Here is a 72089-nt window from a genome sequence, read left to right as displayed (position 1 = left end):
TAAAACCCTGTCCTCATGAGTAGTAACAAGATTTTTAAAATCAGTACTTTATTAATACAAATAAGTGTTGAAAATAAAGACTACGTGTTTGTTACTCAGTATATAAAAATTTTTTATGAACTTATAGTTTTACTAAATATTCACATTTTACAAAATTTAGTTTGTTTATTTAACATTTATACATAAGTACCTCTTCTGGTGTTCAAAAACTCAAACCAGCTGAAGTGTTCAAAAGTACTCTCAACTAAATGTAAGTTGCATGTTGTACGATTATTTATTTTAGACTGTGTTTGAGTCAGCTTTTTTTTTTCAAAAAGTGTGCAACGTTAAACAATGACCTTTTTTGTATTGACTTGTATTGAACAAAAACAACTTTTAAACTTCCCTTATCCGGAAATTTAAAAACAATATGTTCTGTATAGTTAAATAATTTTTTTAAATCATCATTAATCAAGTTTTAATATGTGGTCCACTCAAATTAAAACTTAATATCAGAATAGCTAACTAAAAGTTCTAAAGTAGAAAATGTTGGTAATTTAGCTTCATAAACTAAATAAAAAACTTGACACAACGCACTACAAAACTTAAAAAACATTTTAGGGTTATTTTTTACACCTCGCTAATTTATTATCTTGATCTTGGTAAACAAAATTAAACTAAAATGAGCTTTAAACAAAAAAATTTAAGTTCAAACTTACAAAAATACATAATAATTATAGAAATTTGTATGTACAACTTTAATTGCAACTTCCAATTTAACTATGAACTAAATTAAATTGCTATTAACTGTTTAAATGTGTTGAACATTTAATTTTTACCTTATAATAAAAAACTAAGAATACTGTGAAAAAAATTACAATTAAAATCATAACACTCTACTTACTAAATAAAACCACTATAAAAAAATACACTGTGTAAGTTATGAAAAAAAAATGTATAAAATTCTGACATAAGATATTAAATTTCAATATAAAAAAGTCAGAAACTTCGAAGTGTGACTAATATGTAACCTTTTTTCCACATAACAAATTATAAATATTTACAAAGTTATCCAACCGATATACTTAATAAACTAAACAGTTTCCGCTTTATGAATGTCTATATAATGTCAAAGTATATATAAGATTACAACAAAATAAAGTTTTATGTGCGCTTTGTCGTTTAATACGGATTTCGTTATTCGATTGGTTGGTAATGTATTGCCTTTCAAAGGATCTAAATAGTAAATGAATGCGTGAAATACGTAGAGAAAACTAGTCATATTCTAAACACCTGTGAAGAGAAAATAAACCAATTGATCAAATAAGTTCCCAGATTTTTTTTGTAGTTGCCATAGCTTTTACTATAAAATTTTTATCGTAACTTTCTTTTTTCAAATTCCTGAGTTTTATTCGATTGCTTTTTTCTTAATTTTTTAAAAACTTTTAAATGTTTATGTGTAGTTTTTTTTCAAACATTGAAGACAACACAAGTAAGAAATTAAAAAAATGTGTCTATTTTTTGAACAGTTATTTTATAAAACTATAAATAGTTAATATAGCTAATATAATACATTGAAAGTTCTTAAAATTTTCTTACTTAGTTTAAAAATAAACTAAGTAATCAAAAACCTGTAATACAAAAATCAGACATTTAAGTTTAACATATCGATCATAGGAGTTCTCAGTTATATATTAACTATTGACGACTAATAAAAATGTGTTAAATCTGAAAACAAAAACACTGTTGTCAAACGCATTTTATTAATCGTTTTTCAATAAGTTTCAAATATTTGTTCAAGTTTGATTTGCTTCGTATTTTCAATAAGGGTTTGTTTTATATGTTATTGTTTTTAAACAATTTTTAAAAATTTAAAAGAAAAAAAGTCTTAAAGTAATATGAATATCGTTTATTTATTTAGTAAATAAATTCTAAAACATATTCAAAGCTTTACATAGCTTCTACTTAAATGTCTAATTTTTTTTACCTTTATAATAACTGCCTCGTTTGATCTAATTTTTTCTACTTCAAGTCTTCTTTGGCACCATTTAGTCTCCCCACTGTTTTGCAAACTCTTCATATAAGTGTCTACTAGTGACTCGTCAATCAACAAGTCACGTGACAATGGCATCATGCTTCGTCTTCTTTCTGTGATCAGTTTATATTATCACAACGGTAAACTAACACAGATAACAATTCGGTCTGTACCGAAATTAGTTTTTTATTGAACGACAAAACCTTTTCTTAGGATTTGGTGTTTGAAAAAACCTTTCGGTTACCGTATCATACTTCACGGATATAGTTTAATATCGTGTATAGGACTTACAACAAAGTCAAAAGTTATTCAAAGTATTTTTGGTTTTATTTGTGCTTAAAAGTTACTAAAAACTGCTAACATATGATTTCGACTCTATGTAGAGGCAATCAAAGCATTTACCAAAATTAATGAATTTTTCAAAATTATATTTCATTAAAAATATGTATAAGTTTACCATTAACAATGCAAGTAGTTATGGGGTAAGTGACTTCTTTTATTTTGTATAGGTTTACATCGTCAATAATTAACATTTTTTCAAGTAGTCTTTCAATTACTTCTTTTGACTTCGACTCGTATAAAGCTTCAATCTTTACGGGAGTAAATTCACCTGACAAAATATCAAGAGCTTGAAACTAGCTAATTTTCATATATAAGTGAATATAAAGCTATTTAATACTAGTACATATCATACTTGAAAGTTGAAACGGTGTAAGTACTGTATTTTTAAGATATTTAGAAAACTTTTTAGACAAACTAAGACTAATTTAATACGTAATTAACATAATTAACTTTATATCAACAAAACATATATATAATTGATTTTTATAGTTCTTAAAAGTAAAAATAAAAACTTTCAGTTAGAAAAAAAGAAACAGTTTTAAAACCTTTGTCAAACTTTCAAAACCTTATTCATAACAATTGTATTAATTTAATTGAAACACCTTAAAGCGTTTTACTGTCTCATATCATTAAACAGTAAAAATACGTTTTATTTTGAAAATATGTTTATACATAATTTAATGGGTTTTAGTTCCAATAAACATATCAAAGTATTTAGAATGCATTGAAAAAATTATTATTTCAGCCTTACAAGTTTGTCCCAGTTATACGTTCTTTTATGTTTAATATAAACCACTTACAACTGCTATAAAAAATTGTGGTGAGACTTAAATTAATACAACTTATAAAAACATCAATAAAAAATAGAACAAATAGCACAGGAACAAAAGTTGTTCCTTCGTTTAAATAATAAATGATAAATAATTTTGTACAATACTTATTGAAATCAATTGTATATTGTAAATAACCAGTTTTTTATATCTCAAATTAGACATTTATCAGGTTCTGTTATTTTTAATAAGTCGTTAAGTGTTTAAATTTTTGTTTAAGTGTCAAATGTTATTATAGCTTAAAATGTCATACTTTTTTCAAGTATGTTCAGAATTTAGTTTTCTTAAAAGTATATATTATTTCATAACATTTAATTTATTCAAAACTGTCAATGTAATTTTCTAAAAAACTGTCCGTTTCAAATATTTTTCTTTTTAACTAAAACACTATCGATGCATTTTGCTCATTTATATTTCATAGTTCACCACAAATGGAACAAAAGCGTTTATAAAATCATATACTTACAGCTAAGAAAAAGGCTTTAAAACGCACTTAAAATTGTTTTTGATGAATAAAAGCTTGTCCAAACAATGGATTAAAACTTTTCAGTTGGAACACTTATCAATCGACATTACCTTATCTTATCTTGGAGCACCCTGCGCTACGTTTGCTTTCACTTTTACTGACGGTTTCCATGGTAATCAACCAAAATAAATTATTCTGTCGCGAACTTTGCGGTTTGTTAATTTTAAGTTGTTCAAAATTTAATTACTCTGCAGATAATGGAAAATGTTGTTAAAATAAGGGTTTTTCCAGCAATTTAAAAGTTCGTGAACCAAGAATTTTCCACAAGATACAAAGATGATTGAAAACAACAGTAATAAAATAAACTAAAAACAAAACTTAGGTTTTTTATGACAAACTCTAAACAACCTATACTTTGAAAATAAACATAAAATTAGTGTTTTATTGAAACACTTTTATATTATTTAGTTCTAGTAGCGTTGGTTTATTTTAAACTGTGTTATAAGTAAAAACACATGTTTAAGTTCAAAAGTTTTACTTATAATAGTCTTATTAAACAATTTATATTATTTACATTTTTTGTTTTTTATTCCCTGTAGATGACTTAATTTTAAGTTTGCGACTAAAAAAGTAACAAAATACCTTTTTGCTAAAAAAATAAATTGTGAAGTTTAAGTTGATAAATAGTGTTGTAGCTTGTAAGGTAATTTTTTATAACGCTTTTTCGTAAATAAAAGTATTCATAAATTTTATAACCTAACTTAAACATGTTTTTAAAGTTAAGTAAGTATCACAACAATGTAAACTACTTTTATAGTTAAAATTTACGAATTCCTTAATACTATACAAACTAACCACTATTCTTAAAGTCCGTATGCAAAACAATAAGCTCTGGTTTAGTCACCACACCTTTTCTTCTTGTCGGATTCACAGTTTTACTTTGGTTGTTGAATTCGTTCGGAAACTTAGCCATTTTGAGTTTGAACCCCGTCAGCTTGCAGTTCTCTGGTCCTTCGCTCAACCCAAAGTGTCCGAAGGAAGTCATGGAATGACGTTTTGTTTTAGAATCGTCATAAATTTGTGCTTTTTCAACGTTCAATTTTTTTCTGTGCAACGGGTCTGTTTTCTTTGACCAATCAGAAATTTGTGGCTTAACTAAAGTTTGTTTCTTTTTGCTGTCCCTCTTATCTTTTTGATCGTTGTTTACAACAGAATAAAATAATTTCGAAAATAATCCAGACTTTGGTCTACTATCTAAAATAAAATATAAAAATTATTGATGTTGTTATTATGAAATTACACTAAATATAAAAATGTTAAAATATATTTTCAAGCTTAAAAATTTAACAAACTAAGTATTGCAACTTTGACAAAAAAAATAAAATTTTGTCAAAAATTTATTTTATTCCTCTTAAGTTTATTTTACTTAAATACATAGACTTTTAAAAAAAATTTTTTTATTTTGTATATTAAAAGCAGTTTCTGCATTTTAGTAATAAAAAAACAGTGCATTTTTTGTTTACGAATTTATTTATAGCAAAAACGTGCTTAACTTTTACTGTTTAAAAAGACAACAAAAAAACTTTCTAAAGCTTAAAATTCTTTGGAAATTTTATCTGTTTTATTTATTAACCAACATGAATGACGTACAAAAGCCGACATGCTAAAATGTCACGAATATTCTAATTAGACAAAAGAAAACTTTGTTTAATTGAAAAATATAATGAAAACTGACTAGTACGACGCTTGCTAGCAGACCTATGTTTGACTGGCTGGCAAGTCATGTTTATTTCATCCGGCATGTAGGTATGCAGCTGATTCACCGTTAAGTTTATGTTTTCTGGCTGCGATCTACTTCTATGCATCGTTGCTTGGTTTTCATCGTATTTAGACTCTCTTTTCTATATTTTTTGGTTTCTTTATACAACTTTACTTTACAAATAAATTTACTTATATCTTGGGTTAGTAAGTTATTTAAAAAGTATCAACAGTTTTATAAGACATAAAATCATATAAAGCGAACATTCAGAATAGGACTGTCTAACTAACATTTAAGCGTTTGGTTTCTTATGTTTAATTTCGAAAACTTAAGTAAAAAATTTACTTTTTTTTTTAATTTAGAGTAAATAGTTAAGTTACAGAACTGTTTCGTGTAAATAAACACAAAATCAAAAAAATTTAAAAACTAACTCTATACTTAAGCATTTTTCCTTCGTAGTAATCTTCTAAGCCAAGATAACGGAAGCTATTTAAGTCTGAATGACAAGAATTTTTTTAAATAATGAGATAATCTATTGGCACTTCCTACAATTTGGCAATAAGCCTAACTACACTTTGTAACTAAAATGTTTTTTGTTAAAAAATTGGAATTTTTTTTTTATTTCGTAAACTTTTGTTAAATTAAATTCTAGTTAGAATTTTCATCTTTTTACAAGTAAAAATATTTTTGTTTAACTATTTATTTTGAGTAAGTTTTTTTGTTTGAAAACAAAACTTAACTCCAACTATTTAAATTAGCTCGCAATTTTAGATTATTCAAGAAAAGTTTTGCATTTATCATTTAAAAAAATTTGTTTTAACACAAATACAAACTGTGTAATATAGTTTAATTTTTTTAAATATCTAATATCTGCTAAAAAAAGATAAGTAAAGCTGTTTTTTTTTCTTTTATGAAGTTTTTTTACAAAGCTTTTTTGTACGTTACTCTCTTACCATTAAATTTAAAAATTTAAACAATTGAAATAAAAAACGATAGTAGTTTTTTCTACGCTACAATCAAAAAAAAACGCTTTATGAGTATATCATTACAATAGCTATCTTTCACTTTTAATTTAGTTTTTAAGCTTCGCAGCAAAATAACAAATGAATAGTCTTTTTCTGTATTTTATTTAAACTGTTTAACTCTTTAGCGGCTCCAGCGGTAAACGAAATAGTACAAAAATACTTTTCTTGCAACGGTTTGTTATTTTTCTTGAATAAAACAATATACGCGTTAAACCTTAAATACTTCTCAACTAATAGTTATTTTTTGTCAGAATACAAAAAAATTTTAAATACAAAAACTTTTTTCATTTCTAATACCATATTGTTGCTATTTTTTTAACTTTTTTTATTTATCATTGTCCTGGACATGACTTTAAACTGTATCCTGGTGTATGACTCGATAACCGAAAGGTTTTTTCGTACACCAGGTCCTTGGACCAAATATTTGAGCGCTTTTTGATTTTCGTTCAATAAACAGTATCATGACCTAAAAGTTGTATAGTTGTTAATATAAATCTACACAAAATAATTCAACTATAACATTAAAGATATAAAAGGCTTTGATTATGTATATCACTTTGTAAAAATACAATAAAAATAAAAACTACTTAACGTAAAATCAACTTAATAAACTAAATTGTTATACTAACTTAAGCTAATGATTTATCTGTTTAATTTTTCTGATAAAGTTTTTATTAATTACTTAGTAAGTTTAATTACACATAAAAGTGTTAACTAATGAATAAAAATTATTACTATCAATCTAAAATAAAACATAAATACAACATTAATTTCTACTACCTCGACCGAAGTAATGATATTTGAATCAATTCAATATACTAAATAAGACTGTCTTAAAGTAAAAATTAATTATCAATATACGCCTAAAACATTTGAAGCTATAACCTATGCAACTTTTTTTTTTCTTTAATTGTACTTTTAATAAAATCTCAGCTCAACCTGAAGCCTTCCACGATGTCCTTGGTCTCTTAGTTCATTAGGTATATCAGTCTACACTTTACTATACAGATAACTTTGATACGTATATCTATATTTACTATTACATCTAATAAAATTGATTTTTATTGAGAAGATCGTATTAAACTTTATCTATAATATGTAACTTTCTATTATTTTAGAATAAAACTTGAGATTTATTAGTATAAAAGCAATCAGTTGAAGTCGAAATTAACTTTAAACAATATACAAAAGACACTTGATGCAAAATCCAGATATATTTCACGCTATTTTCATCAGTCGATGCATAGCAATAAATAAAAGATAAATTTAATCTGTATAGTAACAGTAGTAATCATCATAAACAAATATTAGTTACATATAAAATCTTTTACACAAAACTAATCAGAAAACTAATTATAAAAGCTGATTAAATGCAAACATTAAACACCAAAAAGAGCATTAAATAAATAAAGCAACAGTATAGTCAACTTCGTTTTGCCTACAACGGGTAGGTTTTTTATTGAAAATACATATAGCTTCCATTTAAACTAAGTTAAACATGTTATAACAAATTTTAGTTGTTTTAAATCTTTCCAAATTGATTGTTCACCAAATTCTCCCCAATAGCAGATCTATTATTGCATTTATAATTTTATTAAGGTTATTTTCTTTTTATTTTTCACTTAAATTCAAAAACTTATCAACGCAAGCAGATATTTGTTCTTTGAACCTTTTTTTCAGCTGTCTAGTTGTAAGACCGATATAGCTTTTGTCGCAATAGCATTTGAGTTGGTATATAGCCATATTTTTATTAAACGTGGGTATCTGGTCTTTGCCTTCAGGTGTCAACATAGGACTTGAGGTAAAAACTACTCTGGGTTTTGCAGCTGGAAAAGTAGAACTTATTAGTTTCTTAATATTCTTCTCTAAATAAGCAGTTCTTTTATTTATGTATTGAATTTTCAATGTGATTAAACATTTTTCTGATCAAATTTCCTTATCTCTTTATAAACTATTTAAATGAGATTAAATAGTTCTACTTACTAACTCAGGAGGGTATCCATTCCCTTACAAAAAAGTCTTAATGTAATTCATTTTTTCTTTAAATAATTCAGGTGAACAGACTAAATGTGTACGATGACATAACGTCCTGTTTAGATTGAATTTTTGTTTCAGACTTGAATGTGACTGAAAGTTAAAATAATTACCTGTAAAAGTTTTTTTTTTTCTGAAAACAGTAGTCACATATTCGTGTTTAGTTTTTTCACCAGGACATCAAGGTAGGATAACTCATTTTTCTAGAATTAATGTTTTTAGCACTTATAATTTTATTATATTGAACCAATTTATATCTGGTAATTGTTCAGTATCAAAGCAGTTTGAAGCAGGAACAGCTTTTACTAAGCACAGACATTTTTGATATAAAAAACTAACATTATTGAAAGTACTTCAAAAAAATTAAGAATTTTTTTGTTTAGTAGAGCTTATAAAAGTTAGTATCTTTTTAAACTTGAGTTTATTACTAAATTTACTATAAAAATGCAGTGTTTATTATTTTAGATACAAAAATGAACAAAAGTGTGATAAGTTTGTTATACTTAAAAAAGATTAAAATATTCTAAAAATAATAAAAATAACTTTCATTTATTTAAGTTTTCGTACCTAGTTAAAGTAATAAAGTATTGTTGTTATAAATTACAACAAAAACAGTTAAACTGTAAAAGAAATTTTAATTCTTTTTCGATAATACTAAATTATACCTTCGTATACAAAACCATAAAGTTAACCTTTTCAAAACAATTTGAATATAGGAAACAAATTAATTAAGATATCAAATCAATAGAATTAAAAGTTACTTTTTTAAATTTATTTAAGCCAAGTTATTAAAATACGTTAAAGTTATTTTACTTTATTTTTTAATTATTTTTTAACTTTAATTGATCGTAATACTTTAAAAAAATAAAGTTTGGTTAAATTTGCGTTGTTTTCAAATTTTGGTTTGAAAGTTTAACTTTATAGTTACGTAGTCTTGTTAAAAATTATTAAAATTTTTATCTTTGACTTTGAAAAAGACAACTTTTTATTTTAAAACTTACATTTATTAATTGAAACTTTCATATAAAAAATTAACTTAAGTAATTTATAATACTGTTTAAAATAAATATCTTAAAAGTAAATGAATTTTTTCCTAAACGTAAAATTTATTTTAGTTCTACTACTGGAAAACTATATCAAATCTGCTTTGAATTTTTTATGTTTTGTTGTTTGGTTTGATTATAAATTAAGTTTGTTTTATATTAAGCAGTTAATATCAATTGTAGCTATGGTAAAACTCAAAGAATGTTTTTTTTATTACAACGAGTCATTTTCTGTACAACGCATAATATAAAAACTTTTAAAGTAAAACATTTGATTAACTTAAAGTTTTAAAGTCTTGTTTTTTTTTTTTGTAAAATCAGGGTTTTAGATAGCTAGTTGCTATAACCAAAGATACTTTAACACTTATTAGTCTTCATTCGATATATTTTTGGCTTGTAATCTCAATATTTTATTAAATTTTTATATCGCAAAAACTTCGAAAAAGTTAATATTAATGCAGATTTACTTAAAACTTCAAATTATTTTGTAAAAAAACTTAATATTAAATTTTGTGTTTTCAGCTCTTTGATACTTTTGCTGAAAGCTCTTTTAACTTTGTAAAAAAAAATATACATCAAAATTTCTTGCTCTAGTTCAGGAATTGGTAGCCTTTTATAAGTTGCAGGCAAGTTTTTGTGGAAAAAGTTGCTTGTGGGCCGCAGTTATTCAAAATAATTAAAGTAGTCAATGAAAAAATATTATTTCAAACCAAAGTAAGATAAAATAAACACCAATAAAGCATAAGATATTAATGAATACTTACTTTAACAGCCTTATTAAAAATCTTTGTTTTAAAGACTTTTGCTTTTTTATAAGTTTTATATAAGTAACTATATACATGGTTGGAAGCTGTTACTTCAACCTTGTCAATTTAAACTTTTCAATAAACCATAACATTTTGTTCTACTTTGAAACAAGGTAAAAAAACAGCTTATGCTCTTCGAAACTTAAGTCAAACCTAAACTTTACAAGTTAGTTTTTTAGTAATTAGACATATATATTTATTTTAGATTGAAAAATGTTTCTAAACTGATACCAGGTAGGTATTCTACTTTGAAACATTTATCTTGAAACCTGAAGAAATTGAAAGAACTTATACCCAACGTTACTAAAGATTGAAAAAAAGTTCTACAGAAAGCTGCATAAGCATTTTACAACTTTAGGACTCACTACCTTTGCCAACCCATGTCCGTCGTAGTATTACGTTTTTAATTAACAAAATATGCTTATAAAATGATAAACAAACAAAAGTTATGTTTTGTTTTAATTAATAATTTTAGCTTAATAACTGTAACGGTTTTAGTTTTCAATGTGTTTTGACTATAAATATCTAAGGTTAAAACTTAAAAGCTATTTTTTGGACATAAATTGGTGCTTTACAACTTACTACGGAAGTGATTGATTATTCATAAACTAAAAAAAATAGTGGTAAAAACTCTAAAGATATATATTTCTTTGTATCTTAAGTTTAATCAGTTATATTACTTTAACAAGGTATTAAATTCTATTCTGCTAATATTTTGCTTTAATTAGATAACTTAAAGAAATAATATTTTGATTTTTTATTTTATCTGCTAATATTTTAGCTTAAACATGTCTGGTCAGTGCTACCTTTAAAACTACTTACTCGTTTTTAAGGTGTCCTTCGACTCAGAATTATTTTGAAACTCCTAGCTTCTTTTATATATTGGTTCTCTTCTTAAACTTGTGCTTTCCGAAGCTTCATATACTCTCTTAAAACTAACAGATAGAACTTTGATACGAATAATGTTTAAAAAGTTTAGTTAGAAGTTTTGATACGTGTTTTTTTATCATTTTTTTGTATTTTTTTTTTTGTAAACTTAAGAATGAACTATAAATTAGAAAGTCTGAAATACAACTCAACGTGATTTAAATTTACTGCTAAATCTTGATCGTGAAATTGAATATAATCTTTAGCAAGTTATTTTTTGTTATATAATTGTACTTTTAAACTAAGGAACTTTCTTATTTACAATTTTTGAAACGTTAAAACCAAAGTAGCTAAAAAAAATTTTCAATAAACAAAATTGCTTTTAAAACGATTTTTTCAACAAATAATAAACTAGGTAAGAACTAGTAAAGAATATGCGTTAAAAAGTTGAAAAGTGTGTTATCTTTTATCAAATCAAAACTACAAAATTAGTGATCAATCAATTCTAAAAATTTCCTGAATTGTTGATAACCATATAATATTTATAATATTTTATTTTGTTTTTCTGAAATTTATTTTAACAAATTGTATTCTTGTTTGTATTTTTTTTTTAATATTTTAATAACTTTAAAGCAAAAAATAGAAATCAACTAGTATAAAAAACACTTGTTGATAATGACATGTACAAGTGTACCAAAGAAAAAAAAGTTATAAATGATTTAGTACTAGTACTAAAACAGTTATCCAAAATTAATTAATGTTTTTGCGTATTAAAAAATAAAGTTTATTATATATTAATTTAATTATAAAAAAAATTAAATGCATTTTTTTTACATTATAAACTTTTTTACTTTCTTTCAATATAAAACAGCTTTAAGTGTTTAAAAAAAAATTCTGTATTTTTATATAAAGTATTTATTCTCGTACATACGAGTTTAAAATTAGAGCTTAGATTTAATAATACAAACATATTTATACTGTTTATTGAATGATAAGAAAAAGCACTCAAAAAGTTTGGTCTTAAGAACTGGTGCACGAAAAAACCCTTCAGTTATCGAGTCGTACACTTTAAAAATAATTGAACTTTTTAACAACTGAAAAGCTGTTTTTTTTTTAGATAAAAATAAATACCAACGCTTCATTTTATATTTCATCTAGTTAGTACCTGAGTTTTCAATTACTATCGAACTAAAAGAGTAACAGTTTTTTCTAATTTAATAAACTGTTAGTATACTTTGATAAATTTCTAATTAGTACTCAAACTACTTTTAAAATTTAAACAGTTATTGTTTTTTTTTTCAGTTTTAATTTTTAAATATAGTATAACTAACCTTTGTATACTTTAACTTTCTCTTATTAAAGTTTTATTAGACAATTTAAAGCAGTTATTCTTACAAATTGTCAATTTAATGCAGATCTTTAACAATTAAATTGTTTTTTTTTGTAGAAAAAACGTAAACTTAAACTAGTTAAATAATAAAAACGTTTCAGTTTTAATAAGTTCACTTTAAACACTATAAATTCATTATACACAACTATTTATTGAAATTTAAAATTGCACACGTTTAGACAAAAAAAATTTAAAGCCGTAAAAATATAGCCTAGACTCCTTTAGATAAAAGCTTTTTCTTAAGCAAATAGAAATTTGCTTTTAGGTTTATAAAAAAAGTTTCAACTATAATGAGTTTTACTTATATTTCTATTTCTAACAAATAGAATTCCTCGTCTTTATTTTTAAGTGTGCTTGTTTAGTGTTTTCAAAAGTTCACACATTTTTTTTAAACTTTCAATATTAGTATTACTATATTCAAACAACTTAAAGTACAATTTTTTAAGAATAAGAAAAAGCCCGTATCAATAAATATCTATATTTTAGTTCTTTTTGAAAAAAAGGAGCATAATGTAATAAAAATTCTAGGAAAAAGTGTATAAAATTTTCATCAAAGCAAATTAAATCAGTCGAATTCACTGTCTGAAACAAGAGATTTTTAGTTTTTCTCATCTTTTCACATTAAATGAAGCGTTTATTTTTCTTTACGTTATTTGGATTTCTTTCTTTATGCTTTTACATAACATTTTTTCTCAATAGAAACACAGTGAATCGCGTCCAACCATCTGAGAATTTACAGCAATGTACTCAACACCCTTTTAAAATCTGTTTAGTGATGCGTGATGCTTGTGTATCAACTAATCATAACCGCAGGCAACTTTATTATGTCTTCCTTAATAACGAAGTTAAATAACAATTTTGTATTTTAGTTTTCTAAATGTACTTTTCAATATTATAAACGCTTATTCGGTCTAAAAGTATAGATTTTCGTAGTTTTGGACGATATAATAAATGTAATTTAAGAATTTGTTTTTGTTAGTATAAGTGTAACTGTTTAGTTTTATTTAAAAATTTATTCTGGTTTTATAACTTATCAAGTGATTGCTTATTTTCATGAGTATTGAAAACGATTGAATATGTTTTCCATTTCGACACTAAATATAGATATAAAATACAGCGTAAAACTAAACAAAAAACAACATAGTGTTTACACAGTTTTTAAATGTTGAGAGTTTTAGTTTTTTTAAAAGCTTATTTTAGTTATGAAAGAGCAAAGCAGCGCAACAAAAACAGTTTTGTGTTCTATATGCCATTTGCTTCACATGTTCACGTTTTAGCAAACAGTAATAAAAACAAAGTGTAGCGCTTGAAACTGCCCAAAACACAACAGTGGCCGAACACAAAAGCTTTCGAGTGCTTCGCTCGCTGTTTCAACAATAGCTACAACAGCTCTTACTTCCTTACGTCATAAGGCCACATATCAACACAAGGCACAGGATCAGCCTTTCTAAAACATCCACAACTCAAAAGGTTTTTGCAGGCGAAATAATGCCAGTTTAGTATCATACAGTTTTGTTACAGTAGAATGCTTTAGTTGTTTTATTTAAGAGTTATTGCTTAACCTCGGTAAAAGGTAGTTTCATTGTAGAGTATACTTTTCAACTTTATCGATTTGCTTTTGTTTAGTGTCGAGTTTAAAATCAATGTTTTTGTTGTAATTTTATGCATAGTTAATTTTGTGTAATATAGCATAGAGCATTTGTGTCTTTTGTTGCTTAAAAACTGCAGAAATGCTATTTACGAGACATGTTAAACTAAAAGTATGTATATATATTTAAAATAAACGTACTATTTATTATGTGATAAAACTAATAAATTTTATTTTAATGTTTTAAATAATCAGCAAGTTGCTATAAAATCAACAATAACAAATACTAAAACTCATAACATGCGTTTTTTTTTTATTGTAACATTCACGCAGACAAAATTTGAATATTTTTTAATATTTGGAATTTATTGATATGTAATACAATATGGAATAGTGTTTTTAATTTCAATAAGCTTACATGACCCTGTTTTTAACAGCATGATGCCTGAGACCTTTGGTATAATTAATAAAATAAATTAGATATTTTTCTCAATACAAACATTTATAAAACTAAAAAATGAACTTTTGTAAGTTATAAAACTTTTATGCTCATTAACTTTTTTTTTTCTTCTAAAAGTGTTTTGATTGGCGACTAATTTTTATATAAGGCTAAACTAAAACATGCGTATCGCCTTAAAGAGTTGAAATAGAAAATATTAATGTGTTTACATGTACAAAACGCAGGCATAAGAGCAGTAGGGCTACAAAATAGCAGCCTTGAATTTTTGTTTACTTTTGTTCTACTTGTGTTTTTTTTCTTCGGATGAAGTTGAGCGTCTCCTTGCTCGTTTATTACGCTCAGCCAAAACAAATAAGCCTAGCATGACTAAGGCGCAGTTAGTAAATAGGAGTTTATTTTAATTTTACTTTTTGCTGATACTGCTTTCAAAAATATAGTTCTAACATGTGTTAGGCTTTGTTTAAAACTATGCAATCTTTTTTTAATTGTTAGTTTAGTTAACTTATTTAGTCAAGATTTTTTTTCATATTAGTTCGTTTATTTTGTTTACTTTTTTTTGGAGCTGTAGATTTCAGTCAAGCACATAAAAAAGTAACATTATATAACCATTCAAAATACAGTGTGACATTTTTTTGAAGAAAGAATTTAGCTTAATAAAACAACGTATGAATTTAAATAATATATGTAGCTGATGATTGTACTTCTCAACTAAGTAAACAATTCCACTATGCTATTTTAATAAACTCATCAGTTACCATTTTTACTCCTAAGCAACTGTAATTACTAATCATACGTATTAAAGTTTAAAAAAAATTGTACAATTATACTTATCAAATGAATAACTTTAAAGAAAGTGTATTATTCTACATATTTGGCAGTCGGAATTTAGTAATTCGGAAGAGTTTTTTTTTTCTCGATTTTATTTTAAACTCTTTACTTGTTTCCAAACCACATCCTGTGCTCTTTATCATAATTTTTAAAAGTATAAAACTTTAGTAATTGAAAAGTTCAAATTTTACAAAAATCTTTTAACTTTATTTTCTGAACAAATTTAAGCAGAAAAAACTCTGAAAGAAAAATTTCAATTGACAGTGTGTATTTAAACTCCGAGTACTTTTTAACTTGAGATTTGGCAACTGTTTTTATTTTATATAGTAGGCATAATTTAATTAAAGTTTAAAGCTAATAATGAGTACGAAAGTGTTAGTATAAAATTTTTAAGATGGAAAATATTTATTTTAAATTAAACAGTTTTTTTGGTCTTACTGCGAGTTTTAATACACGTAAAAATCATTAAATAATTAGTTTAATGTACAAAAAGTTACTTTTTGATGCTACTTCATATACTGCTAAAAAATATATCTAATTTACAATTTTATATAAAATGGCTATAAACTAAGTGAAAAATAACTAAGTTTAAAACCTTTTTTTTATGTCTTACGATATGATAATTGTATTTACAAAACTTTCAATTAAATTATATTAATAAAAAGCTTTTGCAGCTTTTATGATGCATATAGCACATTTACCTTCTTCTAATTCTCTAATTATGACGCAAACGTCCTTAAATATACCAAATTATGGGTAAGTTTTTAATTTTTTCCTTAAATTATCAAATAACTAAACAAAAACATTTTTTAGGCAAACTGTTTTACCTTCAACATCTTCTTCGTCAGGTTTGTAAATTTGATTAGTTTCAACTGGTTTCAAATAACTTTAAATTTATTTGATACAGCACATGCGTACAACCTACCAGGTTTAAAACTTTAAATGTTTAATAACATAATAATTTTAAGAAAAAATTTAAAAAATTTAAATATTTGAAAATATAAATGTTTCTACTCGCAGTATGAAAGACCTTCATTTACCTTTACAAACTAACAAAAATTTTTATAATTTTTAACATTTGAATTTTTTAGTTCAAGGAAACTAATACTTTACTGTTTTATTTAGCTAGCAGAGTAAAATTTCATATAACCAGTATACTGATTATTTTAAATAATGTTTTAAAGAATTTTTTTTTTACTCCGAATATCTTGTAGGTTTTTTATTAAAGTTTACATGAACTTAGAAATAAATAACACCTAAAATATGTGTTAAATAAAGTGATTAATATTTCGTATTCTATGTATATAAATGTTTATAAAAAGTTATTTAACAACTTAAATAATAAATAAAAACTATGTTTTGTTTTATATCAACGATTGAGAACAAAGTACTTTAAACATAGGTTTAAAATCTTCTTAACAAAGATATATCGCACACTTTTAATTCTATAGAAATTAATTGAATCATTATTCATTCAAAATTTATAATTTTAGAAAGTGTTACAAATCAACCATCAGTTACAGTACAAAATGATAGTTTAAAAATGAAGACTTCAGTCATTCAGAAGTGGGTTTTAAATAAGGAATCTTTAAAATTCCAAATATTTTTCTTATTATTTTTTAAACTATTATTATATTTTGATCTATTATCTTTATTTTTGCTAAAATTATATTATTTATAATAAACTAAAATTATAAAAAGTGATTAATTTTATAGCTTATTATTGTTTAAGTTTTTTTTATTGCATTTATAATAATATGTACTATAACACTATAATACTAGCAACTATTTTGAGAAAATTCTACAGTCATTGTTTTTTTTTTTAACATTTAACAGTCTTTTTTTAAATGAGTATTCAAAATAACAATAATTACCGCAGATCTAAAACCGTAGCATGAAAAACTAATGAGAAAGATAAAATTTATTAAACATAATTTTAGAAGTTCGTTATGAACAATAACCTAAACTGTTTTATCATTTATTATCTTTAATAAAACCTACTTATATTAATGTAAGAAATTATTAAAATTTGCTTCATTTTATATGATATGAAACTTAATGCAACAAGGCTTCTTTATGATTTAAAATGCATTTAAACCTATACTAGTTTTATACAATCTAGATACAATAAACAACTAATTAGGATTAGTCTGCCCGTCAAAACCAGGGTTATATCAAACTAGTTTTTTTAGTTACTCCTTTTTGAGTATAATACATACGCGCTCTTTATTAAATATTGTCCCTTTACTAGTTGATTACCCGTCTACTTTTTCCTCCTTACTATTTAGTTTACCCTGATTGCCAAATTTACCCAAATAAGTCAATATCGCCAACTTTGGGAAAACCATAGTTTAAATTTTTACGTCTTAGTCTGTGACAACTAACAGTTTTAGGTCACGAACCGAAAAGATTAGCTATCATAAAGGAATAAACTAATAATGTGGCGATATCTTGTAAAAGGAAGGTTTTTTTCACCATAATATTAGATAATTGATAGCTCTGAACTAAAGTGTATAAAAAGTATTCTATTAAAATAGAATAACTTAGCTAGAGGTAAAAGTATTAAAAATAGAATTTTGTTCCTAAAACTAAATTTAAAACAAAACGAAAATAGAAATAACTATCAAAATATAGTCGTATCTACATTTAGAATGTTTCGCCTCTATAATCTGTAACCTATTTGTAAAATCTTATACTAACTATTAAAATGAAAATTTAAGTTATAGAAAACATTTAGTTTCTAAACTAAAATTAATTGGTTGGTTTTAGCTAATTTGTTTAACATTATAATAAAATACGAGTAATATGTTATTTTTGCTTTAAAATTTATTTCAATGAAATACTTTACCGAATTTAGTTTGTATAGGTGCACGACTATTCAAATTCGGACAATTCAAATTCCGACAAATTATAAGTTTTGTAAACTTAATTATGGAATACAAAACTATCACTAAGATTGTTGATTTAAACTTTATAATTTAATATTTTTTTTTTTTTGACTTTCTTACCTTTAAACTTTTTTTTATTTTGTAACTTCCTTTTTTGGAATCACACCTGACTAAAGTGTTTAAAAATATTTTAGTTCAACGTAAGTATATATGGGTTCAGCTAACTATTACTTCTTGTAACATTTTTTTATCGTACTTTTATCTAAAGTTATTAAAATCTAACCATAATAAAAAAATATAGCGTTTATAATATTCTATTTAAAGCCATTACTTTATTGAAAGAATACTTTTAATAAAAATCAATAATAGTCAGGTGGTCAAAAATTTTGAACTGAGAAGACTTTATATCAGGCAAAATAATACATAAAAAGTACTGAATATAATTTTTATAAAAAGGATAAAAATATTACTAAAATATTACAGTACATTTGTTTTCTTTTTTTTTTATAGATCAACTTAATTGTATTTAGAGTTAATAGCTAAGTTATATTGAAAGGTATGTTTTAACTTTTTATAAAAAGACATAATTATTGTTTTTAAGGAAGAACTACAACTGTTATAATTATGATAACTTTTCTTATTCATTTAGTGTTTTGTAAAAAAGAAAAATATCATATTTTCAGAACGTCATACTCACCTTATCAAAAGAAATCTTCTGAAGACAGCAATGAAAAACGCACACCATCAGTAAGTCTATCCTCTAGTTTATGCTATAGAGTCTTCTATTATTCGTTTTTTGTTTAAACAGTGTTTCGAGCTGTTAGGAAAAAGTTCGGACATGAAAATTTAGTAATGTGATTTTAGTTATTCTTAAAACGATCTATTTTATTTTACTGGAATTAGTTTTTATTTATAATACTTAAAGTCAATAGTTAGCTAACAGCGGTCACAGCTCTTTAATAATGAACTTTTTTTGTTGAGCTTTTACTTGAATGAATTTTTTTTAAGACATTAAATAAAGAAATATTTTGAGAAATTACCGCTGTGATTATGAATTCTACTTTAAGGTTGAAGATTAAAATCAGCCTTAGTTAGTAATAAAAAACTAAAAAACAAAGTGCAACTGATTGTTATAAAATTAGAATCATTAGTGTAATTGTTAATTTTGATTAGTTTGAAGTCCTTTTTTATTATATTTTCTAAAAAAGGTATTATTTGTAAATTTGGTTTGTTATATTGTAGTACAGTACTTACAATAGTAAACAGGACAAATACGAAGCTGGTTTCTTTTTTTTTATGCTGTTATATTTTAAAGCCTCTGTATTAGCTTAACAAAACGAAGCTTTTTATTTGACTATGAACAAAACAAGCGAGTTTGAAACCGGATTTGTGTTACAATAAATTGATTTTACTGTTAACCGGATTTTTAAAGAAATGATAGATAAGTTTCTGAAACTTTTAACAATAATTACTTCGAGAAATTAATGCGCGTAAGGTTTTTAGTTTAGTGATTTTAATGTTTGTAAGCTTTCCATTATTTGTTTAACAGTCGCTAAAAAAATTCTACAAAAAACTATTTTTGGCTAGAATTTTGCTATCGAAACTTAAATGGCAAAAACTTAAAATTCTTTATAACAGTCATGGCTGTTATTAAGCTGTTTAATTATTTCTTAGTATTACTTTGTGGTTTTGTAAAACTTTTGTTACTAGACATAACTTGTCTATTTAACTCTTTAAATATTTTCAAGTATCAAAATTTATAGTTGTTGACTTTAATTTTTTATTTTTGAACATTTTCTTCTTAGTCTATAGTATAACTAAGTAAATTTCGAAATATACGGATATATATTTTCATTTACATACGTAGTATTTATACAACTTTGTGGTTTGTGAAACTATATAAAAACACGTGTATTTAGTTTGAAATTATAAAATTTCTACATCATAAGGAACACATATGTTTTAAACGCAAAACGGAGATTAAATAAAGTAGTTTTCTTTTAGAAAAAATTTGGGATTTAAACTGTTATCTAAATAATGTGCAAAAGCTAAAATAAATTTAACAGTGATATTTAGAATAATAAATTTAAAGTTTTAAAAGTTTTACAGAGCTTTATAATAAATTGCTCAGCTGACAAGTAAAAATGAGACAGTCCTCTTTCTTAAGTAAACATCCTAAAACGCAGAGGCTTTTGTCAAGTTTTCTTTCAATTTAAAATTTCTGCTTCAATGACATTGTTGATTTTAATCAGTTCTTTTAAAAATACAGTTTATTAAAGTTATCATTTTTATGAAAAACAATTTGTACTAAAACTGTTGTAGTTAATTTCTTTATTTTTTAGTAACATATAAGTAACGTGTACCAGGTTAAGTTGACACTTATTTAGGCTTTTTTTTTAATTTGTAACTCAGGTTTTAGTATAAATGTTTTATATAAAGCAAATTTTATTTCTAGATATTTGTTTAAGTAACAAGGTACAAAATTTTATTAAAAAAAAAACAATATTTTAATATGTTTTCAAAAAGCTTATAAGTGGTGATTCGTCATTGGGTTATTATTTTTTAAATTTTATACTAACATAGACTGCCTCCAAATTAATAAATTGGCAAATGCAAAACATTAAGTAAAAAATGCGCGGGCAGACGAAAGCTGGGTAAGGTTTCTAATGGACCGCGTCTAACTCTTTAGCGTCGCTGGTGACCGATAAGTCTCATGAGACTTACCCTAACAGAGAAAAAAAAAACGACATTCATTCAAGCGATAAGCGCGGTTGTCAACCGATTCACGGCAAAGTACAAGCGTCATTACACAAGTTGGCTTGGCGAAGTGTCATGCTGAGAAATAGTTTAGTGCGCTCAAAAATTCTCAGATTTTAGACATAAGAGTTTTAGCTGTGTTTGAGTGTAAATAAATATTTGCATTCGCGAGGTGAAGCGATAATTTCTCTCGTATATAAAATGCATTTAATTGTTTTTTTGTCATCGGAATTATAACAGTAGACAGTTTTTTGTTTGCTTGTTAGGATTTTAAATTTTGTTAAAAAAGTTAAAGAGTCATAAAAGTAGTTAGTAGTACGTCCGAGTAAATATTTCAGAAGATGATAAAAATAAATATAGTTTGTATTAGTTTGAAAACTTTTTTTAACATTTGTATTATTTTTTATTTTAAATTTAACTTAAAAAAAAGATACTAAATAGCAATATTATATATCAAAAGTAGAAACTATAAAAATAATTTTTTTACCAAAGAAACTGTACAATAGTTGTGCTAGAAAAGTATTTGTTAAATTCTATCGAAACTAAAACTAGCTACACATGAAATAAAAAGTACCGCTTTTTATAGTTTGATACAATCCGCATTAACTTTTAGAATTACATTTTATGATTTTAACTCGCATAGCCTAGGGCTAGAAGTCTATGTTTAATGGAAGTAAAGACAACTATACTACTGTGTATAATCGCATAACTAGCTTTATATTTTTGTTCATAAAACCAATTTTTATCAATCTATTTAGCTTGTTATTTTAGATTAAAAGTTTACTAATAGACTTTATATTCAACAGATTTTAGTTTATTGCATTTAGTAGGTGTTAGACCGCTTTTAGCTATTTATCAAAATTAGTTTAGCGAACTCATTCGTATATTAGATCTTATTTTTCTTGCCATTTAAAAAATACTATGATGAATGAACTTATTCGTGGCTACGAACAAAGACCAGTAAGTTAAAATCTCATAAATTTAGTTATTCAATTAAAGAGTTTTATAATTAATAAAGTTTATATCTGTAGTATTAAAACATTTTTCACAAAACAAAAAGATTATACTTTTTAAATATTTTTCATTAATAATAAGTAACTTCAGATTTTTTTTATTTAAACCAATAAATTTTTTGAAAAACAATAAAGTTTAACGTATAAGAATTGCAAATTCAACGACAAGAAGCAATTTTTTGAAGCACTAATTTCGTGTTGAAGTGTCTTTGTCATGGGCCAACTCATTTTACCAAAATAATTGTTTTTTGTTACAGTATTGTTTTCAGCCGATGCTAGAGCACTTCAGCATCTGTTTTAAACTCGTCATTAGTATGTACTTGTTTGAAGTTTTGTTTAATTTTCAATCAATCCAAACTTTTAGGTCTGCCGAAAGGTTTTTGTCGGAGGGCTGTCTGCAAGCACTACACAGGAGGATTTGACTGAGTACTTTGTTAAATTTGGCAACGTAAGAAAAATACTTTATTTAATGTTTTTTGTATCAATTTTTGTTTGATTTAAACTATAAAAACAGTTTTTTTTTAATTTCAAGATTAGTACCAAGTGTGAAAAAACATTTTGTATAAAAGTGTAATAAAGACTAAAAAAGTTTTCGAATTCTAGATAAGTGAATGCATGCTTATGTTTGACAAGCAGACCAACAGACACAGGGGTTAGTACTAGCTTTTTGATACTGATAAAACTTTATTTCAACAAATAAAAACTATATCGCCTCTGAATTTCAGGTGCGCTCTTACAGCTAAAAACTTCACGAAGAGACAGAACTAAGAAAGTTCTTTTTGTGTAAGGTACATTTGTAAACTAGGCTTAAGATGTGATTGTAGCTAAGTTTGATAAATTGTGTAGCTGTCGTTTAATTCAACGCCTTTTACAAACTGGAAGACTAACAAAATTAACAACCATATTCAAAGCACAATTTGCTCACAAAATCTAGCTAGAACTTAGTTGCCAATTAAATCAATTACAAATGTGTATCGTGTATATAACTTAATTGCATATGTGTTTTTCATATTTGTTTTTAGTAAGTAGACTCTTTTTATGTATTAGCTGAACCTGGACTAGAAACATTTATGTTAAGTTGTTTTAGATAGAACACAGTTGATAATTTTTTATGGTGTAATTTTGTTTGAATTTTTTTTTTTAACTAAAAGCTAACTTATATTGAAGATTATGTTGCTGATATATTTACTCAAATATATTTACAGTTAACTAGTTCAGTTAGTACAAATTTTTAGCTAGTTTAAACTAATTTCTATACTTAAGTTAACATTATTTATTTCACTGCTTCATATAAACACTTAAATATTTCTAAATGTGTAAAAGATAGCTTTCGGATATTATCAATAATCAAAATTTTTGATTAATGAATCCTAAAATAGTTAATTTAAAAGGTACTTTTTAAAAAGGTATTGCAACATAGAACTCTTAAGCACTTTTTTTTCCTCTTAAACTCATAAAAAAACAAATGTCCATCTTGAAATTGTTTTTTTTAAATAGAAAGCTTTTTTATTGTTTCTTTTTGGTAACTATTTGTTTAGAGAGCGTTTATGAACTTATTAGATTTGCTCATAACTATAATACAACTTTATTTTATATTTATTCAAAACTTTAAAATATATGATTCAATTTTGTAAAGTTGATATTTTTAAAACAATAAAAATAAGAATAGATATATAGAGTCTAAAGAACTTTAGTGGTTTTTAATTAAATTAACCATAATTTAACTATTTTCTACTAACAAATAAAAATTGCTATGAGTTATCTAACTTAAATTAGTTTTCATTTCAAGGTTTAAAGTTTTAATTTAAGAATTATTAAAATCAAAAAAATATGTTGTGGAGTTACTTGTTACGAACTAAAAAACTATCTTAATTAAGTTCTAAAACAAACTTAACTCCAAAAAGTTACGGTCAAATAATATTTATTACAAAAAGGCTCACAATAGTCAACACGCAGAGCTTACGAGCTTTTTAGTAAAGTTTCAAAGCAAAGTAGGAAGTCTTTTTGTGTTTTCAAAAGGCACAAAAGATGACCGTTGCTCAGCGGCTCTCAACGAAAAAACCGCCTTAAGTAAATAAAGCTCGCGATTTATTTTTCTTTGTTTTCAAGTTGAGCATCGAAGAAAATTTTTGTTTGTTTATTTTAAAAAGGGTTGAAAAAAGCTTTAACTTTTTGTATTTCTAATAAAATACAAACTGATAAGCATTTTGTTATTACAGCTATTTACCTGAATATATTATTTAATAATGTATAATATAATGAAATAATGATGTTCTTTAAACTCATAGATTTTAAATTTACACTATTTTGTAAAAAAAAAGTTTAGTTTTTCAATGTAGTTTTTAATTTCTACTAAACTTATTATAAGTAGTTTTGAATAATTAATAAAGAAGTATTTTACTATAAGACTTATAATAAAAACGCAAGCACCTATAACTAATCACGAAAAAAAAAACTTAAGTACTAAAAAGGCAAGTCAAAGCTTGTTAAGCTCTGCTCTTTGTTGTTATTCTCACCGTTGTATAGTCATGCTGATTACTTTATTCGTATGTTCTAATAACTTTGATGAAAACTTATTTTAACACATTTAGTTCTTGAGCAGCTTCTTTTGTGGTACTTTATTACTTTTGAAAATCAAGCGTAAATAATAATACGATCCATCACACTGTAAACACAGTGAAAATTTCTGAAATAGTTAATTCATAATCAAATAAACAAAAATGATATTAAGTAAACATATTATAACGTACTGTTAGTTTATTAATATAACTTAAATATACATAAATTTTTGTTTTAATTTTAGTTACTCAAATTTAAAAAATAGCTTAAATTTTATTTAAAAGTAGATTTGTTACCTTATTGACACTATTCAGTTTAAAATGTTTAAGAATTAGGTTTAAACAAATTTTACAAACTACAAATTTTTTTTTTTAAGTAATTAACAATTCTTTTTTTATAAATAAACTGTTGTTTTGGTGTATAAAAAGTTAAATAACTAGCTTGTAATTTAGTGATAGCTTGAAAAACTTGGTGTAGATTTTTAGTTTTCGGATAGATAAAAAAAAGCATTACACACACTTTTTAGCAGACTTCTTTGTAAAAACATAATTTTGTCTTATCAAATCTTTCTTAACTGTTTTATTAGTCTTCTTAGTTGTAAACTTATTACGTAAACTATAATTTAAAACTATTTTAATAATGTTTAGTTTTAAAAAAGAAAAAATTTTTTGATTTTTTTTAATACTATTTAGTTTTGAAACTAAACTTATTTTCTAGGTTTTGGGTTCGTTACTTTTGATAGAGATGAGCCAGCAGAAGAAGTTGTTAAAATGCATTTTCACGACATAAAAACTAAAGTGGTAAGCTTTTCTTTTTAACTTGTTATTTTCATTACTATAAAATTTGTGTACAAAAAGCTACTTACAAGTAGAATTTGTATAACTAAAAACTAAAACATTGGACAACTTTCACCAGAGTTTGTAAACTGTTTTCAGGTTGAATGCAAGTTTGCAGTGTCAAAGGAAGCAATGCAGGGTGTTGTTCCTCGCGTTCAGAGACAACCAAAGGTCCTACCGGCTAATTTGGGATACCAATGCGTTCTTGATCCAACTACGAACAACATGGTCTTGATAGGTACTAAATATTTTTTAGTTTTCTTAAGTTTTGTAAGTTTAGATTTTTATTTTTATTTTTTCTTAGCTCCGAATGTGAATGGAATGGGACATATTGGGTATCCTCAAGCACAAGCAACTTACGCCTACCCGCAAGCTTATCTGCCAAGTGCCATTCCGGGCGGTAATACTCCAATAAGTAAGACTTTATTTTAATTACCACGATAAAATAAAACTTACACTTAAATAGTTCAAAAACTCTAATTAGTTTATGTAAAATGTAGCACTAATTGGAAAACCTTTTTTTTAGGCTTTATAGATCCTAAAGCAGTTACGTATCCTCAGCAGTTTCAAATCGCTGCTCCAGCCGCACAGTTTCCGCAACATTCTCCAGCGATCTTCACTCAAGATGTGGCTTCACTGATGGCGGTTCAACGCGCAAGTCAAGCTCTTAACGGGCAAGCTGCGCTTCAGCAGCTGCAGCTTCCTGCTACTTCCGTTATTTCGAACGGAACTAACAACTTGCTGACGAACGCTCACTTAAACCGTAAGATGTATTAATTTACGCTGTATGATTATTATCAAAACAATTTAATCTTAGGTAATATAACTTCTTACGTAGTATTTGTTTTTAAGCTAGTTTAAAATAATTTAGTTTCGAGTATATACATTTAGAATATGTAAAATTTACTAATCGAAGCGTATACTTTTGAATAAAACGTGTTAACACTCGCTCGATTTACTATAGATTGTTTTCTTCATCGAAAGTTTTGTGTAATACAAAAACGGCGTGCAGCTATTTGTATATTAATTTTTCACAAGTTGTTTTAAAGCTTTTGAAAAACTAACTTCAAATTATCATCTTTAGAATATTTTACAGAACTTTTGATAATTCTAAGAGTGTATAATTAAAGTATGTAAAACAGAGCATTGTAAAATATTAAGTATATATATTTTTTCTGATATGAAGAAACTCGGAGTCTGCTTTTGAATTTTAAAGTGCTAAGAATAAAACCTCAATTTTTTATTCAAAATCTGATTTAAAACAGAAAAGGTAAAACATGATCGTAAACTACCACACACAGTTTTTGTAAAAAAAAATATGAAAATGTTTAAATAAAGCCAACAATTTTTGTACAGATCAACTACTTCCATTGTTATTTACATTGTCATTTCTCAACATTTTAAATTATATTTTTTAGTTTTGGGGCACAGCAACGGAGGAGTTGTGCCGGGCGCAGCTCTGCAGCAGACCAAGTTCACTGCTGCTGCTGCGACAGCCCTGCAGACCGACACCAACACTCTGTCGAGCTCCAGCGCAGTTCATCCCACTGAGCATCAGCAGCAGCAAGCCATCATCCAGCAAATTGTCAGCCAGCAACAGCAGCAGGTCGGACAACCGAGTGCAAGCGTATGTAACATTTTGTATTTGTAACTTAAATAATAGTCTATAAGTAGTTACTTGTATATAGAATATCACTATAAAGTTAAATTTGATCATATTAATTTCAAGACTGTTAAGCTAACTATTATAAAATTAGTTTGATCATTGAATCATCTGTAGTTATATTTTAATGCTTACAGTGTTGTTGTTTTTCAGATTCAGTTTCCTCAACAGTACTAAATTGAATTTGCTTGAGTGTGCGAACAGTCGGTTCCATTAGTTAAGTAGACGACTGCACAATTATAAGGAAGTAATATACACAAAATTTCTTATAAAAGATTAACTTTTCTTTATCTTTAGGGAAACTTTTATTATACCTTAGGTTCTACACTCAGGTTTGAAATTTTACGTAGACTTTAAACAGTATTTAAACATTGTTTTTATAGCTTTATGGTTTAGCATAAACTCACTAGGTTTACCAAAGCGCATAACTGTTTCAATCACGACTTGAATTACTGTTTGTAACAAGCTTATGTTTTTCTTTGACTTTAGGTTTTAGTTTTATATAGATTTTTACGATACGCGCTGTGATAGATTTAGATAAATTTATTAAAACAGTTTTAGCTCTTTTGTCGATTTTTCCTTTAGTGCGCTTGATTAAAAGCTTGTAATATTAACTAATGTAACTTTTAGTAAGTTTTAGCTTTTTTTCTGACCATTTAAAAAGTAAGTTATGATTATATTTAAGCTATCTTATTATTTTTGCTGGAAAACTTATTAAAGTATTTCAAAAGAAAAAAGATTATTTGTTAATACAAACTTGATAGCTTTATATGAATATAAAAACATTTCAGCAAAGATTTTTTAATACTAAATCTACTTAACTCATAAACCAAATAAACTGATAACTAACTACTTTAGATTTCCTAATGTTTTGTGCCTTTTTAGTTTTAAAAAGATGTTAGGTATGTTAAGGCAACAATTAAATACTAAAAAATAATATTTTTGCATTTAAAGCTTTTAAACTATTTTCTTTTACTATTAGTTCCAAAAAGGTGTTATCTTAATTTTAAAAGTCTTATAGGTTATTAAAAAAATGTGATAGTTTTAACAACAATTGAGTTTTTTCATACAATTGTTTTCTAATTTTCAAACGGGCTCAAAAAAATTGTGATCGTCTTTTTTACGGCCAAATGTAAATAATTGTCTTAGTTTCTAGTATACGTAACATCTTACTTTTTGGTATTATAGGAACTACAAGAGTTTAAGTAAATGACAAAGATATACTTTGTAGTCAAAAGAGTAAAAATTGACTGTTAGTTGAACCTTTTTTAGCAAGAATATTAGTTTTGATTTTTTTTTTAAGTGTAGGTTGTTGTTATAAGTATTGGTAGAGTAGCACTAAAGTGCAATGAAAAACTCTTTATTTTAGTTTTTGTCATTTTATTAAAACGCATATTTTTAACAAATTCAGTTACTGAGTTTTTTAAATGAAAGCACTTTCTTTTAATTTGTGCCAAAAAAACTAGTGGGTGAACAATTTCAAATATAAGTTGCACAAATATTATGTAAATACTAGATAGCACTTGCTGCTAAATTGTCGCTAGAGTTGTACTTTTTTGCTCCAAAAGATGGTTGTTAACCTTTACTTTCAAATATGTCTCTTATTTTTATTGTCGTTTTTTCGTATAATATTTAAATAAACAAAACTTTTATTGTCATCGTTGTTTTTTTATTATTTTAATTAGGTTTAATATATAGTTTTGTAAGTGAAAATAAATTAAGTTTAATGAGAACAAACAAAGTCAAAGTACAGAAACAGCTATCAAACAATTTAGAAACACGATAAGCAATATTTTTTATACTTAAATATAAAAAAGGGAGAACAAGTGGTGTTTTGTAAAAACAAAACACTAAAGTTTGAACAGCAGAAAAGCTTGAGAACAGAGTGTTTAAATCTTAAGTGAAGCTGAAGTTCTTTTCATCAATTTAAACTTAAATCCTTTTTGCATGTGTTCTTTGACAACTTAACTGCTGTTTTAATAAATTTTAAAATATTTTTTTTAACTAGTTCATTTTCCAAAATATTATTAACAAGTTCCTTAACTTGGCTTTTTTACTTATAATAATTGACTTTTTTAAGTTAAAACTTATGAACAATTTTTTTTTTGATCGTTAGTTAATTGTTAAAGTTTAAGGTTTGTTTAAATTTTAAAAAGTTTTTTTTTTAAGTTTATAAACAAATATTCGGATAAATCATTTCAAAAAGTTCAGCAAATCTTAAGCTTTTGTTATATTTTTAGTTTTACCTATACATTGTTATACATTGTTTATTGAACGACAAAAAATAAGCGCTCAAAATATTTGGTCCGAGGACCTGGTGCACGAAAAAACCTTTCAGTTATCGAGTCGCACACCACGGATGCATTTTAACGTCTTGCCCAGGACTATAAACATTTTTAAGATACTTTTTTTTGCAATAGACCTTTTTAATTTTAATAATACTATATAGATTTTGAATACCTAAAATGTATCATAAATTGTTTTTAATATTTTAAAAGTATGTAAAAACGCTCTTCAATACTTTAGAGTTAAAATAAAAACTTAACTAGAAAAGCTGACATTAGCTAAAGTTAGGTAGTTACCATTTGTATATTTTCGGCTAGCTTGCACATATCCTGTCTAACTTTAAAATTGTTTTTACTTTTTTTTTAGTTCAATAATCAAGTTTTTAGCTAAAATTTGTTTGACATATTGCAATTATTGTAAAAAACCTTGCGCAAAGTTAAAAACAAGTTTTAAAAAGTTTTATAAAGACACTTCTAATTTTTAAAATAAGTTAAAACTTAACAAAAAAATATGAAAAATAACAGAAACTAAACAAAAAGCCTCTGAGAAACTTTTAGAAATTAGGTACTGTTGAAATCATACTTCTGCGATTAGTCAGCTCTAAATCGAAAATCATTAAAAAAACCATAGAAAAGAGGACTTTTCGATTTATTTTTATGTAAACTGAAAACTCTTTTCAGCTATATCTTATGTGAGCTTTATTTCTAGAATCGTTATAGCCCAGTCTTAGAAAACTTTTTTTTTTATCAGACTGAACTTTTTTTGGTCTTATAAGAGTTTACTTGTAATAAATTTAGTTTAGTGTACTATAATTTTAAATTTAAAACTATAGTGCATTTAAATAGTTTGCAGAAATGTTAGTCAACTTATTAGTTATATTTAACTAAAAGTCAATTTGTACCAAACTAAATATATTCAATTTGTACCGCATTTTAGTAATTCTAATTTTTAATTTTTAAATAATTAGAATAAGCTTTGTTTCTATTAACTGTCAAACCAAATGTTTTACTGGTAAGGTTAGGTTGGTCTAACGAATAACTCTAAAATAGTTTCTAACAATCATGCAATATGTTGTTTTAAATATTTTATTTAAAATGGTTAAAGAAAACCATACTTAGTTTTCTTAAGTAGTTAAAGTAAAAACATTTAGTAAATTTTATGTTCTCTGTTTATAATAATAATTTCGATTTGAAAATTAAAGTAAATGAAGAGACACATACACATAATTTTAACTTTTTTGTTCGTGGTTTCGTATGCGTAAATTAAAAGGCAATTAGTTAATTAAAGTTATGTTTACTTTAGTAAAAAATATTAAATATTAAAAATGACAGTATCATCAATAATAGTATCTTTAAAAAGATACAAAGCAGTAGTTATTTTCGCTTAAATTGCTGTTATTTTTACATACTTTTATTTCATCCTAGATAAACTGAGTAAAAATTAAAGATAGTTTGTACTTATCAGGTATAAACAATTTAAGTTCTAATCTATTGTAGTTTATTCAAAAAGCAGATAGTTTTTCATTTTAATAGCTCTTAAAGAAGCTTATGATTCCATGATAGACTGTAAAAAAACAATGTTCAATTTGGTATAAACAATTCATACATAAACAATCTATTCTAAAACTAAAAAACTACGATTTTTTAACTTTTATATTTTTATCAAACTGTTATGCAACTTATATTTAGTTTAACAGAAAAAATGCTTTAATTTAATAATTGTTAAGTATATAAATTAAAAAAAGCATAACACTGCTCAATGTTAAATACTATCATTAAAAGGCATCAAAACTTAGTTAAGTACACAACAGTGGTCGGTAGCCTTAAATACGTCGCGGACTTTTTTTTTTGAAAAAGTTAAATTTTGCAGTTATTTATATAATAATACCTACAGTGTTCAGTAAAAAAATAACTTTTTATACTAAAATTATAATACATTAAGCAACGATGAAGCACTAGTGTAAACTAATTCATAAAATAAAGGTCTTATTGTGAATTTTTACTGCATTTTTTTTTTTATATAAATACGTTTTTAGCTGAAAAGCACATCGCATTTGCATATTTTCACATATTATTTTTTATTGAGTTTTATGCTGTATTGCTTTTTAATAATAAACAAGTCAAATATGCTGCGGAACAAGTTCTTGGGCTGATCCAAAAAAAAGTTATTAGTAAAAAGTATAAAATATAAATGTCTAATACTACATTTAGACATATGCTTCTTTAAATTTCTTCGGGATCCTCTCACCCTTTCCTAGACAGCTTTAATCAAGTTGGTTGATCGAGGAGGGCGTGTCTACTTCTAGGACGGTCTTTAGAAGTATTAATCTCCTTAAACATTTCCATGACATAATAATCTGCAGACCCGACCACCTTTACGAGCTTAACATTCTCTGAAATTATCCTTCTTGTGCAATTAAGCTGAACTTTTGTTTTTTTTTTCTCATCTTTCTCAAAGTTTAAGAAAAACTACCATAAAAACTATTCTTAAACTATCAAGAAAAATAGTTACATTGGATGCTATTTAAAATTGAAATAAGAGGTTGTTTTATTGGTTTTTGTTTTAAAATTGAAAAAATAGTATTACGATCTATTTTTGTTAACACTATACACTTTAATAGTTGAAAAAATTAAATTTATAAAATGTGCTTACGTTATTCAGCTTATTTTTTTATTAACTTTCAAAAAAAAAAAGCAGCTGTGAAATAAAAACTTATAACAGATTTTTCGATATCATACATATTAATTTCTTTAATTGTTATTTGTTTATGTTTTTCTTTTTTGTTACTTTCAGCTATGCCTTTCTTTTTGGTACATACTACACAAACTTTCAAAAATAAATTAATTGGAAAGTACCATGAACAAATAAACAATAAAAGTTTTAAACTCAATTTCTTTAGTAAATCTGTAAAACATTTCATTGTTGCAGAATCTGTGCTGCAGCTAGATCAGAATTTTTAAACCATGTTCACAGTTAATTTTTCAAAACTTTCGTTTTAAAGTGATTATGAACAGTTCATAATTCTACCATTAAACAAAATTTGACATATAAAAGTTAAAAAAACTTCTAAACAAAGTTTGTATAACTTTAAGTACTTTTAACACAACTAGATTTTCATCGAAATATATTCTAACACAAATATGTCTTTTAAAACTGTATCTTTGTATAAACTTTTTAAACACTAGTAAGGGTTTTTGTTTTTATCTCATACTAATAGAAAAAAATAGTTTTTGCTAGTAGTTGCTAATAAAAACTGCAATTTACGATTGTTTTGTGTAAGCTAAACAGTCTCACAAAATTTTTAGGCTTCTTGAACAACCACAGTAAGCATTTTCATTTAACTACAAAAAGAAAAGAAACACAACGAGAATTGAGGGACTACTTGTATGTGCTCCTAAAAAGTATTTATTGTCATATATAGTATTTTGTTTCTCGAACATAAAAAAATATTAATTTACAAAGCTTTTGTTGATAACTCTTTAAATGCAGTTTATAGTTATGTAGTTATAGTTAACAAAACTAAAACTTAAAAAGTTTTTAACTTAACTTATCTTACTACTTTTAGATTATTAGTTCTTATATAACTTTAGAGTTTTTTTTTGTATAAACTACTATAAAAAATGAATTACAAGTACTCTTAAATTGTTTAACATACTTTTTTATCTTTTTTAACCATGGTTAATAAAGTTTACACTGAATTTTATTTTTTTTAATACCGTATTTCTAGCAGAAATGATAGATTTTCAACTTTTTTTTAAAGGTTTTAAAGCCGACGACAATAAAGAAAGCGTGATAAAATGAACATCGTATTTTGAACCCAAAAAATAAATTAAATTAGCAATGTTTTAGTATAATACTTTTTTCTATAAACTTTAATTTTTTACCGTCGCTATAATTAAAAAAAAATCAAAATTCGGCTGGTTTGAGGAACAATAGTATTAAAAAAACTTTTAAAGGACAGTCATCGGCAATAAAAAACAAGTATAACCTATAAAAGAAATATTTTTTAAATTTAAAAGTTAAGTAGCTCAGCAAGAAAAAAATATTTTAACTAAGGCATCGATACCTTATAAAAATATTTATTCGAATTGAATAAAACACCAAGTATTTAAGTTCATTGAAATAATTCACTTAGTAACATTTATATAAGCTATATCCGAATACTTACTTAAAATGCTAAACATTTTAAGACTTTAAATATTTAAAAAAAAAATTATCTTTCAAACATTTTTTCCAACTTTTTTACTACAAAATTACGAATGTTCGATAAAAAAGTAACTCAATACTTTATAATTAGCTGTAGTTTAGTAAATATAATAATAGCTAAGTTAAAAGTATTATATCGTCTTTTTTACAGGTTATTATTAGCGCAAGTCTTTTTTAGTACTTAAATTGTTAAAATTTGTGCTAAAAACTCTCTATATATAGACAATTAGACAACAAAACCTTTACAACCATTTAGACCAGAGTTTCCCAAACTTGTCTTTCTAATTGCCCCCGTTGAAGAAAAAAAATAGCTATTGCTTCTCCAATAAGACTACTCAAAAAACTACATTTAAAACAACTAAGACTTTTTTTTTTGCTCTTCATCTACAACTTAAGAATATCTAGTGTAAGTTTCAAAATTAATAATGAATACACCTAAGACCTTTTTTTCGCCCACTTTGCCCAAAATTTTTCAAATTGTTCCCCCTTCGTCCTTTTACTAATTTTTGCCCCCCAACTTACTTTAATCGCCCCCAGGAGGCGGTATCGCCCACTTTGGGAAACCCTGATTTAGACCATACTTATAAAAATTAGGTTCTTAATAAATACGATTGTAAAATTAATATTAAAATTGTTAAGTTTTTATCTTTTCAAATACCAGAGTTACTACTTGATTTAATATTTTGATTTTTCTTTACTTTTTTTATATCTTGGGTGAGCGATTAAATGACAGAGAGGTCTTTTCGTGCACCAATGTCCTTAGGGTAAAAAATATCTTTATGTTTTTTCAATAAACTATTACTCTTGTCCCAAAGATTTATATTACAATCTAACCACAATACCATATAACATCAAAATGTAAACAAGTTCAAGATTTATAAAACAAATTTGATTCACAATTAAAATTATATCACGCAATAAATTAAATACTTGAACAACCAACAATAAAAAATGTACCGTCCTAACATACAGAATTTTTTAATCGTACCGCAATTCAACTAGTATGCATTTAATGAAAAAAAATGGGTAAAGAAGTTTTCACCAGTTGTTAGATTAGTAAGTAGCTATGATTTTTATTAATGATCTAACTCGATTAGCTATCTAGTAACTTTTTACACCCTGACTAACTTATTTTCAAACTCCCTGTTCCAATGTTACAGTTGCCACTTATAAATTATTCTCCAGCCTACTAATAAATAATAATTGAACTGGGACTACAATTGAGGACGTCTTTCAGCTCATTTTTTGGAAATATAACATCTTTATGCTCATTGCACGGTGACAACGAAACAAACCAATCACGGTACAAACTTGTTTGGTGCTTTAAGTTTCAGGCAAATATTTGAAATTTAGTTTAAAGTTTTGCTATCATGTCCAGTCGTTACAAGTTCGACTAATTATTTGCAATCAATGCAAGGTTGCAATCAAAAATTATAACATAAATTTTAAAAAATTAGACCCTATTTTTTGATTTTTGAACGCTACTAAAACTAAGTATTTACTAAAATAAGGTTCATTCTTGTTATTTTTTATTTATAGATTTTGTAAACAATTTGTTTGATTTTGTTACTCTGTATATTATATTCTTTTTCTATTTCGTTTCTAATTGTATGTTTTAAATAAAAAATTGAAATTGAACGTAAAAAAAAATTTGTATTACTAAAAAATTATTGCACCGTTTTTGAATAGTACGATTTCAACTAATTTAAACACTAGCTATGCCAAACTAAGAGTTGACATTTTTTATCAACATAGTCAAATTTTTAAGTAAACTTATTTCAAGTAAAATTAACTACAATTGTGAGAGTTTAGCTTTTAGCAAAAAAAAATGTAAATATACCAATATGATCTTAATTTAGTTTAATATAAGAAAACTTTTTCTTTCTTTTTTATTCGTTTGCATTTTGTTCTTTATAATGTATTAAGATAATTTATTTTTAGTTTTCCATTATAGTTACTTTATGTAAAACCATAATATAAAAAATAGTTTAAATCAAAAAAAGTGTACATTAAAAATCTAACTACTCTTTCCAATTTTCCACATTAAGTGTAACATCTAACTTCAATTAATAAATAGTTTTGGAGTTATTTTTTAAAGAAAATGCATTTATAATTTAAAAGTTATTTTACTTTTAAATAAAACACATAGTTAAAATAAAAAAAGTTCTTTAAATTTTTTTATCTATTTATAAAGCAATCAGAGGAATTTTCACAAATTTTACTACTTAGTATATAATTTTTTATTAAACTTATGAAACGGTTTGTTACATTTAATGTAAATAAACTAAGTAAAAGAACTGTATCAAATGACCTATTTTAAGAATTATATTTTGGTTAAAACAGACTCTTAAAATATGTAATATTAAAACATCTTCTGAGATGCTTTTTATTAAAAACTAAAGTAAAGTAACAACTATGTTAAAAACACACATAATTGAAGTGAACTAAAAAAAAAAAATAAAAAACTGCTTAACAAACAAACACTAGTGTAAAATTTCTGTACCGTTTAAACTACTGAACAAAGTGTATATTCTCTTTGACATTTCAGCGCCAACTTTTCGACTCGACTCCAAAGAACCAACACCTCTTCTAACTACGATATCGGCTAAAAGCAACATTTTGGCGTTTAAAGACGGCAGCTGGTTGTAGGCGTTGAACAATTCCAAAGGAGTTTCGTAAGATCTTATTATTGCACTTGAAATGTCTCTACTTATGTTGGTCACTTGTTCCAACATCTGTCTCCAACACAAGCTTACCGATCTTTTGTCCTTCACCTACAAAGTTTGATCCAAATCAATTTTAGCTGCTGTTTGGTCTTTTTCAGTATTTTAGATCAACTTTTTTGTACAATATATGAAAAAATTCTATAATTACCTTGTATTTAATTACATCACGCTAAATTTATTAGTTCTGTTTGCAGATACTAACATACCAAGAACTGATACATTGAAAATACAAAAGTTGTTGAATAAAATATTTGTTGAAACATTTTGATTTAGAATTAAACTAACTTATAAAACTCAGTATTATAACAAATTTATTTTTTTACAAAAAATCAACTTATACTTAACTTACTTTAATAGAACTACCAGAAGATGTGCAGACGACCGCCTTGCGTGTAGCATTTTTGTATGGTTCTTCAGCAATTGACTTTGTCAGCTGCTGTAGCAGTACCATCAAGTCTTTCAGTTCTTCTACAAAAACAAAGTCTATTTTCATTTTAAATTCAAAGGCAATCACAGCTTTTTCCAACTTTGAAACAGTTATGACAGAAGCCTTATCTTTTGCTTTAGATGACTTTGAAGGTAATTCCTTGCGTTTGACTTTTGTTTTAAACTTTTCAAAGCCAAAACATATTAAGTGAAACTTGACTTTTGATCGTCTTTGTTGTTTTGTTTCGATTAAAAAATTCTTCAAGGAACAATGCAGTTTTCCGTTGTCTGTTTTTAACAGCAGTTCGGCAAGCTCGGATGCGGTGTAAAACAGGTAGGTGTGTTTGCTCATCTCGATATCCGGCTCTTCAAGCAGTCCGTTCGGAATTGTTCTCACCCAGCAAACGCACGGGTGCATGATGTTAACTTTTTCAAAATTGCAGTTATCATAAAGTTTACCGAGCGTTTCCATTGACAGTTTAACTTTTTCAACGACTGATTCGTCTATCTGACATGTAACGTGCTGCATGCAGTTTTCAGGCTTCAAAGCTTTGAGCCTTTCTTTATTTATGAACTCTGTATTTTGGTCACTTTCAGAAACTTTAGGTACACTTGTAACTATTATCTTTTTTGTTTTACAGCGCTCATTTTTTTGGACAGTATCAATTGAATGCTTTTTACTTATAGCTTGATTTTCATTTTTATTCTCAGGCAAACTTACTTTTGTCTTCTTTTTTAATGGAGAATAATCGAGAGGCGGTGTTGTCTTTCTTTTTAAATTTTCTTGTGAGACTAAATCAACTTCTGGTGTATTTATAATGTTTTCAAGCTCAGATTCTTTTGTTTTAGTAAACTTCTTTTTGGAAAAATTAGAATTATTTCTTCTCATTCTGTATGTACTGAAAACACTCTTTTTAATTTCCTCATCTAAACTATCAAAACTGTCATCTTTATTAAAAGAGTTGATTGGAGAACCAATTTTTCCTAAAGTACTCAAAGCAAACGACTCTTTTTCAAAACTTATACTACTTTGTATAACTTCATTGACGTTAGAGTTATTTTCAAATGATCTCTGATTATTTTTCTTCGTATTTTCTGATTGAGGTGAAGTTTCTTCGGTCAGATCAATGCAAATTACGCCACCACTTGAGTGTTTTTCTAGATTTGCATTCTTTGAACTTTGTGGAGTTGCAACAGAGTGAAAATTTTCTGTTACAAAACTATCTTTTTTAGTTTGGAAATTAAATGAATCACTCAAAGGTGTACATGGATACTCAAAGTTGTCAAAGTCATCAAGATAAATCCCATGATTAGAAAAACTCACAGATGAATCTTCTAAATTACTTATTTTACTGTCAAGCTTAAGACCTGACTTATTAACACTGCTTTTATTGTTACTGTCTTCTAACACCTTTATGATAGTACTTTCATTCATGCTTCGATGATTAATACTCAAATCTTTTTCTTTGACTTGCAAAATATTATCGTCAAAGTCTGTGGTTTTATCCACTTGCTTTTTCATACTAGAAACATTTTTAATGATACTATTTTCTGCTAGATGCTCTTTCCGTAAGCTATCATTGCTAGTCAAATCACTGGGTTTTAATAAACTTAATGCGGACGAGTTACTGTCAATCAATAAACTAGTTTCACTATCTTCGTAAAAGGTGTTGCTTACGTGAAGAACAGATTCGACTTCGGGTGGCAACGACTCTTCACTGTCACTGCTTATACATATTACATTACTCTCTTTTAAGTTAAATATTTTTTCATTCGCACTACCATGCGTTTTGTTTTCTAAACTAACCATAACATCATTACAAATTAACAGGTTTTCTTTTGAATTGGATTTATTAGATTGGTTACGAACAATACTATTGTCAATTTTATTGTTTGTTTCATTTGAGTTTCCAGGTAGGTCAGAAGCTAATCGATCATTTTCATTCTCAGATTCAGACTCAGATAGATTCCAACCATTTTTACCTGACATCACTAATTTATGATATGTAATGTAATTATAACGCTTGTTTTCAAATAAGTTTCAAAGTGAACTTTTCTGCAAAAAGATATTCAAAAATTAACGTATTGCACTTCACACTTACTGTAAAAATTTAAAGAAAATATGTTAAAAAATTAAGAAGAAGGTATATGTATAGTGAAAGTGTTTTTTTTTGTGTTTATAATTTTCGCTTTCTACAGGGAACCTATTGAATTTATAGCTTATATATCAGGTAAGTTACTTCAAACCTAAGATAAAACTCTAAAATATAAGACAAACTTGTAAGAAAAAAGACTGACCACCTTATGCCCATAATTTAAAAAAGATTACCTAAGTTATAAAATGATAAAAAGTTTATTCTATGCTTATAAGAATGTATAACAGATAAAACATTTACGTATGCTTTTAAGGCTAAATCTAGTATAATTTAACTATTGTTAAACCATTTAACATTTTCATTATGATTGAGAACACAAAACAAAATAAACTCTCTAAAAATTTTCTTAAAGTTTGTTAAGAACAACTGCTGTAACAACTTTACTTTTCAACAATTTAAAAATATTTATCATATAAAAAAACATTGTTTATCATAAAAATAATTTTTCTACTAGCTTTAGAAAACACAGGTATTGTAGTAAGACATCAAACAATAATGAATTCTTAATTGACATAATTTTTAAATAACCTGTACATCCAACCAATATGCAAAAAGAAAATTTATATACAAATTCAAAGTAAATAAAATCTGAGTAAAATCCAATAAAAAAGATTATTTAAATTTAAAGTTATACAGGTGTGTGTAGAAAAAATGTTTAGATTAAACATACTTTTACCCAAAAAAATCAATATTTATAATTTCAAAGTATACAAATAACAATTTTAACAAGAAAAACTAGAGTATAGTTTTGTTCTAATTTTAACTCAATTTACCCTTATTCAATTTTGTATTTAAGTAACTTTAATTGCATAAATATTTGAAAAACTAAAAACTTACATTTAATAAGTCATTTATCTATATCTAAAAATGTAGACTTCAATAAATTGCAAAACTTTTAATAATTAAAAAAACAAAAATATAAAGTAAAGACTGTTATTTTAGAGTTAATACTTTTTTGCATAAAATAAGCACAAAGAAATTAGAAGATAAAGTTTGAATATTTTTTAATTAACTTAGAAGCAAATTTATTTAAAAACAGTTATTTAAAAGATTTTGTATAACTTTAAAAAAATTATATTTAAAATATTGCTTAAGTACTAAACAAAAAGTCTAATTAAGTGGTTTTAGAATAGCAGATTATTAAACTTGAATCTATATTTAGATTAAATAGTATATCTCTTTAAAAAACAAATAAAACTTTAAAACATATAAGTAGAAAACATGTTATTCTGCCATAACAGTTTGCCAGCAAAGAAATGACTGCAATTTTTTTATTTTCATTTTAGATAAAATTCATTAGGAGATACTGTTCTATACCCATTATCAAATTCTGTTTCAGACCTGTTTTCTAGTAACATATTAGTACTATCCATTTTAGCGCTATTGGAGTTAGAACTAATCAATGACTCAATTGTACTAATTGGAACATCTATTTCATTGCCCTCTAATAAAAATTCATTGCCTAAGTTATCTTCTATGTAATTATAAAATGGCTCAATATACTCATTTATTTCATTGCTTTTTTCAAACTGAACATTATCTAAACCTAGCCCTTCAGTTGTATTTTCATGGACTTTTAGTTGGTCATATTGCTTCATATGCATTTTTTCTTTACCTGACCCTTTTCCAAAACTGTTGTTATTTGATAAACAGGAAAATAGACTGTCACTTCCATTTTCAAATAAACTTAAACTGCTGGCTTGAGAATAAGCAGCATTAGTACTTGTCTCAATAGCATGGCTGTTAAAAGCATTTGTTAAAAATTGGTCACAATTGGTTGAGTTTGAACTTTTATAGATGATAGGCTTTATAGCTGTTGAAGATATTTTAGGAGTTGTAGACTTTAAGTATGGGTAGAAGATTTGTTTATTTCTTGTATCCTGACAGGCTACTTTAAAAGTAAAATGAGAATTTTCATGATTTCTCTTTCTATTGGAAGTCATAGATAAAGATTTTTTCGATGCGTCAAGAAATTTTTTATTAGTGTCTTTATTAATTACACTTTCATTTTTTCTAAAGGATTTTTTTTCATTACTTGGTTTTTTAGGATTATATATGTTAGAACTCAACTGTTTTTCTAGTTTAGATAGTTTTGTAGTTTTTGACTTATTCAAAATTTTGTTATTTTCAGGTACTACATACTTAGAAACAGTAAGCTTCTCTAAAGTACTTATCTGATAGTTACTAACGTTACTGATGTCATGTGCCTTTTTCATATGAGCTTTAAAGCCATGAAATGACAGGAAACCCTCCGTACAACCCGTATGTTTACATTGAAAATATTGCTTCTGTGAACCAGTCGACTTTGATAGCTGATCTTTTACAAAGTTTTCTATTTCATGACTCGTCATATTTTCAGTAACATGCACACATTTTAAATGACTGACTAACTGTTCATTTCTTATAAACATTTTGTTCTCACATATGTTACATTCCAATGGCTTTTCTTCATGAGTTTTTTTGTGTCTGTTCAGGTCAGCTTGCTGCGCATAGCATTTACTACACTGATCACATTTAAAAGGTCTATGTGTAGTGTGGTTGTGTGAATGGTGACTTTTTAACTGGTAACTACTTTTAAAGTGTTTGTTACAAATTTTGCAGTAATGAGTTTTACTGTTTTTGTGAGAAAGGATATGCTTTTTGTAAGCACTCAAACTTAAAAGACTTTTTTGGCAAATTTCACAGACAAAAAGTTTTTCAACTATTGCATGTACTTCTTTCATGTGTTTTTTCATACTATGTTTACTGCTAAAAGACATATTACACTTTTTACATGTGAGCAGTTCATGATCTTGTTTGTGTCTATTCAGCATGTAGTTCTCTGTAAAAGTCTTATTACAATTTTCAAAATCACACTTGTACTTTTTCTTTTTAACTTTTGCATGTGTTTTTAAATGTCTATCCAGCTTGTAATTTGACTTAAAGAACATTCCACAGCCTGGAAAAAAACATTCAAAGGGACTTTTCATTTTTCTGTGGTTAATGTTGTAGTGTTCTATAAGTTCTGCTGATGTGTAAACATGATGGGTTTTACAAATTTTACATGGAAACTTATCTGTCTCATCAAAACAATTGTTTAAAATACTAACTTCATACTTGCTAGTTTGACTTTGAGTCTCACAATGATAAGTATCGTTATCAGAACTAACAGGTTGTTCTATCTCAATTGTAAGTACAGCATTTTTATTTTTTGTTTCATGTGTTTGACTTATTTGATTGAAAGGTATAGAATCATTAACTATCATAGACAAACTTATATCATTTTCAAAATCAGTTTCAGGTAAATTATAACTATTTTCTAAACCTATTTCATTTATAACATAGCCATTACTTTCAACACTTTTTAAGTTTTCAAGCACTTTATTTTTCATCTGAAAGTTAAACAGATTAGAACCTTTACTATTACACTTGTTATTATTTGATTCCAGAAGATCTCTTAATCCTGGCTGATCATTACTTTGAAGCATTACAGCATCTAAAAGTTCTTCATATTTTTCTTCAGGTAAAACAATATGAGTTACCCCTGGGTTGTTTTCAATATCTACTGAATTTGGTTCATCCATTTTTTATGTTTGTATAAGTTTTTTTTTCTACAGAATATATAAAAGGAACACTGTAAAAAATTATATAATGATATACCTGATACAAATGTGGCATAATACAAACTTATATAAAGTAGTCAACACAGGTTTCTAATTAATATCTCAAAAATATATATTCTGAGTAAAATTTTTGAGATAAACTCTAGAACAAGGTTTTACAAAATGAAACTTTAGGCAACTACTAGAAAATAGACGAAAAAAAACTAATAAACTAGTTAAGGGGTGCTATCTAATATAGTTTGTGATTTTTCTATTATCTGCCAACGAAAATGTATTTTCTTATTAACTTAATGGAGCTTACAATTCATATAGAATTTTACTAAAAAATTTTATTTTTAATCTTTTTGATTTGCTCTTTTTAAAGATATCACTTTTTTTATTTACTTTAAACCAAAGCATTATTTTTTAATGTTTTATTGAATAAGAATTGTTAGTTACATAGAATAACAAAATTAAGCAAAATTTTTAAAAACCTTTTAAATTATACAAATATCTGATTTTGCAGATCTGCAAAACTTCAGTGTACTTTTGAATCATAACAACAGTAAAATTATACAAATTTGCTAATATGGTCTAATGTGCTAATTTGCTAAATTTCAACTATCCAGTTAAAAACCTGATAATATGAACCTGATAACCTTAATTTTTTGAGCTAAAGACCAAAACATTTAGGAAAAATTCATTTTGTAAGAAAACAGATAAGCCATACTCCGGGGTCTAAAAACAAATCCAATTAACTACTGTTTCAGACAAAACTATACTAAAATTTTCAAATACAAAAAAGCTATAAAATAGCCTCAAAATAGTTGTCTAATGAAACAATAACCAAAACACACTAATTGCAAAGCTTCCGTCCTTTATTTAGAACATTTTCAGTGCAAAAATCCGGCTGTAAAAACAAAAATTAAAAAATTTGAACAGAAAATCTTTCCACCCACTGAATATCTTTAAAGGTATTATTACAGGTGAAAAAAAAAAGAATGAAAAGAATAAATGAAGAAAAGAAGATTATTATGAGAGTTTGAAAAAACTAAAAACTAAATGTCTAGCATCCAATTTCAATCCCAAATTAGTAGAAGACCAATTTAAGAAAATTTATTGCAAAAATAAGAATGAGAACGTTCTAGTTGAACAAAAAGACATAACTAAAATAAAAAATTTCTATTGGTCTACTCAATTTAAGAAACTCCTAAGTTTCACTAAAGAGGAAACAAATTTTTTTTCATTCCAGCGAGTCTAAGAAAACTTCTAAACAATTATAGTCAGATTGCAAATCAAAAACAAACAAAGGCTAAATTAAGCAAAAAATGTGAAAAATGCGCACTATGTGGAAATCATGGCAAACATAAAAACATGGTATTTGATAAAGAAGTTTTAAACATTCAGGGTAAAACAATAAAATTGAAACCAAATCTGAACTGCAAGAGTTATGGAATTTACATAGCTATATGCACAAAATGTAATAGCAACTATGTAGGACAAACTAAAAATAGCTTCAGTACAAGATGGACGGCTTATAGATTTAGTTGGAATAGATCAAAATCAAATTTTAACCCAAAAGATATAACAGATGAAAATGCTTTATAAGGACACTACTATTTTAAACACAAGAACAATCTAAAGAGAAATCAATTGGTTTTGATGGCGCGTATGAAGTTGCTTTTTTGGAAGAACCAGATTTTAAGAATCTTGACTATAAAGAAAATTTTTGGATAAATAAACTCAAATCAAATATTAATTTAGCTAAAACACAATACAGTGATTTATAGGGGTAGAATAATTAACGTACATTTTGTTAGATGCATCTCTTTTGTATTTTTTTATATGTTTTTGTGTTATTTAGTAGATTTTAACATATATTTATATATTAATGTACATATGTAATTTTATTAAACAAAACTCTGTTTAATATTATAAGCATAAAGTAAATGTGTGTTTTTTTATTTAGTAATTTTTTAGAAAAAAGTGTTTTGTTTACTGTTAATAGATGTCATTTTATCAATTAAAAACATTTTTATATATATATATATTTATGTTTTGATTTTATTTTTGTTTTTACAGCCATATTTTTGCACTGAAAATGTTCTAAATAAAGGACGAAAGCTTTGCAATTAGTGTGTTTTGGTTATTGTTTTATTAGACAACTATTTTGGGCTATTTTATAGCTTTTTTGTATTCCTTTTGTAGTAATGACTTTCAATGTTGGGATTTAAAAAAAAACTTAAATATAAAAACAAAAAATTAGTGGATTTTTTTAACAAAATTTTTTAATTTCAAAACTGAATAAATTGTGTAAAGAATCAAATTAAATATTAGAATTGATTTTCTGATAAAATATAAAGAATAGTGGTTAAAAACAAAGGAGAAGATAGATTTTTAGTGAAATAGTACTTTTCTCCTTTTGTATTGTGCCTTTTATATCTCAAAAATTACTTATAATTTACTTAAGTAGTTAAAAACTTTAATGCTTAGATATAATTCTAAAAAATAAGATCAACCTTTGAAAAACCCCTATAGCCTTAAATACTGTTTACAAATATAAAAATAGAAAATTTTGTCATTGAAATCTTATTTAATATCAACACAATTTATGGACTTGTATAAAAAAATTAAACTTTATATTCATTTATTCAATGTATATCTTTTATTCGAACAAAAAAGATGATAACTTCTAAAACTTGCTAATCTTTGAATTCTTAGTTTAAAAGATGTTGTCAAATTTCTAAAAAGTTTACGATTCGATTCTAGTATACAGTGTTTGTTATTTATTGCTGATGTTTGTTGTGCAATGTTTGACTCAGACACCGAGATCCAGGCCATTTGAAGAGAAGACACTTAAAAAGTAAAAATATGAGTACAAATAAATTTCCAACATCATAAGGACACCTAATTTTACTATTTGTAAGTATAAAATAAACTTTAACAAAAGTCAAAAAAACACAACTAACAAAACATAAGGTAAATTAGAAAAAAAAACTTACTCTACATTTTCAATTTTTGTTATGAAAATTCTGATAAGCAAAAAAAAAACATAAATTTAGGGGGCCATGAGCAGCAAAGGGGCCATAAGGTCATAACTTTAAAATTACAAGAGATGTTCTGGAGTTGAGGATGAAGACCATAAAAAATATCTTAGGCGTTTTTAATGGTAGTTTTGAAAGTTCTACTAGATATTATGAAAAAAATTAGAAAGTTTAGAAGGCCAAATGACAATAAATTGAAACTTACACTAGATATTCTGGAGTTGATGATGAAAAGTAAAAAAAAAAAAAGGTCTTAGGCAGTTTTAGTGGTAATTTTTGAGATGTCTTGTTGAGGGGGCCATAGCTTTTTAATTTCTTTAAAGAGGGCCTTTTGAAAAAAAGTTTGGGAAACCCTGAACTATACTGACAAAACTGACATTTTTCGTTCAAAAGCCAAATGCTTGTTTAAAAATAAAATCATAATTTATTATTCTATTAGCTTTTAAAGCTTTTGAACTGACAAAAACAGAATTTTTGTAACTTTTAAAAGAAAAAACTAAGCTTAAGTTAGCCAGATGCACACAAACCCTAGTAACAAATTTTGCAAAACATGATTAAAAGGACAAATTTCTTTTTATCCAACATTAAAATTATTTAAAATTTGTTTTTACTTTTAGGTTAGAACTAATTTTAAGGTGAAAAACTGTGTAAAGGAGTATAACAACATTAAAAAGATACTGTAAAGTTACTTTAAATGTGTTACTTAATAAAAAAAATATGATGACATAATTGGTAGATTTTTTGTGTTAAATCAAAATTGTACTACTTAAAACGAAAATTGTTTAAAATTCCAAGTTTATACAGTGATTTTTGTTCAAAATTCCAGTTTTTTTTTCATAATTCCTTGAATTCCAAGTTTTTTTAGCCTAAATTGTCAAATTCCAGGTTTTTCAAGAATTCCAGGTTTTGTTGCAACCCTGTTTTTAGTATAAGAACTTTTTTTGGCAAAGTTACTGCACAAACAGTTGTTAAAACTTGTATGTGTACAATAGAAAATGTATTTAAGACCACTTCCTAATTTTAAGTTAACCTGCCAGTGATTATGATGTCAGAACAACAACTTGTTTATTAAAATATTGTTTATTAAACGACAAAAAAATTAGGTCAAACTAATCAAATAGTTCTAGTACCTGGTATGGTAAGAATCTTTCAGTTATCAGTTGTAAACCATCTGGATATAGTTTAAAGTCTTGTTCAGCAAAAACTAAATTAAAAAAAGACTGACGACGATTTTCTTATTTCTAAACCATAATACCTAATATATTGACACTAAAATAAGAAGAATATTTCAACTTGAGTTAATTCATAACTTTAAAGAACTCACATTACACTAAAAGGGTATTTTGAAAACTGCTTGGACCTTCTCTATATACTCATGTTTGAAAACCCCCTTAAAAGTTATCGTAAAGACAATTACATTTAAAATTACACATCACAGCGAATAGGGAAAGTAAGTAATGTGTATTATTTGAAATGAAGCAAAACTATGTCAAACACTAAAATTAAATTCTATGTAGAAAAATTAAAAAATAAAGTTTTTTTCATTTAAATTTTTGTATAAACTATAGAATCTAAAATGTAAAATAAATTTAACTTATGAAGTTATGTTTTAAAGCCAAACTATTTATACATGCCAGAATTTGAGTACAGTAACTTGCAAGTTGCCACCTAGGTACGCACTTTTACACATCGCAAAATCGCGTACTCAACCGGAAGTGCGTACTGCGTACCTATAACTTTAAATAAATTAAGCCTAATACAGAAATGAAAAAAGCCACTCAAGTTTACAAACGACTCTTAGTGCAAAATACTTCAAAACAAAACTTTCTTCATTGAAAGGATACAAAAAATCTTAAGTATTAATTGAATATATGTATCCATATTTAGTTATTTGAATTAATATAATTTTAGTTGTTTGAAAGTTAGATGGTAGATCGATTTTTGTACTGAGTTTTTGTAATGCACAATATTACGTCATACTGATTTTTGTTTTTTTGTATAACTTTTGCATTTATGTTTAGTAAAGTGCTTTTTATATTAAATTTAACTGGCTGATGATTAAGGCGTCTAGTCTTATGAAACATATGTATCAGTATTTTTAAAATCTTAATCTTCCAATATATTATTTAAAAGCCCTTCAAGTGGGCTCAGTAGAAGGCGTTTAAGTTTAAATAACAACCTTTTTTTATATAGGTATTTATTTATGTATGTATATTTGTATTCACATTCGACCCACAAACATTTTTAACTTATCTTGTTCCTTGTAATAATGTTCTTAATACATATAACGAATTTACTAATTTAGAATAAAAAAGGATTTATTAAAATATTATTCATATTTTATTAAGTTGTGTTTATTCAAAAAAGCTAGTTTGATTTATAGAATTTTACTTCTGCTTACTTAATACTTAGGTATTTTTGTATTTTAATTGGTTGTATTAGCAGAAAACGCAAGAGTCAAGGATTAAAACTCTGGTATAGGAGAAAAATATGTGGTGCTCATAGTAGGTTTAGTTTTTATAGTCAATATTGGCAGTCATGGATTTAAAAAATGAGTGCTTAACAATTCTATTAATTCTATTAGTTTACTTTTAACTAATTTTATTTATTTTGGTATGTTTGTTTTTTTATCTACTTCTTATTTTAGATTTTTATGCGGTTTTTACAACAACGTTTTAGTTATTGGGTATATAAAAGTTAACTCCAATGTTTTTTTTGTTTTTTTTCTAAATTTGTATGATTTTTTAAGTGCATTTTATTCCTTTATTTTTAATATGGGTTATGCAAATTTATGTTGCACAGTTGGTTTTTTGTTAAATAATAATATTTAATAGTATTATATGTTTCAAATATTGGATTATACAAATTGTAAATTAATAGCTTATATACTGCTTCCATAATATTTAATTTATATAAATTTAATACAGTATAAATGGTTTATTTAATTAATTTATTTATTTTTTCTAGTAACACAAAAAGCTGTGGAAATTCTATAAACATAAAAAAAATTAAATATGTTTCAAATAAAATTAGCAGAAGATAATCTTTTTTTTAACAAAAAATATAACTAAATTATCTTTTAAGTCTTTAATGTATTCAACAATAAATTTTAAACAAACAACATAACAAAAAAAGATCAACTGTATCCAAAAATTAGAGTTCAGGGAACCAAATCCAGATAACTTAGAAAATTTTAAAAATATTGATGCTTAAATACTTTTAAAAAATAATTCATTTTGTGTCTTTTTTTTTTTTTGATTATTACCTCTGAAAGCATAAATAAAGCTTAAGCAGTCTAACTTACTAGAAAAAAAAATTTGGGCCTGAAAATAGGTCAAAGTATATATTTGAACGGGATTTATAATTCTAAAAAATCTAAATTTTTTAAACTACAAACGCAAAATGGTATTAAAGTAATCATAAAGTGCAATTATGTAAATAAAAAACCAAGCCCATGTAAAAACATTTGTAACTCAACTTAGGTTTTTTACAAAAGATATCTAAATAAGTATACGCCAGAAGTTTCTGAATACGAAAAAACATATACCATGACTGTTGTTAAGCTAGTAATAGAATAAATTAGGTATAACTTTATAGATTATCAAAGTTTTATTCAATGAAATTTTTCATAAGACACGACAACATAAAACCTACGGGTCTAATTTGGTTCATAACTTGTAATAGTAATAGGTTGTTTAAGAAGAAAATAATAGTATAAAAAATTAGAGAACAAGTAATATCTACAATTTAATGATTACGTTTTGAAATTTATGCAAAATGAAGTTAAAATTTTTATACCATCTATAACATCGATACTAGTTAAAATTTATAATAAGTAAATGGTGTGCACTGTGCAGCTCAAGAACAAAATTTTATTCCTTCACAAAAGGTTGTGAGTCTTTAAATTATTTTTTGTTTTATTTAGAAAATTTTAAGACTATAAAGTTTTTAAATGTGCTTGGAAATTTTTTTATTTAATTCTGAACAACTAATAGTTAACTTTTTTTTTTATTTTGCTTAAAGAGTAACTAAAATTTAACAATAAAAGTACAAAAGTAGTTTTTTATAAAAAATTTTAAGTTTTTAAAATAAATGCTTGTAGTATTTTATAATTTGATTCAATGTACATGTATTTTAAATTTTAAGATAAACTAGCGAATAAAATACAATTAGTTTTAATCAAATAAAGATTTAAACTCTGTGATGTAAAATTAAATAGAAACTATGTTTTGTTCACTTTTTAAATTATCAAACCAATGTTCAAGTTAATTAATTTTAGTAATGAAAACTTTTAGGTTTTTTTATATAGAACAATGCGAATTCTAAATTCATTGTTTTTAATAAAGGAAGTTTATAATAAGAATCTTACTGTTTTTAGCTAACGTAACAATAAACTAACAAAAAACTTTAAACAGTTTTGGTATATTTTTACTTTTATTTAAGTTTTATTAAAACTTTTAATGTATTGAAAAAATTTTTAGCTTCATAGAACTAAAATTAAAAAGTTCTAAGAAGCTGTAGTTCTTAGAAGTCAAAATTAATTTAACATTGATATAAATTTTTTGTCTTGAAAACTATTTTTATTTTAAATATAATATCATCATATAAATCAAAAAAAAATGAAATATGATAGTATATGTTTATGAGCAGTATTATTTTTTTTAATTACCGTACTTGGAAAACAACTTCAACGTTAGAAGAGCAGTGTACGTTTTTGAAATTGCAAAACTTTTTTAACTTTATGGCTGCTTACATTTTCAGTGACAAAAAATTGAGTTTAAAAATTAAATTTACAAAGAAGTTATTTTTATTGATAACCTCTTTGAGCTGTAGTTGAACATTTTCAAATAAACTAAAGTTTTTAGTTAAAAAATGAAATTAAATTTAAATTTTTATCCAAGTTACGTGTTGTATAACTCTTAGATACTTTAAAATAGCCAACAAATTTAGCCTTACAAAAACATTTTGTATAACTAATAAAAACTATAAAAAACATTATTATTACTTATTACACTTTACGTTTAAAATAAACGTTTCGACTCTATTAATTAAATTAAAAAAATATTTAATAAAGTTTATTAAATGAATTTGTAAGTTGTAAGATTTTGCTTTAATTTTAAGTTTAAAGAAATCAAAGATACAAAAATTGTTATTTTCAAGTAAGTAACTTTTTTTTTGTTTTAGTACTCAGTCAAAGTAAAGTATGTCTGTTTTTGTTTTGTTTTTTGCAGACAATTAAGATTTTGAATATCTAAATTTAATGAAGCAATAGAGATAAAAAAAGCAAAAATCAACTTAATGAATAAGATAGACTATTTTAATAAATAATGTTTTTAACTAAGCTGGAAATTTTAAGGTATTTAGAAGTAAAAGATTTTTAGTCAAAGATTATTGTATTTTAATATGGTATGTGGTTACATGAATATTCAAATTCGGACAACTCAAGTTCTTTAAGTTAATAAGTAATATTAATTTGATTAAAATAAAAAATACATGTATATATTTTTTTAATGTTTACAAGTCACTTTTTTTTGCACAATCTTAAATTTTTTCAAAATATTATAAAATTACTAACAATAACTATGTTTTTACTTTTTTTAAGCCATATATCAAAAAATATTTAATATTTTGCAAAAATAAAAAATTAGCTTGTATATATTAATATGACCTACATATTAAATCAAATTATACAGTATCCTTCTTTTATTACACTGACATATGTTTCTGTGTGTTAAACGAGTCAACACACTTCAACTGAGCTCTGTAAATAATAAATACTGTAAGGAATAGAGGCTAAAGTAGGTATATACATGCGTTTATAAAAAATAAAAACAGCTGCTAAAGGTTTTTAAGTTTAATAATAGAAAAAATACTTAATATTAAATCCAACTGTTATAACACTATATAATATTTGTGATTATTAAGTCTAAATTAGATAAATTAAAGTAAAAATACAAAATAAGATGAAAAATCATTTTATAAAATATAAAATAAAAGACTACTTACATGAAAATAAAGGAATTACTAATTCTATAATATTTACTGGGTACTAATAATTGAATAAAATGTATCTACTAATTACGTCACTATATATATATGAACATTAGGACTAGTATAATTTACACTACAAAAATAGATAATTTATTCCTTATGTTTAGAAAAAAGTGGTAGAGCGCTTTAGTTTAAAAAATTAATATGTAGTCTATTCTGAATAAAAAGTAAAACAACATAAATTAATTATTTACTTAGTAAATTAAACAATAGTAAAGGGAGTAAAAGCCTCTGAAACTTGGTATAATGTATATTTTATTTATTGAAAGTTTATAATGGTTAAATCTAAATTACAACAAAATTAAAGTTAGATACAATCAGAAAGCAGAATGAATTTAAGTTTAAGGAATGGAGAAATTTAAGAACAAAACAGAAAAATCAAATTTGTTATTAAGCTTTCAAAGTCCTGACCAATTATTAAGTTACAGCGCCATACATAAAACAACTATGACTTAAACTACATGTATATTAAACAATAAGTAAAGTCATTAATTAATTATTGTTATAGAAAGGAGCAGTCGGTATCTATATTAAAGATCTTATACAGATTTATTAAATATTTAATAATTAAACTATGTTATAAATTATGGGTTTTTGTTTAACATGAAAGTTAAAATGTAAAACATAAAACAACAAGGTGGTTATATGCTAAGTAAAAACCTGCAGTAAAAAGACCTCTAGCCGTTCTATTGGGCGAAGTAGGTAAAAAAGCACGGTTTTCTGTGATTTGAATAAAGGTTTCCAATTAAACTTGGAACTTAACACATAAAAAATGAAAAATTATGGTCGAAGCATAAAATTTCCGAGAATAGAAAGTGACATGTGTGAAATAAATGTATAAAAATAAATGAATAAAACTATATTTTTACATAGGATATATAATTATATTAATATATATTAAGTGAGTGTGTGTGTTTATGTAAAGGAAATAAAAAATAAAGGGTGAGAAAGCGCTAAGGTGTCATTTGAAGAAGAACCGTCGGTTGTGTACACAGTTGTTTGAAATATCACATCTTTTATTTAGTAAATGTTTACTATCTTTTGCTACAATTGCCATTCGTTTAAGGTTGCATAATTGACAGATCTCGCTCTTGCTACTGATGTTATAGTTGGCGTGGTGAAGGAAGCTCCATTCAATTTCTGGTTTGGTAACATACCTGTCAAAATACTGTTAAACGAAATCTGACAATCTTGTTTTATTCTTTTTATTTACATGTTTAAAAGTATACTTATGCCCAGTGTACCTATCTTTAAAATGATCTCCTGTCGAACCGATATACAATTTATCCTTATTATTATCATTACTATTATTATTTTTATTATTTTCATCACTAAGATTACATTTAACACGCACCTTATACACGACATTTTTTTATTAAGCAGTTACCTTGTAACGAACATTTTAGCTTGTTCGACTTACGACAGTTACAATTTTTACTTACATTGTTCTTTGGTTTATAATCAGGTTTAATTGCTTTATTGTTATTAATATTATCGTTATTGATATTATTATGGTTACCACAGTAGTTATTATTATTTTTACTATTATTGGTTATGTAGTTATTATTATTATTATCATTATGGTTATTATTATTAGAACATTAGTCATTCGGTGCAATTAAGTTTATACTTTTAGTTAGGACTTTGCTGATACTTCTAATTATAGGTCTATTATTGTTATTTCTATAAATTCGATTAATGTTATCAATATTATTTATATTAGGCTTGCTAATGTTACAATCATTTGAACTACTATTATATGTTTTGGTTTTAAGAAAACAATTAAAGAAATCTCATTTACTGGAAAATAAATAATGAATTTATTCTTTCAAGAATTTGTTCTATAAACCAGAGGCGTGTCTAGACTTATTTCAAAAGAGGTTAAGATTTTTTTTGTTTTTAATTTGCCGCTTAAGTACGCATTTCTTAGGTATGCACTGCCACTTAAGTACGCAATATTTAGCCAAAAAACTCAGTGTTTAATATGCTTTTTTCTGCTTAGAAATTTATTAGAAAATATTATATTTTATATTTATTATACTGTATTAAATTTAGATAAATTAAAACTAAAAGAACCAGAAAATAGTTATGAACTTACAAATTTTGATTTAAATGTTAGTATAGATGCAGTTCTTACAATTTTTGTTTTAAATTTTAAATTCTATACATTTATATATCTATTATAACAAAAAAAAATTTAAAAGTAATTTAATCTATAAAAATTGAAATTTCACTAAAAAATGTTTAGATTAATACAATTAAATTATAAAGTCTTTAAATTATAATTAAATGTTTGCCTGATGGTGCAGGGATTCTAATGATGGTTTTGAAATCTCTCAGAGTTGAAATTTTTTTTAAATTAAGAATCAACTTTGTGGCCAACACATATACAGAAATAAAACAACTTTAATAAAAATTGAAATTTCACTTTAAAAAATGTTTAGACTTATACAATTAAATTTAAATATTATTAAATCATAATTAAATGTTTGCCTGATGGTGCAGCGATTTTAATGATAGTTTTGAAATCTCTCTGAGTTGAAAATTTCAAAAAATCAAGAATAAACTTTGTGGCCAACAGATATACAAAAATAAAATAACTTAAATAAAAATATTAAAATACCATTAAATGATAAAAGAATAAAGTGCCACGTGGTGTAGTGGTCTAAAAATGGTTTTGAAAACTCTTTGAGTTGTACTTTTCAAGGTTTTAAAGCTTCACACAACATTATCATATACAATCAACTTTAGTAAAACACAACTTTAGTGATTATATTGGACATTTTTAAGTAAAATTGTACTTTCTAGTTAAAAAAAAAGACTTAATCAAAAGTTTTTTACACTAAGTAACTAAGAGAACTATTGGGAACTAAGAGCATCTTAGTAAAAAGTTTCCCAGAAAAAAAAAGATACTTTAAAACTTTTACCTATTATCACATCACAATTTAAAAAAATTTTGAAATCTATTTCAGCTGGGCAAAAACGAGCATTATTTGTTACGGAAACTTATAATCTTTAAGTGTTATAAATTCAACATTTATTATTTAAAGTTTATCAAATAACTAAAACAAAATCAATAAACAACGTTTTTAGTGATATTCTAAGAACCTTTTTTTCTTTTTTTTTTTCAGGGGCTTCACAGGAAACAAGTCAAAACACGCCCCTGGTAGAAACTAAGTTTCGGTCAAAGACCTCGTCAGTGCTTAAATAAATCTAATTGAAATAGAATCATTTAAAATACTATTATCGTTTCTGTCTGAACTAATATTAATTACATATGTATTATCTGAATAGTTGTTATTGTCATTGTTACTAATAGTGATATGTTTATTATTGTTTATATAAATTTGTGTTTTCATATCATTATATTTAGATAAAATGAAGTTATTATGTGATTGTATTATTGAATTGACGTTGTTCTTACAACTATAAGAAATTTAAATGTTTTTCTTATAAATATTTCATTGTAACAATGGTTATCTGGGAAATTTTTATCTACTGATCTTAAGAATTCTTTACCAAAGTTAATGTTAATGCTGGAACAGTATGGTGGGTTATAGCACAACACACGGCTATTACGAGACTTGTGACTTTTCTGATGTTTTTTACCAGTAGTACTGTTATTTTTAATATCATTATTATTGTTAGTATTATTGTAATTGTTATTATAACAATTATTGTTGTTATCATTATTATCATTACTATTATTATTATTATTATTATTATATGTTTTTGTTTTAAGAAAACAAATAAAGAGATCTCAACTGCTGGAGGAGAAGTAATATATTTATTCTTTCAAAAATTTATTTTACAAACTAAGTTTCGGTCAAAGACCTCGTCAAATTTTCTGTTCAAATTTTCAATAATTACGTCACCGTTAAAATAAGCTACACCAAATTCAATTAAATTTTAAGCTCACTTCATTGATTACACTTTTGCTTAAGCAATGTTTACTCTGTAAATTATCTAGAAGAAAAAAGAAAGCTACTTACAGCTTTGATTATTATTATTATTGTTGTTATATTGATTTTAAAACTTAGCTAAAAATTTAAACTTCTACTAAAACTCAGTCTTAATATTAAAATTTGATTTGTTTAGTTTCTTAAGTAAAAATTTTCAGTAATAATTTGGTTTTATTTTAATTTAATTGTTTAAATGCTATTTTCCATGACTGTCACATATCTTTTATTAGATTTATTTAAGCACTGACGAGGTCTTTGACCGAAACTTAGTTTGTAAAATAAATTATTTTTATTATTATTATGTTTATTATTATTATTAATATCATTATTATGAGTTTATCCTTTCAAGATTTTATTTTAAAAAACTAAGTTTTGGTCAAAGACTTCGTTAGTGCTTAAATAAATCTCATTGAAATAAAATTCTATTCTATTTGAATAAGATTTTTTTAAGCTCTGACGAGGTCTTTGACCGAAACTTAGTTTGTAAAATAAAGTCTTGAATAAATAATTTTAATATTTCTCCTCTAAAAATCAAACCATGAAATAATTTTATTATTATCAATATTATTATTATCATTTTTATTATTATTAATGTTATTATTATTATTATTATTATTATTATTATTATTATTATTATTATCATTAATACTATTACTTTACAATTACTATTATTATTCTTTGATATTGTTACTAATATCATTATTATCATTACCATAATTATTATTGTTAATAATATCTTTATTGTTATTATTAATCTTATTGTTTATTTTTAAATATGTTAAGTCACATTTAAAACCACTTTTTTTAATACATTTTCATATTGTACTTTTATTTCATTAAATATTTCCGCACTGACTGACAATGAGCTTAAACGTTTTTGAGTCATTATTGGGATAGCTTTTTTTATATGTCGGGGGTGGTCGGAATTTAAGTTAATAAAGTTAATTAAACAATATACTACTCTTTTTACGCTCTACTACTTTTTTCCAAACATAAGGAATAAATTATCTAACTTTGTAGTATAAATTATACTAGTCCTAATGTTCATATATATAGTGACGTAATTATTAGATACATTTTTTTCAATTATAAGTAACCAGTAAATAGTTTAGTATTAGTACTTCCTTTATTTTCATTCAAGTAGTTTATATTATGATTTGTCATCTTAGTTTTTATTTTTACTCTAATTTAGAATTTTAAATTAGAAATATTATATAGTTTTATAACAGTTGGATCTAACATTAAGTATTTTATCTATTATTAACCTCTAAAACCTATAACAGCTAATTTTATTTTAATAAACGCATGTATATAACTACTTTAGCTTCTATTCTTTCCTTACAGTCTTTATTTTTTTACAGAGCTCAGTTAGAGTGTGTTGACTCGTTTAACACACAGAAACATATGTCAGTGTATAAAAGAAGGATACTGCATAATTTGTTATTGTTATATACTCCAGTAAACTTGTTTCGCTAGGATCTTTTGTTATCAAACGCTTAAATTTATATTTTGAATAGTTATGACCTACATATGTATTTTTATATTTGACAAATATACATTACTATTTTATTTGTGGCCCTTTATTCTTTTTTAAGAATTTAATTGTCGGAGTTTGAATTGTCCGGATTTGTATAGTCGTGCACTTATGGTATGTTATGTACAGCTTAGATTAGAATAAATGTAATCTTTTAAAGTAAAACGAAAACAAAATAACTAATTTGTTCATAATTTGAAAAAAAAAAATTTAGATGTTTAAAAATATTATATTAAAAAAAAAAACAGAATAGGCAAATAATTTTCATTAGAGAACATAATTAAACTACAAACTAAACCTAAGTATAAATAAATAGTATCAATTCAATTTACAAACAACAGTAATTCATGTATTTATAAGTTATACACAAAGTATGGTTTACATATATTTAAGCTATTTTTCTAATGATTTGTTTAAAAGATATTGATTTAGTATATTTTGTAGAGACTTATTGTCGCTGCATGTATTTTGTTACTTGAATGAGGCATCGATAACTTGGCTGATTAGTACATCATTTTCTACCCCAGATGCGGGTACCCAATCAACAAGTGCATTGAACGGCAGTACTCTCACCGTCTCACCATAGATTGCCGTTCAAGTATTTTGTGCTACTTTTTAGCTAGATTACAGGCGTACAATAACTTTAGAACACTCAAAATTTACGTAGTATATATTTTAGTAGAAAACTTTTTGTCCTTACTATAATGTTTCGCTTTATCCGGATTGTTAAGTAGACGTTCAGTAATGTAGAAAGACTGTTTTCTGTTATTTCGCTTTTATTTAGACATCAGTTTTTTGACTAATTAGTAAAATTCTAGTTATCTATAAAGTATAAAACATCTTTTACTTTTTTTTCTACACAATCACTATCTTTACAAATAAGTTTTTTTTTTTCAAATAATATTTAATATTAATTATATTTACTGCTTTTTGAATTCAAAGATGCACAAGCAGTTTTTGTCTTTAAATGCTATATTTTTAAAATACTACGAATAGATTGTTTGTCTATTGCATAAAAACTTTTTTAAGTAATCTTACTTATACTTACAAAAAGCTATAAAAGTCAATCATATAACAAGTTTGAAGTTAATATTATTACTAGTAATTATACGTGAGAAAAAAACATATCTACCAAGTGCATAACTGTTGCAGTAATTATTTTTATATTTTAATTTATAAAAGTTAAGCATAGATCTAGCAGAATTCACTTTTTTAAAATTATTAGAGAATTATATATTCTTTATTTATCTATTAAAATATAATTTTCTTCTACTGTTCAAGTAAAATTATTAAATAAAAACCAAAAACTACATTTTTAGCACAAAATACTGATATACATTTAATAATATATAAAAATATACGTAAAAATATTTCAGCGTTCTAGATTTATACCTTCTTAAAAGAAGTTGTAAAATATCATTCAAGTACTGACATGTTTGCTATTAGTATTTCCTATCTCCTTTTATAAGTTAATTTAAAGTTATAGATATTGTTTTTTTAAATTCTTATGTTATTAGAAAATTTTTTATGTACATTTTTAAACAAAAAGATCAGTGAATTTTCGTTTAATTTTCTTGTCTTTCATTTCATTTAATTGATTGCTTTATTACTAAAGATTTAAATATTTACGTGACAAAAAAAATATATGTAATAACTTGTAAGAAATTTTATAAGCATGTGGTGTACGACTCGATAACCAAAAGGTTCCTTTGTACACCAGGTCCTTAGACCAAACTTTTTAAGCGCTATTTTTTTATTGTTCAAAAAACAATATATTACTGTAAGCTTTTAAATTTGTTTTTCTTTTTTAAAGTTTTTTTTTGTATTGAAACGTTTTTTTAAGTATAATTTTCAAAAACTTTAAAAGAAATTTTTTCTTGTATGATATTTATTTGTTTAAAGAGTTTATAAAAAAATAGAGGCATAAATATTCTAAAGTTTAAGTTTCAAGTTTATAAAGAATACTTAATGAAAGTACCCTTCTAGCTGTACTGTTAGTTTGTTAAAGTACAACTTTTCCTAAGATATGGCGCCTAATTGTACATGATGTGAAAAATTTATCAATATTACAAAGATGCATTATATTATTCTCAGATCATCTAATCATGCCTATATGTTGTACCAATACCATTTGAGTTTTATTATGATCTTCAAAAAGCAACAAAATTGTATAGTGTAAAAACTTTAAAGTTTACAAACAATAAAAATCCAATCAAACTGTAAAATTTAACTTGTCTTCAGGTTTATATGAACGAAATTTTGTAAGTTTTGTATCTTAACAAGCTAATTTATAAAATACTGTATATAAACATAGTAAAACAGACTTTTTTTTTATTAAATTGTATGTTTAAATTTTAAATTGCTTAAAAAAATATAATTTTAATCACATGATTCACAGTGTGCCCAAATCATACTGATCTGGAAATAATAAATGACTTTTTTTGAAAAAATAACATGGAGCTTGAAGTTTTTAACTTGAAAAAATTAACTAGACTAAAAACAGTAAAATAACATAATGCTTTTAATAGTATATGACAGTGGTCTTCATGGTGAGCTCCAACACTTTTTTTTTACAAAAATTAACTTTGGCTTTTATATGAAAGCTTTAAATACAAACTACAAGCGAGTTTTTATAGAAATCAAAAATATTGTTTAACTTTTGAGATATTTTACATTATGGAAAAAGTTTCCAATACAAACGTATTAACCCCAAATTTTTTGGGGTCAATTTTCTCAATAATTTAATAAACCACTAAAAATCTATCTCCTTCATTTTAAAACAATCTTCTATAAAATTCGGGTAATGTTCCATATATTAAAAGGAAGAAACGTTACCTATTAATTTTATTGATTTAGAAAAATAAAAATTTTATTACAAAAACTAAAGAAAAAAGTGTATTTTTTCAATAAAGACATAATTTTCCAAAAATTTTTTTTTATACCTCCAAAGTAACGTTTTTTGTTATTGTATAAAGATTAGACTGTGAAAGTTTGAAGAAGATTGCTTAAGAAATGTAGGAGGAGATAGATTTTAAATAAAATAGTCTTTTTTGCATAGGGAACCTATTATGAGGACCAAATTTGACTGGTCATATCTCGAAAAATAATTTGAATTTTTTAAAACGATAAAAAGCATCTTGAAGCTTAAAAAAAACTTTATAAAATAAGATCAACTAGTAAAAAACATAGCCTATCCCCCTATGGCCTTAGCTATAAATCACTATAAATCTATTTAATCCTACAATTTTTGAGATAACATCTTAAAATTTTTAGGAAATGTTCCTTGCAATATTTAGAAAATTCTGTCAGAACAAATTTTAACAAATAAAAAAACTAAAATTTTATCACAAAAAAAAACTGTTTATGAGGAACCTATTGTTGTCTTCAACTTTGACCGGCTATATCTCAAAAACTATTTTAAATTTTTAAAATCTTTAAAAAGTATCTTGTAGCTTAGTAAAAACTATCTAAAATAAGATCAAATTGTGAAAAATTGTTTACCCCCTGTGCTCTTCATTCAAATTAATACCAGATATCAAATACATTTTGACAAAATACTAATTCTGCGTTGTGACCTTTTTTACTATTTATAATCTCTTGTTGATATTACTTGAAAATATTTTTTTTGCTTAATTTCAAACACTAAAACATCTAACGTTATATTCAGGATTGCCACTAAGTTAGGAATAACAAAAAAAATTACATAAGTCAGAAAAATGGGGGTTTTATAAAAAAAGTAAGGATATTTAGTATAAACTTGCTGTTAATGAGAAAGTTTATCATCACTAAAAACTGCATTTTGCTAATGATTTTAATTTATAAAAAAATTGCTTTTGCATTAATCTTTTTTTTAGGATTTAATCAAATTTTTTGAATATCAAGAGCTTTTAAGTCTTTGGTAAAGTATTTTGAACCTGTTTTGATTAAGAGTTTTATTCAGAAAAATCTGGATTTTTTTTTCAGTATGATCTGTGAAAACCCTGAAGTTTAAAAATTATATTTAGGGGGCCAAGGTTGCATGCGTCCTGATGCAGTTTCACAAATTGCAATTGTACTTTAAAATTTTAAACATTGGTTGGCCAGTTAGTTTCATTCCCTAAGCTGTATGTTGCCAACCTCTTGGCTAGACCATTACAAATAAAATAAAAAGCTACATAGTTTCATCTATTTTAGACCCAACTGGGCGCAGACTAACAAGGGTTAAAAAAATGTTAGTTTTAACAGGGCATGTCAATAAATCATTATAAATTTTTGATCATAAATTCTGTTTTTACATTGAAATTAATATTTTAAATATATATGTTGGTCTACTTTTTTTAAAAAAACATGATCAGTTTTTATGTGGAAAGGTGGATAAATTAAATACTTATTAAACTTTTTAGAATGATTTTAAATATAAGCTGTGGTAAAAGTTTAGCTTTTTGTAATTTTTAAGTAAAATAAGTTTTGTTACTTAATATTTTGATGCACTAAAAAAAGAATTAATTGTTTTCTAGTAAATAGGGTGCTTGAAGGTTATGTTAAAAAGTCACTAAACAGCAAATTATTAAAATTTTTATCAGTATTTTAATATAAAGTTTTGGTAGACACTTAGTATCTTATTATTTAAATGTAAGTAGAAGTTTTATGTGTAATAGCATTAATTTGTTTTTATTAGTTTTTTTTAACTTAATTATCAATTTTAAATTTTGCAAATGCCTCTTGATACAAAATCTAATTAAGTTTTTGCAATACAATTGTAATGTTTAAAATTTTATTTTGAACAAGTTCCTTGTTTCCTTCAATAAGTATTTTTTGAGTAAAACTAAAAAGAAAATTATCAATCTTGTGCAATAAAAGCTTAGCTTTGGTTCTAAAAGCGTTAACTTAAAATTTTCGGACAGCATTTAACTTACAGTTTAAATGACACCTAAGCCTTACTTGAAAAGAAGTTACAATAGTGAGTATAGTGATGAAGAAGCAATAAATGATGACCCAGAAAATAATGTAAGTATTATAATTGTTAATTTTTATAAAAGTTGCAAAAATAAATTAAGTATTTCTAAATTTGTTTATCAATTAATGATAACATAATTCATTGTCTTATATTTTAAAAAATATATTTTTTAGAGTCCATAAAGCTAAAAAAGAATTTTACTGCAAATTAAATATTTAAATATTACCAGGTTTGGTGGTAAAAAATTACGGCCACTATTTAGGATCTGGCCAGGTCAAGAACTTTTCTTTTAATTTCAGATCTGGCCAGAATCAGATCTGGATCTTATTTTTAAATTAAGGTCGTAAATGTTTTAAATTTTATTTAGTTTCAATAAAGAACAAACTTATAAAATTTGATTATTGTAATACCATTAATTAGTAAAAATTATTTAATACAAATATTAAAAAAAAGGTATTGTCAGGGTTGCCACTTTACCTGGAATCCTGGAAAAACCTGGAATTTGACAATTTAGGCAAAAATAACCTGGAAAAACCTGGAATTTTTGTAAATTTAAAAAAAACCTGGATTTTTTGAAAATTTAAAAAAAACCCTTGAAAAACCTGGAATTTCGAACAAAAAACCTGGAAAAACCTAAAATTTTAAAGTATTTCAACATGTTCAGTAGTAAAATTTTGGTTTGACTCAAAAAATTTATCATTAAGATAGAAAAAATTTGTCATCACCAAAAATTTTTTTATTAAAAAACACATTTTAAGTAGCTTAACAGTATCTTTTCAATCTTTTTATACTTTTAACAATGTTTCTTACCTTAAATTTAACTTAAATAAACCTAAACATGTGTACTTTAAAAAACCTGGAAGAAATTTGAAAAACCTGGAAAAAATTTTGAAAAAACGAGTTGCAACCCTGTATTGTCCAAATGTTTTATTTGTACGCCAGGAAAAAAAATGTTGTAAAAAAAATCTACTTATACACAATCTAAGTTCAAGCTACTAATACAACTATACTTGCATTTTGTACCTTATATGACGTAAAAGAAAAATTAATTAAATGTTACAATGCTTAAAAAATTACAAGCTCTGTTTTTTTTACAATAAGTTTAACATAATAATTTTATTTACAAAAGTTCGAACTATAAAATGAAAAATAACTTATTTAGCAACTGTTTTTGTTCACATATATAAAAGTAAGTAATTTAGTAAATAGCATTAAGTCATATCAACGCCATTAAGCTACACAGAAACCTGTTCTTATTTTAAAGTTGTGATGAAGAAATAAAAGTTTTTTGCTGATTTTTGGAAGCAAAAGATTTTGCTTTTGTTTGTACAAGTTACCGGCTTCTAAAAATAACCTTTCAGAATTAACAAAAGATGATGGTGCCGAAAGATACCTTCTTGCAAACCTGGCAAGATGTGTGTAATTTTTTTTTAAGTTCCACCAACACAAGACTCCAGCTTTAATTTCTTCAGCAGATAAATTTTCTTCAGCCAAAAAAACTTTAATTCTGTTTCAATCTGTTGATCAACTAAATCTTGTTGCTCTTTTTTGTGAGTGTTTGCACTTGTTTCTGATTTAAATTTAGAATAGAACAACAAAATATTTTTGGAGACATCATTTTTAGGTAGTTAAGCTTAAGGTTTATTAGGGAGTCCTAGAGGAACTTGACCACTTTGACTAGTCTCACAACAACTATGATTTTTTACTTTGATTTCAGTAGCCTTACAACCTTCTGTTTAAAGATTAGAAGGGAAAAAGTCAAGTTAATACTGTGGATCAACAGCTTTTGTGAGTAGAAACAAGTTATAATTATGAATGTTTTTTGTGTGCTATTATTAGTAGCATAAAACCTTCTTTTGAAAGCCTTTTCTATATTTTCTGCCTTGGTTGCTAAGGTTGTAAAACTAGTAACTTTAAGATCTAAGACTAACTAGAGTTTTTTATTAAAAACTTGTTTAGGCATTTGTCTTGAGTTATCTCAAATATTTATAAATTAAATAACATCCAGAGTTATCCTGAGTGTACTTAGTATACTGAGTTTGTGTTTTCAATTCTTGTTTAATTTGAAAATTATCTTTAAAAAAATACTTCACACGAATATAAGTATATATAAAACAAAGTGTTTAAAATACTATATTATTATATCTCAAGAGGCAGCAGTTGTTCAACAAATTTTCAACTTTTCTTATAATTATTTTATACTACTATATACTATTTTTCAATTATACCATCAAAAATCTAAAATTAGGCTAAATCTCAGGTAGGATCCGGACCTTTTTTAAATTAAATTTCCAGCCAGAACCAGGTTAATATCTTATTTTAAAGCAAAAATTGGCCGGATCCGGTAGATCATTAAGTTAATAAAATAGTACACTGCACTTAACAATGTTGCTTATCTTTAAAGCTAAATATTAAAATTAAAAGGTTTTAATAAAGGTAGGTAGGCCTTATTTATTTTGCAGTTAATTGAAGTAAATGGACAAAAAACATTGTAATGAAGATGTATAGAGTTTATATAGCTAAATTGTTATTTTTTAGTCTGACAATGAGGAATCTCAATCAAGATGTGAAGAAAGTTCAGATACTAGTAATAAAGAAAACAAATCTTCAACAGAAAAATCCTCTGAAAACTTAAAGCAAAAAGTTAGTTAAAATCTACTTAGTCAGTTTGATAATGTTTTTTTAATGAAGTTATTTGTAAAATTTTTTTGTAGGTAATGTTATCCATGAAGAAGAAAGGTGGAAATAAAAAAGCAAAGAAGTTGGACAACACAAGTGAATCTGAAATTAGTTCTGATGTAATTTTCATTTAATAGAAATATATATTTAGTTATTGTTGTCTAACTTTTTAAATTTTATGTAGTGAGAGGATAATGAAAAACTAAAATCAGGTTTCCCACTTCCCTATAAGTTTGCAATATTCTGAAAAATCCCTAGAAATCCTAATAAAAATTAAAAATATATGAAAATCCCTAGAAATTAGTTTTTTTTTAGTTGGTGATTGAAATTTTTGTGCTAATAAAACCATTATAGTTTTTTAGTTTTATTTATATTTTAAAGTTATATGCATTTCTTTTCAGAGTGCAAAACATAGAGTCCATTTTAAAAATTTTCTTGTTGCTGTAGCAACAAAATTATAAGCATCACTTTTAGCATCACAAACGTTGCCCTGCCCTAATTTAAATGATAGTACCAAATGAAATCTAGAAATGCAATAAGACTTACTTTCAGTTAAAACACATGAAATTTTTGTACACCTAGTCTTATACTAAATTATATGAATTCTATTTATTATCCTGAAAATTATGTTTTCACGAAGTCCTTTTATTATTAATTCGTGTTTTAAGTATTTAAGCTTCATTAATAGTAATTAAAAATTTTTTTTTGCTCATACACTTTTATATTTCAACTTTTTATAAACTCAAGCTTGCTTAATACAACTCCCGCTAGTTTTTTAATTACTAGACTGGCTGTTTTGCCTCAAAAAGTGTCAACCCTGTTTTTAGTATACATTTTTCGATAATAGTTTAAATTAAAGAATTTATACAAACAGTTGATAAGTTTAGAAATGGTTTTTGTTTAGAGGTATTAATAATTTTTTTTTATTGAGGTAAAGTTAAAAGCAAAAATATTATCTTTTTAATTTTTTAAAGAATTGGTTAGGGTTAAGAAAAGTAAGAACAGTAGCTTAATATAGTTGTTCTCTGACACTATCTATCATGCAAAATTTTTTTTGATAATTTAGCTGTAGATTTGCTTCATTTTATGGATTTCCCTATAATTTTCTATCCAAATTTTAGTGGGAATCCTGTATAATACTTCAACTTTAAAATATCACAGTTTAAACACAAAGTTAAAATAAAAATAAATTAATTAGAGTATGATGTTTATAGTGAATGCTTTTTCCAAACAGTAAGGGAGTATAAAAAAACATTCTGAAATACATATGTAACAAAACTATCTTGAAAATTAGTTTCTTAAAACTCAAAATGATAACTTTTTTTTTAGTAATGAATGTAAAAAAAGTCTTGAAATTTGAACTAAAACTATAATAAAAGAGTTGCTACACACTCTAGTTAACTCAGTCTATCAAAAAAGTTTGAAATACTTGAGGTAACTGAAGCTACATAAACCTTTTTAAATTTTTGAAAAATACTGGCTTAATAGATGTTTTTAAGCTCCGGCCAGCTAAAATATTTTTTCTATATTTATGGCTATATTTTATGACTTAGAAATTAAATTCTTAAAATTAGTGATTTAATTGTCTAGTATTTAGTTTTTAAGTTATATTTTTAGTTAAAAAATTAAGTTGGCAGTAAAATTTTTAATTATTTGACTTGATCTTAAAAAAACTCCGGCTGGCTTTTGTGCATTAAAGAGTGAAAACACTGTAAAATATATGTTTTTATAGAATTTGTAGAAATTAATGAACTTCTAGTGAGTAAATTGCTTTGTGTAGATTTGATAAATTATAAGTTGGTTGAAAAATAAAAAAAATTAAATTTTATTTGATAATATCTTAATATTGTTATAACAATTCAAAAGTGAAAGCACGTCCTGTAAGTAATTGTTTGTTTTTGAAAAAAAAAAGTTGGAAGCAACATTAATAATTCAAAATGTGGTTGCTAAATGTAGTTAACTGTTAACAGGAAAAAGGTAAAAAGTGGTATAAAGTAGAATTAGCAGCCGATGCTGAGGAACTAGAAGAAGTTGTTTACGAAGTGGGAAGTTATTGTGAAGCAATCGATCAAGGAAGCTGGTTTGTCTCTAAATTAGCATATGTTGGTGATTGTTTGTTCTTAGCCAGTTTCTTGAAGTGGCAAATTTTTTTACTTATAATTATATTTTCACTGGTGACCACTGTTAAGGCTATATAAGAGATTTTTTTTTACTGAAATTGTCTAAGCTCACATTTTAGAGCTTGAGGTTCTATAAAAGGTTTTAAATAATATTAGTTTAAGTTAACTCTAAGTATATTTAAAACATCAGATTAAGAGTATGGAGGTTAAATTTTGATAGTTAAGATTCAAAAGCTTAGGTTAACTAAAAATCTAGCTGAATCTAGATTTACAGGCTACAAACATTAAATATTTTTTTTTTTTTTCAATACTATAAATCAAATTTTTTTAGAAAGTCATAAGTAATAAGTACTTGCTAAAACAAAACAATAAGTTTAGAAACCATACTAGAGTGTTCATTAATGATTTTCTAAATTAAGTTTTTAGATATTAAACTTAATTTGAAAATGTCATTTTAAAATTAATAACTTTCTATTTTGTTACTAAATTTGTGTGTGACATACTGTTTTTAAAAACCGAAAATTAAAAAGTATATAATTAAAAGTTGAATACTAAATTAGTATTTTACAATGAAACAAGCAGACAAAGCTGTTAAATGAATTACATCAAAGTTTTATAGTTAAGAAAAGTCTTTTTTTTGTTTTAAGTAATATGTAAATTGTACAGGTTGGAGAATAACTAGCACCCATATTGATATGACAAAGAAGTACTTGAAAATTAAATAAACATGTAATAGGAAGCACTATATAGTTATTTTAAAAGGGCATGTTTAATGTCAAACAGTGTAGTTAAAACTTCTTTATAAATAAAAGCAACATAACTGTTAAAAATATTAAAACAAAAAAATTCTTATTTCAGATTGACTGGAATAAAAAAAAAGTAACTGTTCATTTTCAAGGATGGAACAGCACATATGATCGAACTATGGATATGTATGATAGAGAAGCAATAAGAGGATTTACTAAACGGCCAACAAAACAAACAAAATTTGAAAAAAAAGTTTGTTAAGTACTTAAATCATTACGATAAATACATTTGAGCAGGGTTACCAAAAAACCTGGAATCCTGGAATTTGACAATTTGAACTAAAAAGCCTGAAAACCTGGAACTTGAGTAGTTTAAAAAAAAAACTTAAAAATTGCACAAAAATCACTAAAAAACTTGGAATTTTAGACAAAAGTCACTGAAAAACCTGGAATTATAAGTAACTTTTACAGGTTAAGTAGTAAATTTTTGATTTGGCACAATAAATTTATTGAATAGATAAAATCAGGTTTTCTCATTATGAAGAATTTTTTATTTAAAACATATTTTAAGAAGCTCAAAGATATGTTTTCAATGGATAGCTGTCAAATTTACACAAGCGGACAAGTTGCATGAGGGGTCAGAGTTGCACGAAGGGACAAAATTGCACGAGGGGACAAAATAACGCGAGTTCACAAAATTGTACAAAGATACTTTTGTTTGAGGGGATAAAATTGCACGAAAATATTTTTGCTTAAAGGGTCTTTTTTGCACGAAGACAAGTTTGCACAAGCAGAGAATTTTGCACGAAGACATTTTTACACAGGTTGATTTATTTCCTATTTTTTTTTTAAATTTTAACTTTTTACTTTATTTTTTAATTTTGTTTTTTTTACTATTACTGTTACCCCTTACCATCAGTCGATAACTTATCTTTTTAATTGATTATTATTTTTTATTTTAGAATTTTTATTAGTATTTTTTTCTACTATCATTGTTACCCCTAATCCATACCCTCAGTCGGTAATTTTTTTTTATCTTTTTGTTATTTTTCTAATTTATTTTTTTTTTCTGTTTTTATATATATATTTTTTCTGCTGTTTTTACTCTCGTGCAAAAATTATCTTCGTTTAATTTTGTGCCCTTGTGCAATTTTGTTCTTGAGATATTTAGTAACCTCTTGCAATTTTGACCCTTTCCCGTTTTCAATGTTGTTAAACAATTTAACACAGTTCTTACCTTAAACTTAAATTTAAACTAAAAATAAACCCTAAGATGTGTAATTTAAAAAACCTGAAAAAAAAAATTAAAAACCAGGAGTAAATTTTCAAAAATTATTTGGTAACCCTAGTTAAGTTATATTGCAAGATACATATATATTTATTGTGTGGAAAACAACTCCTAGTTAAAACTACATTTTAAGTTGAAATTTTTGGCAGCTTAATCCTTAAATTATGATTCAATATTCTTTTAGTTTTTATACAATATTTTCAATTATTTAAACCTTGCAAACAAAAAAAAACAGTAAAACAAATTAAATCTTGTTAACACTATACTAAAAAAATATGTAAATGAAATCAACAAAGAATTGTTTATATTAAAACAGGTTAAGAAATCAATTTTTAAGAAGTTGCTTAGTAATTAAATTGTAATAAACCATAACTTTCTTCTGCTAAATCACCACAAATAATGATGTAATTTAAGTCAATAAAAGCTTGCAAGACGTAAAAAATTTAAATTTATAAATAAAAAGAAGGTAGAAGTAAGTTGATAAATAACGTAAGCTATGGACAAATATTAAACTTGAAATTTACCAAAAACAGATCAGCTCAAAAGCAAAGTCATCTGTTGGTCCACCTCCAAAAAAGCTCAGTAAAGTCGAAGTAAAAAGCTCAAAAGAGGTTGGTAATGTCTAGATGCCTAAAAGTAACAATAATAATTTATATTAGATAGTTGACCTGTTAAAATTCATGTATTTTTTTTTAAAAAGTTAACTTATGGTTTATAGTATGGGTTATTTACAAAAAAAAAAATAAACAGATAAAAGGCCAAGAAAGTGGTTCAAACAACTTAATACAATGTGAATTCGGTGCAGATACTTTAATGGAAGAAATGGACATGATTGCTTGTTTCAAACTTAACGGAAATAACAAATCTTTATATTTTATAAGAAGTTGGTTTGATTTGACCCATTAAAACTAGTCTAACTGTGTTAAAATAATGACAATTCTTAAAAGTAAGTAAATATTTAATTTTTTTTCTTTAATTTTAAAATTAAAATAATTAAAGACTAGGGTTAGAAAAACTACTGTTTGAATGGTAAGATTTGATATTAAAAATAACTATTTTATTGTTATGGTTATCTATAATAAATATTTTTTTTATATATTTTGAAAGTTCCAACACCATTAATCTATTGTTTGAGGTTTTAAGCTTTAAAAACAAAAAAAAAAGATTTCTTAGAATATATTTAATTTTACTATGGTAATCGCAGTTTGTACGTTTGTATTAGAAATAACTAAAATAGTAAATATACTTCAAAAGGTTATTTAAAGTTAAAATTCTGTAAAAGGTGAATTGAATTTCTTAGTTGAAATGTTTCATATAACTCAGAACGTTACTAATTCGAAAATAAAGCTTTTACTTTTTTATGGCTTTAGGTTAACATTACCTTAGCTTATAATAATTTTTTACGGATTTTGAGCCATTCTTTTATATTTAAAATGTAAGATTGTTAAAAATAGATTTAGCTAAACACTTGAAATTTCTTGACAAAAAACATTTAAATTTATATTTATTAAGTTTTAACAAAGACTATGTCCAAAAAATTTTACAGTTAAACATAAACTTTGATTATAACAAAGTTTTCAAACAGATTTTGCCATTACATGTTTTCAAAACTATTTGGTTGAGTTCGACTTACTTATGATGGAAAATAAAAATATAAAATCAATTATTTGCATTGGGGAGGTATCAAACAACAAAGATAATAAAAAAGATGATAATGTTTTCAGAGCCAAAATTTACGTTTCATCCTACAGTTACAGTTAGTATTATTTAATTATTTGATCATGAACAAAGTTGGATTAAGCTAAAAAATATTTTAATCAGTACATTTTAAATTAAGTTAAATACACTAAATACTGAAAAAACCTACAAAAATTAAATAAGCATAAAACCTGTAAAATTGTAACTTCATTAAATATTCAAAACTAAATTTTTGTCAACAATCACAATTTTGCTTAAATTTATGTCTAGAAGTTAAGATATACGTCCAACTGAGTCGTCCATATATCGTATTCTCAATTTAACAATAGAAATGAGTATCTTAAATTCGTTATATTATAATAGTAAGCATTTTAATTATTACTCCACCGTTTTCAGTAGAGCTGATAGCTAAAGTTCATACTAATTAAAAGTTGAATACTTCTCGTTACGATAACTAGTTATATTCTATTATTTTACAAACAATATATCACAGTAAGTTCGTTTTGCTGGTTGAGTTTGCACTTTGAGCCAAACACTTCTAGTTCGAAATGCAATGTTTTAAATTTAGAATTGAAACAGTCTTTTCTGAACTTAAGTTAAAAAAAAACAATTTGTTCAACTAAATAAGTTTAATTTTAGAAAAACGAAAATTTTTTAAAATCCGTATAGATATTATATAACAAAATATTTTTATGTAAATTATTTCATCTCCATTATTTTTTGTATTTTAAATTCGTCCACAACCCTCTTTAATTTTGAACCTTGAGCACTCAAAAAATGTCTGTATTCAAATATCAGTTATGTATCGACACTAATTTACAAACAAAAATAGCCTTATTATTTGAGTTCTCATTTTTGAGCTGTAGTTAATGACTATCATATTATAAAGTTGTATACTATATATATATATAATAAAGTTATTTAACTTAATAAAATAAATTTTTCACACTGAGCCTACCTTGAGGGCTTAATTATTAAAAAGGTTTATTTAAAGATGCAAAACTCAAAGGACTCGAGTTTCGTGACTATTCACTCATCAGCTTAAAACAAGTTTAAAATAAAGCACAAAACAAAAATCACTAATGAAAGTTAAAAATTTTTTGCATAAATAGATTATGACAAATAACTTATATATATAATAACTTTTTAATAACTAATCAGTTTTTTGTTAAATCAAAAGCATTATTTTTACAGATTATATGAAAAATGTTATTACTTTAAAGTCAGTTGAAGGTGAATGTTACCAACTATTAAACCCATGTGAGTCTTACAAACTTTTTTATACCAAAATTGTAAAGCGAAATCTTGTAGCCTATAAATCTCTTGATTGGATAAATAGTGATTCAATAATAACAGAAGAACTTTTAAAATCCTATGTTGCTAATATTGGTACGTCTCTGAGTGATGAAACAGTTCTTTATGAAGAGGATTTTCTCCCAAATGTAGAATTTATAGTAAGAAGATCATTTATTTTTTCAAAAT

General features: G+C 25.1%; 5 protein-coding genes across 6 annotated transcripts in view; 2 read left to right on the top strand and 3 right to left on the bottom strand.

Annotated features, from left to right (window-relative positions):
* LOC145832594 (uncharacterized) overlaps positions 1-5903 on the bottom strand; it is a 10679-nt gene extending 4776 nt beyond the window's left edge. The window contains exons 1-5 of the mRNA XM_082939903.1: positions 5843-5903; positions 5388-5553; positions 4508-4906; positions 2472-2624; positions 1967-2127 (exon numbers count right to left, since the gene is read on the bottom strand). Of these exons, the coding sequence (XP_082796029.1) occupies positions 1967-2127; positions 2472-2624; positions 4508-4906; positions 5388-5553; positions 5843-5857 (894 nt within the window). The 5' untranslated portion in view covers positions 5858-5903. The remainder of the gene's footprint in view (positions 1-1966; positions 2128-2471; positions 2625-4507; positions 4907-5387; positions 5554-5842) is intronic.
* Positions 5904-16120: 10217 nt separating this feature from the next.
* On the top strand, positions 16121-28820 carry LOC145830661 (RNA-binding protein Musashi homolog Rbp6-like). 2 transcript variants are annotated; one of them, XM_082938286.1, is made up of 12 exons: positions 16121-16208; positions 16266-16300; positions 16946-17018; positions 19024-19087; positions 22475-22558; positions 22714-22762; positions 25387-25469; positions 25605-25743; positions 25810-25920; positions 26032-26268; positions 26924-27132; positions 27322-28820. In XM_082938286.1, exons 1-12 carry the CDS (start codon positions 16132-16134, stop codon positions 27343-27345), a joined length of 1185 nt encoding a protein of 394 aa, XP_082794412.1. In that variant the 5' UTR covers positions 16121-16131; the 3' UTR covers positions 27346-28820. The 2 variants fall into 2 exon arrangements, with proteins under 2 accessions (XP_082794412.1, XP_082794420.1); XM_082938294.1 differs by lacking the exons at positions 16121-16208; positions 16266-16300; positions 16946-17018; positions 19024-19087 and adding an exon at positions 21842-22057.
* Positions 28821-36140: 7320 nt separating this feature from the next.
* LOC145833755 (uncharacterized) lies at positions 36141-38340 on the bottom strand. Its single transcript, XM_082940931.1, has 2 exons — positions 36736-38340; positions 36141-36434 (listed from the first exon to the last, which is right to left on the bottom strand). Exons 1-2 carry the CDS (start codon positions 38332-38334, stop codon positions 36144-36146), a joined length of 1890 nt encoding a protein of 629 aa, XP_082797057.1. The 5' UTR covers positions 38335-38340; the 3' UTR covers positions 36141-36143.
* A 1905-nt stretch (positions 38341-40245) lies between these two features.
* LOC145837152 (uncharacterized) lies at positions 40246-42531 on the bottom strand. The gene has a single exon (XM_082944922.1). The coding sequence runs from the start codon at positions 42529-42531 to the stop codon at positions 40246-40248; it is 2286 nt and encodes a 761-aa protein (XP_082801048.1).
* A 19504-nt stretch (positions 42532-62035) lies between these two features.
* LOC145849357 (DNA (cytosine-5)-methyltransferase 1-like) overlaps positions 62036-72089 on the top strand; it is an 18216-nt gene continuing 8162 nt past the window's right edge. The window contains exons 1-9 of the mRNA XM_082954465.1: positions 62036-62126; positions 64615-64719; positions 64791-64874; positions 66726-66857; positions 67734-67874; positions 69443-69520; positions 69660-69792; positions 70495-70665; positions 71802-72061. Of these exons, the coding sequence (XP_082810591.1) occupies positions 62043-62126; positions 64615-64719; positions 64791-64874; positions 66726-66857; positions 67734-67874; positions 69443-69520; positions 69660-69792; positions 70495-70665; positions 71802-72061 (1188 nt within the window). The 5' untranslated portion in view covers positions 62036-62042. The remainder of the gene's footprint in view (positions 62127-64614; positions 64720-64790; positions 64875-66725; positions 66858-67733; positions 67875-69442; positions 69521-69659; positions 69793-70494; positions 70666-71801; positions 72062-72089) is intronic.

The sequence above is a fragment of the Thalia democratica genome, chromosome 1, assembly GCF_965202585.1.
Source record: "Thalia democratica chromosome 1, ktThaDemo2.hap1.1, whole genome shotgun sequence".
NCBI lineage: Eukaryota > Metazoa > Chordata > Thaliacea > Salpida > Salpidae > Thalia > Thalia democratica.
This window is presented reverse-complemented; position numbering and strand designations above follow the sequence as displayed.

Excerpts from the sequence above, each read along its gene's own strand:
- LOC145830661 (XM_082938286.1), top strand. The coding sequence starts at position 16,132 with ATGATGCATATAGCACATTTACCTTCTTCTAATTCTCTAATTATGACG. Across the intron at positions 22,559-22,713 it reads ACTTTGTTAAATTTGGCAAC|ATAAGTGAATGCATGCTTAT; the intron begins GTAAGAAAAATA and ends TTCGAATTCTAG. Across the intron at positions 26,269-26,923 it reads GACGAACGCTCACTTAAACC|TTTTGGGGCACAGCAACGGA; the intron begins GTAAGATGTATT and ends TATATTTTTTAG.
- LOC145833755 (XM_082940931.1), bottom strand. The coding sequence starts at position 38,334 with ATGAAAAAGCAAGTGGATAAAACCACAGACTTTGACGATAATATTTTG. Across the intron at positions 36,435-36,735 it reads CTTCTGGTAGTTCTATTAAA|GTGAAGGACAAAAGATCGGT; the intron begins GTAAGTTAAGTA and ends CAAACTTTGTAG.
- LOC145837152 (XM_082944922.1), bottom strand. The coding sequence starts at position 42,531 with ATGGATGAACCAAATTCAGTAGATATTGAAAACAACCCAGGGGTAACT.